This window comes from Bubalus kerabau, chromosome 17 (genome assembly GCF_029407905.1).
Source record: "Bubalus kerabau isolate K-KA32 ecotype Philippines breed swamp buffalo chromosome 17, PCC_UOA_SB_1v2, whole genome shotgun sequence".
NCBI lineage: Eukaryota > Metazoa > Chordata > Mammalia > Artiodactyla > Bovidae > Bubalus > Bubalus kerabau.
This window is the reverse complement of record NC_073640.1, coordinates 26,316,654-26,387,965: the sequence shown is the minus strand read 5'-3', so window position 1 is coordinate 26,387,965 and position 71,312 is coordinate 26,316,654. Positions and strand designations below refer to the sequence as shown.

Sequence of the window (71,312 nt, the reverse complement as noted above, 5' to 3'; positions counted from 1 at the left end):
TTTAAAAGAAAGAAAATAGTCAGGAGGAGAAAGGTCACCCTTGGTGGTGTGGGATGGAAAAAGAATCAGGGAGTCATCTCAGTGATGTCTGGGTTTGCAAGGACCTTCACAGCACAAGGGAATGAGCATGAGAGTTATGGTTCTGACGCATCCCTCATGTGCAGCTCTCTCTTTTCACCCCAGGGCTTGCGTGCATGTTGTCACTGCAGTCGTGTCTGACTCTGTGACCCCATGGACTGTCCCACCAGGCTCCTCTGTCCATGGGATTCTCCAGGCAAGCATTCTAACGTGGGTTGCTATGCTCTCCTCCAGGATCTTCCTGACCCAGGGATTGAGTCTTCATCTCTCATGTCTCCTGCATCAGCAGGCATTTCTTTACCACTAGCACCACCTGGGAAGCCCACCTACTTCTAGGTGCAGCCCCCTAATATCATCCTGTAAAAGTAACAGTGAACTTCCAATACCCCCTGGCGTTTTCCTGAGTCACCTGTCTCACAGGCCTCCAGTTGGGGTGCTTGCTTCTCACGTGAAGATGGGGTGGAGCTCTCTAGGCAGAAAGTAGAGTCTCTCTTCTGTAAACTGCATGCCCACCCACAGACACTGGGACGCACATCACTGCTGTGAGCAGGTTTACAGCCAGAGACTGCTTCTTGGAAGCTCAACAGCTCCAAACACATCATCATCTTCTCGACCTCCCTGGCTGTTGGAAAGAATTTGAGAACTATGATTTTTTTTTAAATTTAAACCTTCAGAATGCTTCACTATTAAGCTTGGAAAACTTTGAAGTGGAAACGTACTTGGCACTCAGCATGGTCTTTTACATAGGTGGCTCTGAAAACTTGTACTCCAGCCATTGAGACATCCATGTTTTCTATTAGCCTTCCTTGCCGGCTGTAATCAGTCTCTGTAGAGACTCTGCCATCTCCCGTGTGAGTTGCTGAGAGAGGCCTGGGATTTGGAGTGACTTAGACTGGGATTTGCATTCTACACCTAAAATTTTTTTACCTGTCTGACTTTGAGCTAGGTTCTCTAACTTTCTGTGCCAGAGTTATTTGTTGTATAAAAGGAGATCATAAAAATTATAACCCCTACCTTACTAAGTGTATCAGTCAGGACAGGCTGGTCATGCTGTGTAACAAACAACTTCAAATTTTCAGTGCTTTGAGACAAGAAAGATGCATTTGCTCACACATACTCATGTTTATCCCATTGGCACAGAGCTTAGTCCATGTCATCTTCATTCAGCTAGGCTGGTAGTGGTACCACTATCTGGAATATCCCTGGTCATTATAACAGGGTGAAGTGAAAGTGGAGAATTGTGAATTAATCTGAACTGCTTCTACTCAGAAGTCCACATCTATTCATCTGGGAAAGTCATAGAGCCACACTCAGCTCTAATAGGAGAAGAAAATGTAATCCCTCTGTGCCTGGAAGGGGAGAGAAACTGGAAATTTTGTCCAGCAGGACTGATATATACCATACAAAGTTGGAGGGGGAACATGTGAGAGAAACCTTTAGATTGTAGAGGACTTGGGAATGTAAAGAGTTTTTACATTGATTACTATTCTCAGAATATCCAACCACCTTCTAACTGAGAAGTGACATACTTTCCAACGCCATGTCTGCTTTTGTGGTTACATTCACACTGGTATCAACAACTATAATCACTGAGGGCTTAGGAGAAAAGGAACAGAGAGAAACTTAACATGAAAAGATGCAGAGACAACTCTGGCATCTGTGTCAGCAGGGGTCCCACCCCAAGCTCTGTAGGACCAGTTCTGCCATTTGATTTGATGTTATGGGGTTTCCATCCTTGTATACTGGTCTTCAAGAAGTCTATTAGCCACTCTACAGTCTTTCATTAATATGTTTTTGCTTGTATTACCATCATAGTTTTCTGTTGTTTGCAACATACCTATAAATATCAGAGGGATATTAAAATAAAAATAATCTGTGTTGAACCTCAGCATCCACAAGAAGCAATCCCCCTCTTTGAAAGGATTGGGTGCATAACATATATAAGCATTAACCCAATGGGACTCATTTAGAAATGAAAGATGGAGGGTGTGACAGGAGATGGAACCTCCAGGGTCCCACAGTGGGAGAGTAACAGAGTCCAGGGAGGGAGGCAGATTCTGCACTTTAGGCCCCCAGGGCCTTCCAGTGAAGTAGCCCCCCTGGAGCTGGGCTGGCCTTCTCTGGGCCTGTGTGTGGCAGGTAGGGAGGCGATGAGGCTTGAATGGGAGCTAATAATAAAACTGAGTGAAAAGTCTGAAAGGCTTCTCCAATGGCTCAGTGGTTAAAAAAATCTGCCTGCAATTCAGGAAGCACGGGAGAGGTGGGTTCAATCCCTGTGTTGGGGAAATGGAGGGGGAAATGGCAACCCTCTCCAGTAGTCTTGTCTGGAAAATCCCATGGACAGAGGAGCCTCCAGGCTACAGTCCATGGGGTCACAAAGAGTCGAACACAACTGAGCGACTGAGCACACATGCATGCATGAAAACTCTGCACCCCAGTAACCCCTCTCCCCCCACCAAGCATCCTGGCAAGGGACACTCCCAGGACTGGTCACCAGGATTCCTGGCATGGGCCCAAGAACAAGCAGGGGTTGGGGCAGCAGCCCTTGCCCCCGGAGCCACCAGACAATCGCTCTGCAGTCCACAGCCCTCCCGTAAACAAGCTGTTGTGCCTGAGAGAACACGATAATAGCAGCCCCTGCCATCCTGCCCTCTCTCTGTGTCGGGGAAGGTCTGCAATTACTGTCTTAACCGACGCAGATATGGCTGGTGGAGGGCAGACATTTCCTGAAGCTGTATACAATTTTTGCAAACTTCCCTCATCTCCCTCTTCTAGAGCTGGGGGTTCAAGCTGCCTCCCTCCAGTTCCATCCCTTAAACTTCTCTTGCAAGGGCAATGGCGAGGCATGATCCAGGGAACAGAACCGCAGGGCCTTCTTTGCCCACAACTTGTATCCATGGCTGTGGCTGAGGCTGGGGGGAGGGGTGGGGGAGGGACAGTGCAGAAAAGTCCCTGTTTAATGATCTCTACCTGGACCTTCACTGTGCCTGGAATATCTCCATCAGAGACTCAGTCCTTTGTTAAAGCATGGCTCTCATAAAGTACCTGCTAGACTATGTTTATCTCTAGAGGATACCAAAGGGACTTCAGAGAAAGTCAATGGTTCAGATGCCTAAAACAGAACATATTCAAAAGTAGATAAATGCTGGCAAGGGTGTGGAGAAAAGGAAATCCTCCTACATGATTGGTGGGAATGTAAGTTGGTACAACTACTATGGAAAACAGTACAGAGGTTCCTTAAAAGACTAAAAATAGACTTATGATATGATCCAGCAACCCCATTCCTGGGCAAGTATCTGGAGGAAACTATAATAATTTAAAAGACACATGCACGCCAAAGCTCTTAGTATCACTATTCACAATAGTCAAAACGTGGAACCAACCTAAATGTCCATCGAAGAGGAATGGATAAAGAAGAGGTGGTACGCATATACAATGGAATATCTCTCAGCCATAAAGAAGAAAGAAATAATGCCATTTTGCAGCAACATGGACAGACCTAGAAATTATCATACTAAGTGAAGTAAGTCAAAAGACAAATGTCATATACCACTTACATGTGGAAACTAAAAAAGTTAGACACATGAACTTATTTACAAAACAGAAATAAACTCAGAGGCACAGAAAACTTATGGTTACCAAGAGGGATGAGTGAGTGAGTGAGTGAAGTCGCTCAGTCGTGTCTGACTCTTTGCGACCCCATGGACTGTAGCCTACCAAGTTCCTCCATCCATGGGATTCTCCAGGCAAGAATACTGGAGTGGGTTGCTATTTCCTTCTCCAGGGGATCTTCCCAACCCAGGGATTGAACCCAGGTCTCCTGCATTGTAGGCAGATGCTTTACCATGTAAGCCACCAGGGAAGTCCACCAAGAGGGATGGGGGGAAAGTAAAAATGAGGAGTTTGGGATTATTATACACACTGATATATATAAAATATTTAACCAACAAAGACCTACTATATAGCAGAGGGAACTATATTCAATATCTTGTTATAACCTATAATGGAAAATAATATAAAAAAGAATATATTCATATATATGTGTGTCTGTTTATAACTAAATCACTTGGCTGTACATATAAACCTAAACCTAACACGACATTGTAAATCAACTACAATTCAATTGAAAAAAAAGTAGATCTGCCCAGCCCCAATCTGAGGGACAGTGTTGAGTGTTCTGGATAAGTCAGACCCGAGTCTCTAAACTGAGATTTGGCACCCACTGCTTAGTGTCAGCTCTGCAGGCCTAGAAATAATTATCAAGGACTTGCCACAGGACCAGGAGAGAAACTAGGAAATAGAGAAGGAACCAAAGAGATTTCTGGGCTTTAGAAATGTACTGCTAGTGCCTGAACTGGACCTAGTATTAGCCATCAAATCTTTTTGTGCCTTAGCTTTCTCATCTGTAATATGGCAATGATAACTCCATGAAGCAGGACAAGTTTGGTTATCTTGCAGTAACAAGCAACCCCAAAGCTGTCAACAACACAGGTGTGTTTCTCACTTATACTACAAGTCCGCTGTGCGTCATCGAGGAGTTTCTGCTCATTTTGTTCAGAGTGGCTACCAACCCAAATGTTGCTGGGTGATAATGGGAGGGAGAAAGAACGATAAAGATCTTGAACCAGCAATCGTGCTATGGCCTGTAAATAACACACGTCTCCCCTGTTCATACTCAAAGGCCAGATACAGTCTCCTGATCCTTCCAATTAAACGAAGAGCAGTCCATGTGTTCTGGAGAGAGAAAGCCAGAAATACTTGGTGAATAGCATTAATGCCAAGTCAATAATCACAGAGGGCTTCCCAGGTAGCTCGGTGGTTAAAGAATCCACCTGCCACGCAGAAAACACAGGTTCGATCCCTGAGTTGGGGAGATCCCCTGGAGAAGGAAATGATGACCCACTCCAGTATTCTTGCCTGGGTAATCCCATGGACAGAGGAGCCTGGTGGGCTACAGTCCAGGGAGTTGGAAAGAGTCAGACAGGACTTAGTGATTAAATGATGACGAATAGTCATATAACGTATTTCTAGAGTTGTTGAGAGAATGAAAGGAACTCAATTTATAAGTTCTATATAAATGTAGGCTGTTCACATGACAATAATAATGGTGGTGGTACTGTTTATTAATAGTCAGGATACTAAAGAAGTAGCCAAGTAAACTGTCAATGAAGGGAAAATCACAATTCTAAATGCCTATTAAAGTGATATTGGAAAATTTGATGTCATGTCAAGAAGAACCAAATCTTGGCTGCGCCACTAATTTGCTGTGTGATCCTAGGAAACATGCTGTTCGTCTCTAAGTTTCCAATTCCTTTTTGTACAATAGCAGTCTTGGATTCATTATTCAAGAATGAACTTGGGAGGCAGGTAGGGTATAAATAAAAGGAGACTGGGACTGGCTTTAGCTCACCCTCACCGGCTGGGGTGGCATGTACCCGTTGGTGCTGAGCTCAGGAAAATCCTTGACATTGGAGCTGTCTGTGTCAGGCTTATGAATCTCAATCCCTAAATTATGGGTGACAGTGGCTTCTTAAAGAGGAAATGAATTGTTGCAACACAATCCAGCCATGTTGTATCGATATGATTAGCTAGTTATCCATGGAGTGCAGTAATTTGCTTTGATTTTTAAGTATCCGTTAGCAGCCAAGTCCTAATGAGGCGGCTCTAAATTGATTAGATACTCCAAGATACAGCACGGTTCACAGATTGTTTCAGAAAACTGTCAAGATCCTGAGACTGGCATTTCATTGGATTTAATGATTGCTGGAGAAGGTGTGTATCCCAGCCAGATACAATCACATTTGTCAGCATGATCCTTTTAAGCACAATTCAATTAAAGTGTTATTCTTTAATTTTATTAGAACCGGAGCCCAGAGCTAATGCAAACGCCCGATATTGCATCAGGAGGGGAGTGTGCACAATTTAATTTCCCTAATTGGAGTTTAGTGATCTAACATGCTTTTCATATCTTAATTCTTGGGATAATCTCAGGGTTTTGCACCTGCTACGATTCCTTTCATGGAGATGAGGAATCAGAGGCAACCGTTATGCCTGGCGTGGAATCACTGGGTCACATCTGCCTCATTGAAGAGAATTTGCACATCTGGATCCTTTGTTTTTATCTGACCCTTTCCCACTGATCTTGGCCTTGACTTTGATAAAGAGTGTCTCTAAGCTGGATATGAACAGCGTTTCCTACCAGGCTGACGGTCTTAGTATGAGGGTGGTAGAAAGAATGTGGGCTCGTTTTGGATCCCAGCTCTATCACACACGCATAAACGCACTTGATCAATACTTGGGTGGGTGCCTGCTATGTGCCGGATACCGCATCATGGGCCGAGGGTACAAACATGAGCAAATCAGGCATGGCCTCTGACATCATGGAACTTAGAGCCTGCTGGGGAGGGGGTCACAAATACTAATCACATGAATATCAAAACAACCACCACTGGAAAATAAGATGTGGAGGGAAGGAGCCATGTAAGAAAGAGACCTCGTCCCACTGAAGGCTTAGTGTAGGGAGAACCTCCAAAAAAAGTGCCATGAAGCCCTCATGAAGGACACTCCCTCAGGTTGCAAGGGCCCTCCCCCCGGCCCCACACAAGTCCCAGCCTTCAAGTCTTGGGCAGAGCCTCAAAGTAGGAAGAAGCTTGGAACATTTGTGAAGCAAAGAGTTGGCTATTCAGTTTAAATGAGTTCGAAAGTGTCAAGGAATTAGTTTAGAGCAGTAGCTGGGGGCCAGATCCTGTAGGATCTTAACGGGTCTCAGTTGACATCTATTGTCCCGATGTCTCAATGTGAGCAATAAATTATAAGGTCACCACTTAGAAGTCAAAATGGAGAGGGGTGTTTTACTGCTAACATCATCTAGAATTGCTGATTTGTTGTTGTTTGTCATTTAGCCACTAAGCCATGTCCGACTCTTTTGTGACTCCATGAACTGCAGCCCACCAGGCTCCTCTGTCCATGGGATTTCCCAGGCAAGAATACTAGAGTGGGTTGCCATTTCCTTTTCCAGCAGGGTCTTCCCAACCCAGGGATCAAACCCACATCTCCTGCAATGTAAGTCGATTCTTTACTGCTGAGCCACCAGGGAGGCCCCAGAATTGCTGATGCATGGAGCTAAAAAAAAAAAGACTATAAGAAAAATAGCTACAATGTATTAAGCTCTGTGTGCTCAGCCATTATCGCTGGCTGTTTTCAGTGGCCGTGGGAGGGCACTGTGACTGTGTCCTTTCTACAGGTGGGAAACTGGGCCTCAGAGAGGCAGTGCCTGTGCAAGGTCATCAGCTAGTGAGGAACAGGGCAGCAGTTAAACCTTGCCCCACTGATCCGTAAGCACCGGAGTGAATTGCTTGTTTTCCTAAACCTCTCCTCTTTCCCAGTCCTGAGTGCACAGCCTGCTAGAACTGCAGGTACCAGAGCCTCCTTCAGGCCACGCTGAGTGTCCAGAGCCCTGTGGATCCCACACAGCCCCTCCTCCCTCAGCTCTTGACTGGCCTAAGCCAGTCTACCTCCAGCCAGGATTCAATGGCAGGACGCCCAGGGTCTGCCTCACTCCGGACACTGTCACTTCTAGGACCAGGCCTGGCTACATCAGGTTTTGTTGGACTCTGTGGGGAAATAACACCCCAGCAGCGGTCATGGTGGCTTCCCTGGTGGCTCAGCTGGTAAAGAATCTGCCTGCAGTGCAGGAGACCTGGGCTTGATCCCTGGGTTGGCAAGATCCCCTGGAGGAGGGAAAGGGGAAAAGCTACTCACTCCAGTATTCTGGCCTAGAGAATTCCATGGACTGTATAGTGCATGGGATTGCAAAGAGTCAGACACGACTGAGTGACTTTCACTTTCACCTACTATGGTGTCTGGTGCAGAGCAGAAGATTGATAAATATTTTTGGATGGATGGATGCACACATGGATGTATGGATGAATGCATGGATGGATAGACAGGTGGACACACGCATGCATACATGGATGGATAGCTGGATATGTGGACGGATGCATGCATGGATGGATAGAGGGTAGATGCATAGGTGGATGGGGAAGGCCCTCAAGTCAAACAAGACCACATGCAAGTTGATGTTTTAAGGCAGCAAAACCAAAAAGCAGGTATGAGAATAAAGGAACAAAGTACTTCCTGGGAGGCTGAAAAAGCAGACCCAACAAGTCTTTGAGGATGGTAAAGCTCATAGAGATAGGTAATCCATGCATTTTTGACTTAGGACTGGAGCTGCCCTTCAATCCCTGCCTTTCCAGAGGTTGGCAGGCCTTATTTCTCTGGTTCCTGCCCATGTGCCCTCCATGACACAATGCCCCTTGAGTGGGGGTCTGTTTCTTGCCACCCAGAAAACCCAAATAGAGCAGATGACCCTGGACTCTGTGGCATTTTTTCCAATCTAACATTATCCTCTTCTTGGTTATCTTATTGAAGTGTCATGATAATGTGGGAAGTAGGCAATCAGCTCCAACGGACAGATGAGAAAACTGAGGCCACAAAAAGAATTAAGGGGCTCATCAAGGACACACTGGGAGGTGCTGGCTTTTCCAGAGCCAGCTCCCAAGGCCCGGGTCTAGGAGTTTCAGCTCCTCATCACCTTCTCCAGTTTGTCACTGACTTGGGTTCCCCTGTGACATCTCAACTCCTCCCTCTGCCTCCAGAGGTAAGACTTGCTAGGCCAAGTCTGTCAGAACAATTTGGATTTAGATGAAAAACTAGGAACTTCTGCCCCGAGCCACCTAATGGGAAGAGAGTGACGAGAAGAGAAAAAAATCCTTCAGAGACAGAAGGGAGGCTAGCAATGTTTTTCTGGGAGTCATCGGTAAAAACTAATACTTGCCTAGGTGATACTCTGTGCCAGACCATGTGCTAAGTTCTTTACATGAATTAATTCATTTCATTCTCCCCAAAACTCTAGGAGATTGGGGGTGGAGGAGTATTACTGATAGATGAAGAATCTGGGGCACAGAGAGGTTAAGTAACCTGTCCAAGGTCATACAGCTAGTAAGCAGTAGAGATGGGATTTGTACTCACAAGGCCTGGCTGGCATTAGCATCTTTGCTCTTAATATGCACTAACTCATTTCTGCTTCCAAACACTCCTATAAAGGGGTATTAGCAGCACTTGCATTGTGGGGATAGTAAAATTGAGATTCAGGGAAGAAATGTGATTTGCTCAAGGTTTAAGCTTCATGAGCAGCGAGGTGACTGGCTTGGGGACTTCCCTGGTGGTTCAGCGGTTAAGAATCTGACTGCTGACACAGGGGACACAGGTTTGATCCCTGGTCCAGGGACCAAAATCCCATGTCCCTCAGGGCAACCAAGCCTGTGTGCTATAGCTACTGAGCCCACATGACCTAGAACCTGTGCTCTGCAACAAGAGAAGCCACTGCAATGAGGAGCCCACGCAGGGCAACAAAGAGTAGCCCCCACTCACCACAGCTAGAGAAAGCCTGTGTGCAGCAAGGAAGACCCAGCGCAGCCCAAAATAAATGAATAAATAAATAAATAAAATTGTAGAAACGATGACTGGTTTGTTCTCTTTGGGTCCAGGCCAGACAGCACCTCCCAGGATGGAGACCTGGGATGATAGATGCTGATGATAACAAACACTGAACGTGTACTTACGTGTCAGCCACTGTTCTAAGTGCTTTATAAGTAATAACGCAGGTAATCCTTATATAAACCCTATGAAGGAAGTATAACTTATCCCCATTGTACAGATCAGGAAACTGAGGCCCAGAGAGTTTAGGTAGTTGGTCCAGGATCACACAGCTAGTAAATACTGCAATCTGGCTCCAGAGTCATCCAGCTTTTCTGCCTTATCTCCTAGACAAAGGCCCTCTTCAGGCTTGAGGGCTACTAACCTGTATATGAAATTCGCATCTAGGTACGGGAGAAGGTACCTGGAGAAACACGGGCCTCCTTAATTCTGAATAGCAGCAGATGACGTAGCCCGGATCAGGGGTCGGGAGACACCCTCGAGTGGGACAAAACAGAGCCCCAGGAATGAGATGTTCATGTTTGAAGCTTCCCCAGGGGCTGGGTTCACTAATGGAAACCCACAAGATGTGCCAATAAGAGATGGGATGGGGAAGGTGGGCACCTTGCTCTGCTCTGCACAGGGGTGATCTTACTGTCAGAAATGATTAGGGGTCAAGTTTGTCTTCGAGCCAGCCTGGGGGCCAAGGCAGGTATAGGGCCCAGTGGGAAGATGAGAATGAGGGAGGGGCACTATTAAACCAGAAAGAGAAGCAGACTTAGAGAGGCCAGCAGAGGGAATGGGGAGGGAATGAGATGGAGAGAGAAGGGGAAGAGAGACATATTGAAGCAATTGGAAAAAAAATAAAAGGAGAGAGAATAATTTTGAACAAGCTCTTTTTAATCTCCCCTTCCCCCACATCCCTCATTCCCATCCCTATTTCCCTGCCCGGTCAAAGTTGTGATTAAGTTATCCTATACATAACAAATAGAGTGAGACTGGCCTCTTGGAAAATTATTTAGGGAAATAATTGAATTATTTTCTTCATGAACACTGGTCAAATAAAATGATTCTGCCCCCTTTTCATTCCAAGGTGGGGCTGGAGCAGTGGAGGAAGGGTTGGGGGGCAAGGTTACCAGCCTGCTGGTGGAATTAACTCCTCAGTCTTTCTCTTTTTTTCTCTGACGGGTGGTAAAGATTCATTTCATCTTCATGTCTGATGGTCCTGGCCGAGGAAGTACTCACAACAGTGAAAAATGGCATGTGGCTCCAGGAAGGATACCAGAGAAATAAAAGGCAGGCCTCCAGCCTCCATCTGCAAGTGGGAGCCCAGATGCTAGTGCCCAGGATGACAGGAAGCCCCGGTCTCCCCTGGGACATCAGGAAAGCCCACAGCCCTCAGCTCCATGGTTTTACGGCAGGAGCCTCTTCTCCCTTACTGGACCCCAGAGAAAAAGAGGTCGAGCCCTAGGGACGTCCTGCTCCAAAGGAGCTGGGTAGGGGGACCAAGGCTTATTTATGACGCTGCTTGAGTTTCATTTGAATCAGAGAGAACGGTGAGTTTGACCCTCCAAAAGAGCAGTTTTTGATAATACGCTTTTCTCAATGATACTAACTCCTCAATTCAGAGCTTCTAGTTAGCACTCCTAACTATGGAGGACCAGCCCCTGTGAAAGTCTATGCGGTTCACAACTGGTGATGGGATTTCTTTTTGTTTTCATGTTTTATAGCAACAGTGCTGACTGGCCTCATAATGCTTTGCTGTCTCCTCCTAGAGTGTAACCTCCTCCTTCCTTTCCTCCTTCCCTCTCCTCTTCCTTCTTCATCTTTCCTCCATCCCCCTCTCCTCCTTCCCTTCCTTCCCTCCTCTCTCATTTCCTCTCCCCTTTATTTCAATAAACATCTACTGAGCACCTACTCTGTGCCAAACCCTGTTCTAAGCTCTGAGAACCCAGCAGTGAACAAGACAAGATTCCTGTTCTCATAACTCACATTCTATAAAGAAATGCTAGACAATAAACAGAAAAAGAAACAAACCCACAAACAATGCTACAGAAGACTCTTGAGAGTCCCTTGGACTGCAAAGAGATCAAACTAGTCAATCATAAAGGAAATCAACCCTGAATATTCATTGGAAGGACTGATGCTGAAGCTGAAGCTCCAATACTTTGGTCACCTGATGCACAGAGCCAACTCACTGGAAAAGACCCTGATGCTGGGAAAGTTTAAAGGCAGAAGGAGAAGGGGACGACAGAGGATGAGATGGTTGGATGGCATCGCTGAAATCAATGGACATGAGTTTGAACAAACTCTGAGAGAAGGTGAAGGGACAGGGAGACCTGGCGTGCTGCAGTCCATGGGGTCGCAGAGAGTCAGACACGACTTAGCGACTGAACAATACAAACAATAATGCTATAAGTCATGTTAAGCACTTTGAGGAAAAAAAAAATGGACAAGGGTCCTGGGGTGGGGCAGGGTGGGATGGAATGGGCAGGGAACACAGTGTGTTTGGACAGCTGGAAAGGCGTCTCTGAGTGGGGTCTGGAGTAGAGGGAAGGTCGGAGGAGATGTGTGGTCAGATCTCGCGAAAACTGATGTTACTCTGGGCCAGTTAGGAGTTGTGTGGCTGCTGTGTGGGAAATGGACATAGAGACAGTAGCCCGGGCAGGTAGAAGCAATGGAGGTGAGGATCCTGGAGACAGAGCTCGCTGGGTTGCTTAGGCAGTGGAAAAAGAGTGGGATCACCCTGGGATGATGACAGGGGGAGCACCGGGTGAACAAGATGCAGCTCCCTACCCAGCCGGGCAGCCAAGGAAGCCTGCAGCCCCTGGCTGCGGTGGGTGCCTCCATGCCGGGAGGGCACGCTGAGACAAACAAACACCTTGACCTTCCTCCCAAGCTCTCTGGTGGCCAGCAGAGGAATAGAAGGCACTTCTGGTAGAACATTTACTCTTGCCACCCCTGCCGGGGCCCTCTCTGCAAAGTGTTATTACCCCCTTTTTGCACAGGGGAGGAAAAAAAAAAAAAAAAAGATACGCCTCAATTTCCATTGATCCATCCTGAATCAATGCTTTTAAAAAATCTCACGCACATTTGGCTTAAGAGCCAAAGCATGCATTTTATGTTTTGACATGGTGTCATCGATCGGAGGCACGCGTGTGTGCCCCACCTGCGGGAGCCCCCCGCCCACCCCCTGGCGGCCGGCCTGGTCGCGGTGCGTCCTTAATGGCCTTGCCCCCGCCTGCACCTTCCATGCCTCCCCTGGCCCTCAGCACGGGGCCCTTTCTCAGGTTTTTTGAAAGGATCGATAAGGTGCTGAGGCCTCCTGCTGCTGCCTGTCACTCACCCTCCGCCATACCATAAATTATGTATCTGCCTCGCTCTCTCTCTGGCTCTCATTTCTCTTGCAGTCTTCGATGGCTCCGCGATGGTTGACTCTTTTCAGCCCTTTGAGGCAGGGGTGCAGTTAAACTTTAGTGGGGACACGGGTCAGAGCGGCAGGTTTAGGAAGAGGGTCTGGAATCGGGGGAGAGGGAGGCGGCAGCTGCTGGCAGTGGGTGGAGTGTCGGGGTGTGGATGCTGGGGCTGGGGAGAGGGAGGGCGGAGCTACGTCCGGGGGTCCCGCGACCTTCTCAGTGGGGTGGCAGTGGATCAGAACCAGCCTCCCAGCCTAGGAAGAAGGGACATCTTTCTGGAGGAGAACGGAGAGATTGCAGGTGGCATAAAATGTCACCTCCTGCTGGGTCTCATCACCTGACTTTTAGACCAACAGGAAATTTTGCTAAGAGTGGGACAAGCCCAGGACAGTGAAGATAGGGTACAGCATCTGTTAACCAGAGAGTGTGGGCTTGCCTCCCCCAGAAGCCTCCAGGCCACCCACCTAGAATGCTGAGCGATGTGTTGGAGGAGCAGCTGGCTGGAAGGTCCGTCACTTACCTTGTGACTAGAGATGAGCCTTTTCCTTTCTCCTAGAGGTATAGCCAGGAGATCAAAGGAGTTAATACGTGCAACAGCTACCAGTTATTGAGTATTTACTACATACAGTCTCAGCTCTTCTTCCCAACAGCCTTGGCACAATCACAGTCCTCATTTACAGATGAGCTAACTTTGGTCACCTGATGCGAAGAACTGACTCATTTGAAAAGACCTTGATGCTGGGAAATATTGAAGGTGGGAGGAGAAGGGGACGACAGAGGATGAGATGGCTGGATGGCATCCCCGACTCGATGGACATGAGTTTGAGTAAACTCCAGGAGCCGGTGATGGACAGGGAGGCCTGGCGTGCTGCAGTCCATGGGGTCATGAAGACTGAGCAAGACTGAGCAACGTAACTGAACTGAACTGAACTGAGGCCGCAGAGCTTAGGTCAGTTAGTTACTCAAGATCACACGGCTAGAAGGAAGGGAGGTTTAAACCCAGGCGTCGCCACATCAGAGGCTATACTCCGACTCACTCCACCCTGCTCCTCTTGTGGCTCCTGAGGTCCCTTCCTGCTTTCCTCTGCTTTGGTTCTCTTAGAACCTGTGCCCATGGTCTTTGCTCCCCTGCCTCGGGTTAGGACAGGCATGGGAAAGGGGGTGGGGAGAAGGAGTTGAGCCTGTAGCCTAGCCACGTTCTCTCCAGGTCTCTCCTCCCTGAGGGTTTTCCTTGTGGCTCAGAGGATAAAGAATCTGTCTGCAACACAGGAGACCTGGGTTTGATCCCTGGGTCAGGAAGATCCTCCGGAGAAGGGAATGGCTACCCACTCTAGCATTCTTGCCTGGAGAATCTCGTGGATGGAGGAGCCTGGCAGGTTACAGTCCATGGGGTCACAAAGAGTTGGACATGACCAAGCAACTAACACACACACTGCTCCCTGAACCTCTTTCTTCCCCGCTCAGTCCACACAGCCACCATGTCTTCCTCTCTGCTGATATGGCATCAGTGGCGAGTGGATTGATAGGTTTTCTCCACCTATGTAGAGGTTTGCAATGAAACCTAGAAAAAGATTTGAGTCAGAAGACCAAGTAATAACCTCTGCCTTCCAGTGTGACCTAGAATAAATCCTTCCCTCCATTTTTACCTCAGTTTCCTCATCTATAAAATGGGTACAAGGTAACACATGTTTTATGTGCCTCCTAAAGGAGGTGGGAATGAGGGAGAGAAATGTAGTTTTTCAAGATCCTAGTAAATCATGAATGGGGACATATTTTGAAGCTCTGAAACATCATACGCATGAAACAGATTTGGTCCAAAGAGTGTTTTATTCTGTCTCTGTTAGGGAGTAAAACCCTAACAGATGCTCTGGGTGACACTGGAAGAGAAACTAAAAAGATAGTCTAGCTCTGCAGCTATTGTGACCTCTGCCTACTGGTTTTGGGGTCTCACTGAGGCTCCCTCTTTGGACAACAAACAATGTTTTCTGGTTGAAAACAGTCACAATATCTATGTCCCCATCCCACTGATGAGAGTGGATCTTGTTAAGATCTAGACCTAGCACTTGGACTGAGCCCCCAAACTTCCCAGTCCAAGAGCTGGAATATCTGTTTGTAACTTTCACAGAGCATGGGTCTCCAACTGTTAGCTGGGAACCAAACAGAGAGACCCATTCATGTGGTATTCATCTATCTGTAAAGTACTTAGTCCAGTGACTGGCACATAGTAGGTGCTTTATAAGTGCATGCCTTCATCATTTATTCATCCTTTCCCTCACTCACTAGGTCACTCAGTCAATCACTTTGCACAACCCCAGGGGGTGACGTTACATACGTAGGCACCTTGCTCATTCTCTCTCTGAAACCAGACACTGGGATAGGTACTTTGGGCTTCACAGGCTAATAAAAGAGAGTCCCTCCCACCACCAGCCCAAGGATCACACAATCTGTAGCAGAGGAGATGAAGATGCCTATGTACGCATGCATGCTTAGTCTCTCAATCATGTCCAACTGTGCAACACTTTGGACTGTAGCCCACCAGGCTCCTCTGTCCATGGGGATTCTCCAGGCAAGAATACTGGAGTGGGTTCCCACGACTTCCTCCAGGGGACCTTCCCAACCCCGCGATTGAACCCAGGTCTCCTGCATTGCAGGCAGATTTTTTACCAGCTGAGCCATGGGGAAGCCCAGAAGATGCCTATAAACATTAGTAATTGTTACAGAAGATAGAAAGCAAGAAATAGCACTTACAAGAAAAACAGAGAGTGGAAGAGAAGGGGGAGTAGGAGGAGAGGGGATGAGGGAGGGATCTTAGTTGCCTTCAGGGCTCAGTCAGACAAGTTTACCTAGGAATCCACACAAGTGGAGAAATCTTGAAATGCCTGCCCCACCTGCAGGGGGCAGCAGTGACCCATCTACAAACAATTGTTTTTGTCCAGGAATGTGGGACCAGGATTGACAGGTCTTTAGACTCTTTTTAAAGAAGGTGGAAAACCACCATTTGGGGTACCATTTTCTGATTTTTAAAAACGTAGTGCAGGTCAAACAAAAGGGCCACTAGTTTTCAACTCCAGGTTTGAGCTTTGCAAGAAGGAATCAATTCTTTCTCAGGGAAGGCTTCATGGTGGCATTTGAACCTGTCCTTGTAAAACTGACTTGCAATATGGGAAGAAAAGATTGTCAGGATCCTTAGAGAGAATCTAGTTTCTCTATCTCACTTCATAGATTAGGAAATTAAGGCCTGGGAGACTGGCTCCTTTTAGTTGCCAGTTGAAAGGAGATGCGGCAATGGGGAAGAGTTTGGAAGAGTAGGTTGGAGACAAATTGCAAAGCCCAGCTTTGCAAAATTGAATGCCCAGATGGGGAATTTGGGTTTGTATAAGCACGTATGCCTAAGAGCTAACACTTCTGAATGCTTACTATGTGCCAGACCCCATACACTATCTCATTTAGCCTTCACAGTACAATTACTATCATTCCCATTTTACAGATGAGAACACTGAGACTTGTTAGTTTAAGAAACTTGCCAAGTTCACATAGCTGGTAAATGGCAGCACAGGTCCTCAGACCTAGGCCTTTCAGACCCCAAAATTTGTGTTCTTCACCACCAAGTCCTACTACTAGAGAAAAATGGAGCAATGGATTTTTTTCAAAAAGATGTTCCATTACCTAGACATATTTTTTAATTCTCTAACTCCTTTACTCCCAGAGCCCTGTTTTGTTTTATTGACTTGAAGATTAGGTTTCCACATTTCTTGAGAAGTCTCTCCCCGCCCCTTTTTAAACACAGCTGTCTTTGAGGGTGGGGAGGAGGAGTATTTTAAACAGGAGTTGTTTAACTAATTGCCAATTATCTCTGAATAGGGTATGGTTTCCAACAGCTGTAAGGGATTTTGGTCTCCATCCATTGCCTACTGTTGCTGGTACTTGGAGTGTGTTGAGGTATTCTTGGCCTCTTGCTTCAAAGGGACAAAACCAGTGCCTCACCCCGCCTCCATTCATGCAGTCTCAGCCCTGCTTTTTACTGCCTGGCTAGCCTAGGAGAGTGCTGACTGTTTCTCTGTGAGAAGGTCTGTAAAGACTGTTTGTCAGTCTGAGTGCAAGTGGCCTGGTACCTGTGAGAGCAAAATACTTCCCCAAGACTTCGTTCCTAGGCTGTCATTTCACAGTGCTTTTTAACATCTCCCTAGTGTGTGGAGGATTCTTGTTGAAATAGGAGACCAGACTTTGTCTCCTCCATCCTAAATCTAGCAGAAAGCTCAAAAGAAATTAATATGAGACGTCAGAAGAGCCCAGTGCAGATGGGTGATGTTAATTGTCCCTTCTGGCTCTGTCTGCTGGATTCTTGGGAACCGGCCGAGGGGCAAACCTTTGTAAATGTTAATCTCCTTATGCTTAAGATATCATACTGCCTTTGATGTTCCCAAACATGTTCACTCCTATCTTGGTTGAGGGTGTGTGGCCCAGACAAGCCAAATGCTTGTTTTGTCTTTCGTCTTCCTCCAGGAGGGCTCAATTGATATATGCTCACCTTCAGCTGAAAATATGAACAGCCCCTCTTCAAAGTCAATGTGGTATTGGGGGCAGGGGGGGAGGCAGGATGCAGTGACACTCAGAGCCCCTCTACCTCTATACCCAGAAACCAAACTTAATTGGCACCATTTTCTTACTCAAAGCCCATTGAATTCAAGTGGATTGAATTCACGTGGATGACCCTGTTACAAATCCCTCCAACACTATAGAAAGGGGAATGAAAGAAATATTTTTAAGAATCTATGTGTATAGTTAAGGTAATGCTGATTGCTATAACTTTTAAAGACCAAAATTATATGATGGCTCAAATACAATGGAAGTTTATTTATCCCTAATGTCAAGTCCAAAATGGATACTCCTAATTGGAGGGGTCTTTCCTCCAAATTGTGATTCAGGAACCCAGATTCAATGCCTTGTGGTCCTTTCATCTTCAACAATGGTTTCCAAGTTTGCTGTGTTCATCTGCTGTGAGCTGTGGAAGGAGGAGGAAGAGGTGGGGAAGGCACATCCATTTCTTAACTGCTGGTGCCTGAAAATGATTCATATCACTTCCCGTCATTGGTAAGAATGAGTCACATGACCTCACCTAGAAGGAAGGCTGGGAAATGTAGTTCTGGCTGGTGGCTGCTTTCCTCTAACAGCCTATACTACAGAAGTGAGAGTATGACTCTTTGGTGGACCTTAGTCCTCTGCTACATACTTGAGCCATGAGAAGACGGCTGGGACACAAGAGGAAGAAAAGCAGTTGGAAGGTATGGTTTGAGTTTCAAAGTCTGGCTGTGTCCTTTGGGTAGGTCACGTTCCCTTTCTGAACCTCAGTTTCCCTAATCTGGAAAATGGAGATGGGGCAAAATGGGAAGAGACGATAAGGGTGACCAAGTTATATTCTATGAAACATTCTACCTGTGCCTACCCACTAAGCTTGGATGTTGGAGTATTTTAGGGAAAATGTGACGCAGTTGATGATTTATATGGATTTCAAATTTCACTGAAAAAAGAAAAGGAAAGAACTAGCAATATGGGGTTTGCATTCCTGGATGGTGGCAGCCAGCCAGTACTGAATGTAGAAAAGGCAGCATTAGGATGCTTAGTTGCCACCACTCTCATTTGGCTTGCTTACCCATCTGTGTGGCCTCTCTGGCCATGTCAGCAGGGAAGTTTGAGACTCTTGAGCTGTGCAAGTATCATACCTATTCATAAAGACGATCACACTCAAGTTTCAGGAATGTTTTACTTCTTTTCTGCTTTCCAAAGAACTTAGTCATCGCCAAAACTTCACCACAGCTGCAGAATCTCGTACATCATCTTCATTGACTGGTAAGCTCTAGAAATTGCATATTCACAATGAAGGTCAACGTATATAATTCTTTTAATTGTCAATTTTTTTAATGTTGGCAGAGTATTGTTATGACTACCAAAGCACAAACTTCAGGATCTTGTTCATCTTCCTAAGATAATGAATGGGCATTCCTGGAGAAGGCTTTGTTTCAGAATGCAGAGCCCTGTGAATCCAATAATTTGCTTAGGAAGTTAGCTCCTGCTGAGGCCAGTGCTAGGGAGGCCTACTGACTGACAGCTGTAATTGATGGGCACTGCTGATGATGCCAGGGACATGGCCTTGTGGGCCAGGCTGGTGATCTCCTGCCAAGGTCCACTTGAATATCACTGGGAAGGCAGGAGATGACCAATCACAGATGCCTTTTAATAGTCTGTTGACAGAAGATAAGTTAAGAAATAAAGTTATATAAGACTGCTGGGCAGAGCAGGGCAGCTGTGGGAAAGGAAGGGACAAGGAGGGGAAGAAGGAGAAAGAGGAGGAGGAGAATGTTTCTGAATATATTATTCAGGATAGGCTAAGTTATGCTGTTATAACAAATGACCCCAAATCTCAGTGGCTTAAAACAACAAAGGTTTATTTCTTGCTCACGGTGCGTATCCATCGAGGGTCAGCAGGGGTCTCCGCTCCATGTTGTCCTCAGCCTGGGACCCAGGATGATAGAGGCTCCACCATCTGGAACATGATTATGGGAAGGAAAAAGAGAACGTGCTGAATTGTGCACGATGTTTAAAGACCCACCCAGAAATAACATGTATTTCCTTGGCAAAGGAAGGCATATGCCCTGCCTCTCTCAGAACCAGTGGAGAAGGACAATTCTCCCACATGCCCAGGAGGAGAAAAACTGAAAAGTTTGTGAAACAGCTTTCACATATACCTCTCAGAGGATCCAAGATTCTAGATATGGAAAGGATCTGTACTTACTGGGACAATTTGGGTTGCAAATGTAGAAGGTGAAACTCAGACTACTTAAATGAAAGGAAATTGATTGACTCACAAAACTAAAATTCAGTGGCAGGTCTGTCTGTCTGCAGGCAAAACTTAATCCAAGGGCTCAAAGTCTCTAACATCTGGTCTTTTATCATCTCTTAGCTCTGTTCCTGTCCTTGTAGACTTTGTTTTCAGCTCTTTACAGACCCAAGTTAAAGTTCCATGAGAAAAAAGAGCCTGTACCTCGCTTCAAATTTAGTAAAAATCTGAGGCTTCAATCTCAATCTGGACCATTTTGGGTCATGTGTACATTCCTAAACCAGTCACTGAACCCAGGGGGATGGAATGTTGGGCGGCCTTAAATCATATGTCTAGCCCTAGAATCAAAATTGAATTAAGTTCATCAAAAGCATTTAGACCCAGAGGTGAAGACAGATGGTTCCCAAGGGAAATTCAGAATGCTGGACTAGAATAAGTATCCAAAAATATATACAAAAAAAATTATGCATATCCACTACAGGATGTAGAGATGCTCTGACCCAGTGGCTTTCCAAGTGTTGTTTCATGGTTGTTAAGCCTACACTGGAGTTCCAGCACTCTCCAAGCTCCCATTCAATTAGAGTAATTGTGCTCTGTTAAATATTAGCATTCCATGTAAGATTTCTTTGGAACTAAAAAAGCGGGATTCTCTGCTTAAAAAAAAAAAAAAGGGAACTAAACAACACTGGTCTTTGATTCCACCTCCTCATTTAAAAAAAGTTGAGATTGAGATTCGGAAAGATTAGTAGATTTCTCTTCATGTCTCATTGGCCAGAATGGGTCACCTGACTTTCTCATTGCAAGGGAGCTTGGGAAAGTGAGCATCTGGCAAGGGAAACAGAATGATGACAACTGGGCCAGATATAAATGGTCCATCCCTTAGGGCTGGGCACATTGCCACTCCATACAGAGGTGGGGTTCCTTTAGGAAAAGAGAAGGAAGGAAATGGTTCTCCAGGAGCTGTCAGCCGTGTTGGTGTGAATCTGATTTCATGGAAAGTTCCTTAAGGTTAGGACTGGGTCTTGTGTCTCTGTTTATTCCCCACTGGTTTGTGAAATTGGCCTGCAATGATCTCTTTTAATCCTCAAAACAATCCTATGACTTTTAAGCTGTCTATCTAGAATGGACCCTTATAACTATGATTGTGCCCCATTTTATAGAAAGAGAAACCAAGCTTCAGAGATGAATTAAGTACCCAAGTTCACACAAGTAGGTAGTTTTGCTTGCCCCTTGCTTTGCTCCTTTATCACTGAGGGAGGAGGGAACTTTAAGCACAAATCTTTCACCATCTAGGGGTTGACTGTAGAAAGGTCGGGGGCAGACAGTGAGAACTGGGGCATGGCAGAGGGAACAGCATGTGCAAAATCCCAGAGGCAAAATAGTACATAGAAATGACAAATGGTTTGTAGGTTTGCTGCTGCTGCTGCTAAGTCGCTTAAGTCATGTCCAACTCTGTGCGACCCCATAGACGGCCTCCTACCAGGCTCCTCTGTCCCTGGGATTCTCCAGGCAAGAACACTGGAGTGGGTTGCCATTTCCTTCTCCAATGCATGAAAGTGAAAAGTGAAAGTGAAGTCGCTCAGTCGTGTCTGACTCTTAGCGACCTCATGGACTGCAGCCTACCAGGCTCCTCTGTCCATGGGATTTTCCAGGCAAGAGTACTGGAGTGGGGTGCCATTGTAGGTTTAGAGCCTAATAATTAAAGGAATATCATACTTAGGAGTTTAAGCTTTTATGAGGGCAGTAGAGAGCTAATAGATATTTTAGGCAGAAGAATGATATCATCACATATCCAATCTATCTTCATGGGCAAAATCAATTTCAGGGAATAGGAGTAGATCTGGGAGGCTACTAAGGAGATAAGAGATGACAGTGGCCTGGATTCCAGCGTTGGCGACAGGAAGGAAGTGGAGACTCAAGAAAAAAATTAAGGACGTTGAATCTACCAAATCTGAATCCAGATTTGGTAACTGGAGATGACAATCTGGGGAAGACAGGAAAAGCTGAGACTGGGTCTCGGGTTTCTAGATGGTGGTGCCATTGGCTAAGGTGGGGCAGGTGTGAGCTGAGGGTGGCGGGCAGGAACCCAGGCATCCTGGCTCCCGAGGCTGCACTGCTCATCGTGATGTACTCTGGAGGCCCTGTGCTTGTCCCCCTGTAGGGCTCAAGACTGGGCCACGGGTATTAAGGGAACCCTGATCAAAGTGAGGAAACCTCCTTCATTGGGTGTGGGTACAAGTCCTCACCCAACCAGTTCCTCACCCTGCAAAGAATACCAGGCATAGGTGAGGGCCGCTCACCAGGAGCAGGTAGTGAGCCCCTTCCTCATCCTGCCTGGAGCCCCCACCTTTGCCTCTCCCCTGCACTCAAGGTAAGACACCTGGGCCCTCAGATTTCCTGGTAGAATCTGGCATGCATCTGGCTCCTTTCTCCATCTGTATCCTCGGAGAATTACCTGGATGCTCTCATCCCTATTACCCTGAAGCTCAGACGCTGTACCTGGCATAGTACCGAGGGAAAAAGAACAAAAATCAATGGTTTCAACATGATAAATTCATCCTAAAACTTGCATGGAAGCATAAATACTCCCAAATAGCCAAGTCGAATAGTTTTGAACAAGAAAAGCAAGAAGGAAGGACTTCCCTGATGCCTCTTCCCCAGCAGCACCTCCCCTGGAGAGGAAGAAGTGTGGAGGCTGGAGCCACTGAGAAAGTCCTGGAAGCTTCTAGAAGAACTGAACACAGTCTCTGAAGGGCAAGTACATTTGGACAGGTAACTGGGTGGTTACTCTGATGCCAAGGAACTAGGCTGGGGACAAGTGGCTTGGAAAGTGACTGTGTAGCCAGTGTGACCAGAGCACGAGACACCCAGGAAAGGGTCTGGTCACATGGGCACATGGGGTCAGACGGATGAAGAGCTTCAAGGACAGAGAGGGGAATTGTGACTTCTATCAGTTGAAATGTAGCTTAGATTTTGTCACTCTCCGACTCTACAACTTTCTGTAGCCCCCTTGACTACTGTCTCCTGGCTAATAAGGCAAGAGCATGTGGATGGAGAGATGGGAGAGTGCCTGGAGACAGAGAGACCTATTAGGAGGCTGATGTCACAGTCCCAGAGGGAGAGGACAAGGGCCTGAAGGTGACAGAAGGGAGGAAAAGCATACTCTTCAGGGAGGGGTTTCATGAGATGCATGCCAACCCCCTCCCCACCATCACCCTGGCCCTCACCACACTGAGGATCACTGCTTCTCTGCAGCATCAGATAGCATTTCAAGCTCAGCAGATAGCAGGTAACTTATTCTACTCACGGTAGAACTGAGTCACAAAGTAGGCAGAAAAAAAAACTACTGCCTAAAACCATAAAGAACATACAGCAACTCCCTCCTGGATCCATCTAGGCACAAAAAACAAGAGTCAGATATTCCTAAGGTTCGTATCTCACTTTGACACTGACTCAGGCAAGTAAACTTCAGGGCCCCAGTTTCTTCACCTATAAAATGGGCCTAATAAGAACACATACTCCCTAGGTTTGATGAGGCTTTACTGAGCTCATGTATGTAAAACCTTCAGTAGAATAACTAGTATTCACTAAGAGCGCAATGAGGTAGCTATTATTATCAATAGCAAAATAATTGTTTAGGTATTACGTTAACCACTGTTCTATGCAATTGATTAGCAGCTTTTAGCAAAGGAATAGGTGTTGGAATTCTCAAACATCATTTATCTTATCATCAAGGTGGAGACATGATTAAGAAATGTCAGAAGAGGAAACAAATTCCATTCCATTCAATTCAGGAAGTTGTGACTTGTCATTCCTAATTATAAAGTAATAGAGAGATAGATGGACAGATAGTAAATCATAAAAGCTAAACATTTGAAGCACTGACTACTTCAGTAGTGAGTTGTGGTCCTTATTTGAGGTACTGACTGCTATTTTTTAAAATAAAGAAAAGCCTATTCTATCTCCCTCCAAAAGTCCATGGTTTTGTGACAGAAGTCCATGGTGTCACCTCTAGGAGTTTTCATTATTCAGCAATTTTGGAAATGAGTGATTGATGTAATTAAAGTTATTGGTAAAGAGAGACTCAGTTACCATAGAACAGATGAGTCAGCAGAAAGTTTAAGTAATGAAATAATGTTCCGAGGAGTGATTCTTAAAATAAGCTATTTTTTTTTTTTTAACTCTAGCCATTTTAACCATTGCTGGTCATCAAAAAGATGTGAAGTAGTTAAGAACTGGAGAAAACATGCTACACAATTTTAGACGTTCTCAAATGAAGTCATTTGCAATCATAGGAAACCATATGTAGTAAGCAATTACGGTAAGTGCTCACATTTCTTGAGAGTTCACCATGGGCTTCAGTGGGCTTTGCATCCATTATCTCATTTAATCCTCATTCTTGAACATTTGGGCTTCCCTGGTAGCTCAGCTAGTAAAGAATCTGCCTGCAATGCAGGAGACCCCAGTTCAATTCCTGGGTCGGGAAGATCCACTGGAGAAGGGATAGGCTACCCATTCTAGTATTCTTGGGCTTCCCTGGTGGCTCAGCTGGTAAAGAATGCACCTGCAATGTGGGAGACCTGGGTTTGACCCCTGGATTGGGAAGATCCCCTGGAGAAGGGAACGGCTACCCACTCCAGTATTCTGGCCTGAAGAATTCCATGGACTGTGTATGGGGTCCATGGGGTCGCAGAGTTGAACACAACTGAGTGACTTTCACTTTCACTCTAACATTTAAACAAGCAATGAGGTAGGTACTGTATTATTCTTATTGTATAGATGCAGATGCTGAATTTCAGAAAGGCTAAGAAACTTTCCCCGGGTTGCACAGCTGACAGAGGGCACAGATGGGAATGGAATCCAAGAAGTCTGGCACCCAACAGAGTCTACCTTCTCAATCACCACAGATCCCAGGCCTCTCTGTTTAGATTTCCTGATTGTCTAATCTGGTTCTTCAGTACACCCCAGATAATAGAGTACAGTCAAGATTTGAATTTCCATCTGTCTGACCCCATAGCAGTTTCAAAATTCATATTTATATGGGAAAATCCAAGTACCCTGGCTTGGGGTGCATTTCTTCATTTTCACTTCCATTGACATGTATTGAATACCCAGGATGCTCCAGGCTTTGGTCTCTATGTTGGTTCTACAAAGATGGCTGGGGCAGGAGGACCTTCAGGAGGGTATGTGATGGTTAATGTGATAGATGATGAGGCTCAGACTAGTGCTGTGGGTAGGAGAGACAGTTAATAAGACTTTCAGAAGGATCTATAGGACTTGAGGAGTGCGTGCATGTGAAGCATGGGGGAAAGCAAACTGCTGGCACATTTCTGAAGTCTTTCCACTGGCTCACTGGATGAAGGCAGGCAAGAGAAACCAAGATCTGGAGTGAGGCTAGGAATGGGAAGGAGTTGACTTTAGTTTGGGACACTATTTTTCATCTGTCATTTTATATGGCTTTATTCTTATATATAAAAATACATATATAATTATTTTTATTAAAGTATAGTTGATGTACAATATTATATATTATAGGTATACAATATCATATTCACAAATTTTAAAGTTTATTCTCCATTTACAGTTATTATAAAAATATAGGGTATATTCCTTGTGTTGTGCAATATATCCGTGTAGCTTATTTTATACTTACTAGCTTGTATCTGCTACTCCCCTACTCCTCCTCTTCTCTCTCCCAACTGGTAACCACCAGCTTGTTCTCTGTGTCTATGAGTCTGCTTCTTTTTTGTTATATTCACTAGTTTGTTGCATTTTTTAGATTTCACATGCAGGAGACCAGGGTGCAATCTCTGGGTCAGGAAGATCCCTGGAGAAAGGAAGGCAACCCACTCTGGTATTCTAGCCTGGAGAATCCCATGGACAAAGGATCCTGGTGGGCTACAGTCCACAGGGTGGCAAAGAGTCAGACATGACTAAACAACTCACACACACACACACACACACACACACACACATATGAGTAATATCAGACAGTATTTGTCTTTTTCTGTGTCACTGATTTCATTTTCTGGCATAGTACCCTCAAAGTCCATCCATGTTGTTGCACATGGCAAATTTTCATTCTTCTTTTTAATGGCTGAATAGTACTCTACTGTATATATAGAAATTAAGGAAACATAAACATTGAGGAAATAATCCCATTTACCATTGCTTTGAAAAGAATAAAATAACCTAGTTCGGGATGTTTTGAGTTTGACTTATTTGAAGTCCTTCTGGCTGGAGATATAATTCAGGTAGTGAGGTGAGTGCCCTGGAGCAGGGGCGGGGGCGGCAGTGGAGGTAGGCCAGGGGCGCTGCAGCACTAATGAGAGGTGCGGCAGAGCTTCTGGGCAGGCTGCGGAGGGCCTACCCAATAAACAGGCTAGGCTGAAGGTCCTCACCCAGAGAGAAAAGCAAAGAGAGGGGAAAGGGACAAGGTGTATGTTTGGGGTGGGGGCCTAACTTGGAGCGACATTACAGCTGCAAACCCAACAGCCCTCTACTTGATAGCGCTAAACAAAGTTCCCATGTGTCTCTTTGGCCGTCTTTAGGAAGAAGGGGAGAGAGATGGGGACCTCCCATTTGTAAGCATGTGGCAAAGAGGGCGCTGAAGAGGCAGGGACCTCTCAAAGAGCAATGTATTCATGTCCTCAAGCTCACCCACCCCTTCCCCAAACTTTGCTCAGAGCTGGAGGCTCTAACCCTCTCTTCTTGCCCTGCAGAAGGAACAGAGAAGGACTAGAGTCTTTCATGGTGTCAAAGAGCATATTGGTTTGTAGATCTTAGCCTCTTATCCCTAAAGTGTGCATGCTCAGTCACTAAGTTGCCCGACACTTTGCGACCCCAAGGACTGCAGCCCTCTGGGCTCCCCTGTCCATGGAATTTTCCAGGCAAGAATGCTGGAGTGGGTTGCCATTTCTTCCTCCAGGGAATCTTCCCGACTCTTCTCGAACCCTGTCTCCTGTGTCTCCAGCATTGGCAGGCAGATTCCTTACCACTTTGCCACCTGGGAAGTTCTTAACCCCCCCCCAAAATGAACTACAATAAAAGAGACTCAGGCCCTGCAGAACCAGTGGAATGGAAGGAACAAAAGCTTGGCCGGTTTCTACCGATCCTCCCATCTCGGTCCTGCTCCTGCAGAAGCACGCCTGGAGATAAGGGTTACAGTGCATGCTCAGTCACTTCACTTGTGTCCGACTCTTTGTGATCTCTTATGGGCCGTGGCCCTCCAGGCTCCTCTGTCCATGGGATTCTCCAGGCAAGAATACTGGAGTTGGTTGCTGTGCCCTCCTCCAGGGATATTCCTGACCCAGGGATGGAATCTGAGTCTCTTACGTTGCAGGTGAATTCTTTACCCCCTGAGCCATCTGGGAAGCCATAAGGGTTATAGCTCAGGGGATTTATTAGGAAAGAGCATGGGGGAATAGGGTGGGGACAGGAAGCAGGCATCTCTGACTGCTCTGTCACCAACCAGCTGCATGATCTTGAGCAAATGGTTTTACCTCTCAGGGCCTGAGTTTCCATTTCTATAAAATGAGCAGTTACTATTTTTCAAAGCGTAGTAAGCACATTTCTGGCGGGGGGAGGTCGGAGGAGGAGACACACAATCATGGGCAAAGCAGAAGGACTGGGGTCGGGGGAAACCTCTAGAACAACCAGAGACCCTGAGAGATGCAAGCTGCCTTCGAAGCCCAGGCAGCCAAGAACTTCACTAAGTTAATTAGTTTTGCAATCATTGTTTTCCATTGATGACAAGTGATACTAGCTTTTCAGTGACTGTGATAATATAAACATTCCTTTCAATATAAGGAAATGGTGACAAAATTCAAAGGAAATTATTCTGTAAATAGTAGTTTCAAGAGTCAGAGGTGATGAGTATTGGGAGGGTGGGGCTCAAATGAGTAAGTTTCAGGGAACACTGAGCAAGGTAAGGGTTCTTTCCTTGCAATTTTGAGTTCTATGGAGTCTTCTCAGACATTTCTAGAAGTTGTCAGGCATTTACCACCAGATTCAAAGAAAAAAATTAAAAGAAGGTAGGAAAGAAAAAACAAATCTGGAGAGAAAAAAATAATCTCCACCAACCAAAATAAATCAGGCCAACAATTTCTACCACATTCTTCATGAGAGTAAAGAGGTGGTGTTTATTCCAAATGAGCCCTTTTCTCCAGGTCACCACTCATCCACTCTTTTATGTGATCCAAGAGAGTCAGTCCTCAACTAGCCATGAAGATCTTTGCACGTATGAGTGTTTAGAAGAAGAGCCACCTATTACCACAGGGTTTAGATTTAGATGCTGGATACAAATAGAAGGCAAACAAAACCAACCAATCAACCAACCAACAACAACAAAAAAAACTTGTGGCTTAGATCTAAAAAAAAAAGTCTCAGAAATGACAACTGTGTGGTAAGTCTGATGTCAAACTGTGTTAGCTGGGAAGGTGTCTGGTATGTTCTGGAACTGTGAGGGTATTTGGAATCTAGGGCTAACAGATGTCTCACTCTGCTCGAAAGATGTCGAGATGATGTTTCTAAGGGCCTGTGGGTTCCCTTGGGGACAAAGCCACTGATAGTTTTTACAGGAAAAAAAAAAATCCCCAAGCTGACGACCATATATAAAACATAAGGACTCAGGAAAAGGATCGAGGGGTTGGAGGAAGCAAAAAACAGTCAAACTGAGACATCAGAAAAAAGAAGAAGAAGAAGAAGATGGAGAAGGAAATGGCAACCCACTCCAGTATTCTTGCCTGGAAAATCCCATGGACAGAGGAGCCTGGTGGGCTACAGTCCATGGGGTCACAAAAAAGTTGGACATGACTTAGCAACTAAACGACAAGAACAAAATTTTTTTTAAGTTTTTAAAAAGAAGAGGAAATACAAAATAAATGCATGAAAGACTCATGATTGAAGTCCTTGTCCCCAACTTAAATCTGTTTGCTAGAAGTTGCTCTGTAAAATGATGGGTGAAGGCACATTCATTTTTTGCTTGCATTATGTGAGCTCATTGTGGGCGGGCAGGCAGTCACTTCCAACAGGAGAAATGAGCAAATCTTTTCAGATGGCAATTATTTAGGAAAGTAAACACTCCTTGGCAGGAGCAGCAGTCCTAGTCTTTCCTTGCTGGTGAGTGTCTGGGGGAGATGACATACTCCTAGCTTTTCCCTCATCTGTACTTCACATACGGAGTCCTGAGGAGGCAGCCCATCCTCCAGCAGCGTTGGAGGAGGGCTAAGATGTTTCCCGGCCCAGCCTAAAAATAACTCCCTTGACAGCCTGTCATAGTGTCTGAGATTCCACCATTATAAATTCATTCCTCTCTGTTAAGGCATTTTGTTTCCAGGAGTTCTCGGTTAAAATACAGATATCGGAGAGATCTTAGCTTGGCTGAGACAGAGGGATAGAAGACAGCCTAGGTGTTGGGAGACTCGGGTTTCCATTTGGTTCTGCCTATCGACTCAGTGGGGCTTCCCAGGTGGAGCTAGTGGTAAAGAACCTGCTGCCAATGCAAGAGATGTAAGAGACAAGGGTTTGATCCCTGGGGTTGGGAAGATCCCCTGGAGGAGGGTAAGGCAACCCACTCCAGTATTCTTGCCTGGAGAATCCCATGGACAGAAGGGCCTGGAGGGTTCACCATAGGATCACAAAGAGCTGGACATGACTGAAGTGACTTAGCACACATGCACACATAAACTCACTATGTGAGCTTGGGCAAGTCATTTTCACTTCCTAAACCTCGGTTTCTCCACTGATTTTTTAAAAAAAGAAAAGGGAAAGGGAAAAAAATACAGGAATAAAAAGGGAACTGAACTAGAGAGTTCTGAGATCTCTGGTTTCAGGAGATACAATCTGTTCACTTCAGGGTTTGGCCCGGACACCTTTGCCACTGGATTGCCAGCATGTTAAGAGCAACTCCTTTGGTCCAAAGGACTTGGGTATCAGGTCAAGGGAGTATCTTACTTCCCCCTTCTCTGAAAAATACAAATCCCTGCTCCTCCCTTAATGTTGGCCATCTCAGCAAATGGCAACTCCATGCCTCTGGGTTTTCAGGTTCAAATTCTTGAAGGCATCCAGAATTCCATTTCTCTTGTTCCCAAGAGTGTTTATAGATCCAACCCATCAGCAAAACTTGTTGACCCTACCTTCAAAATATCACCCAGACCTGACTGCTTCTCCCCATTTCCCTGCTACAGGATATCAGCCACATTGGCAGGATTTTCCCCAAGTCAGAACCCAAAGCCTCAAGTCTTCCTCTCTTCCTACCATGCTGGTCCAAGACTGAATTCCATCATCTCCGCGCAAAAGTCTCCATCAGCTTTTTAACTGGTCCCTGTGTCTACTCTTCCCCTTCCAGAGTCTCAGCTCCTCATACCTGGGGATGCCTTTAAAACATAACTTAGATCCTGTTTCTCCCCTGAAAACCTTCCCTCCCTCACTTCCTCCCTCTCTGTCATCATAAAATCCAAAATTCTCACATGGACCTATGAGGCCCCATATAATGTGAACCTGGCTTTGCCTTGGTCTAATTCCCTCCCTCAAAAGTCTTCTTGCTGTTGCTCAAACTTGCTCCTACCTCAGGATCTTTGCACCTGCTATGCCTTCTGTCTGGAACTCTCTCCCTCTGATTATCTGCCTGTCCTTTTCAGGTGGTTCAGTGGTAAAGAATCCACCTGCCAACGCAAGAGATTTAGGAGACTTGAATTTGATCCCTGGATCGGGAAGATCCCCTGGAGGAGGAAATGGCAACCCATTCCAGTATTCTTGCTTGGGAAATCCCATAGATAGAGGAGCCTGGGAGGCTACAGTCCATGGGGTCACAAAGAGTCAGACACACTGAATGAAAATGCATGCACAGGCACCTATTCGCCCAGCTTATCCACTCAAATGCCCCCTCCCAGGCGATGCTTCCCAGACTGCCTGGCCTTAATTTTTTTTCCTAATGCTCATCACCTGGAGATTAGCCATTATCACACTTATTGTTTACTTTCTGTCCTTCCCTCTAAAATGTAAGCTCCAGGAGGGCAGGGACTTTGCTTTGTTGCTCACTGCATCATCATCCCCTAGAACAATGTATCTGGCACATTACAGATGCTCAATTAATGCATATTGGAGAGAGAGAAGGTAATGGTTTAAGTGGAGCTGCACTAATATGGAGGCCAGCCTAAGCTTTCCACTGGATTGGCCAATGCCAGGGTCTTCCCATGCACTGCTTCAGCAGGGCAGCAAGTCCTGGGGAGACAAAGGTAGAGCCTGTTGTTGGGAGATGTGGGTGGGGCGCTGTGGGGGGTACAGGTAGGTAGGGTAGGCAAAGACTCCAAGCTGAGTTTATAAGTTTATGGGCTGCAGGTTTTTGATTCAGACTAGGGGAAGTAGCCAAAAGGCCCTCAGGACACACTCAAAAGACAGGAAGGAGCCTGTAGAGAAAGGGTGGGTTATGTGTGAATGAGAACAGCTGTGAACTGTCCTGTGGGCTAACCAGAAATTCAATTCTGCCCCGCAGGGGATCCCATGCCAGGTCTAGTCAGCTCCAAAAGGTCAGAGCTGCCTTCTCAGGCTCCCCACTGCCCACCCCCCCCCACCCCCCGCTTAATCAAGTTCTAGAGAGTAATATTCAGACGCCAGGGAAGTGGGGAAGGGAAGAGTGCTACAGGACATCAGCCACGCTGGCAGGATTTTCCCCAAGTCAGAATCCAAAGCCTCAGGTCTTCCTCCCTTCCTCCCCCACCCTCAGGCCTCGGCTAGCATCTTCAGTGAAGTGAGGTCTTAAGAGAGTATGACCATAATAACTATATCAAAGGATGACCACATGCCACCCATTAGAATCCTCACAAAACAGGTGGTACAGGCCATTGTACAGCAGGGGCCATTGAGGTTCAGAGAGGTTATGTGATCTGCCCAGGGACACACAGCTTATTTAATTGCAGACGTAGGATTGAGTCACCAAGGCCAAAGGACCCAACCAGTAAGCTATAATGCCTCTGGACAACAGCCTACATCTCCATGCTGCCTGGGATGCCCTGGTCACACTCAAGTCCTGGCTTCTAGAACACTGGAGCAGCTCTGTCCACCTCTGAGCCTGCTGCCACAGGAGTCCCTCCCCACCTCCCGCCCACACTAGAGCCGACAGCCTGCTGGGATGGTGGAATGGCTGGAGCCCATACCCCAAATACAAGGCTGGTCAGCAAAAGGTGGCTAAGGAAAGCTCCCAGGGCCAGGGCTGGATGCAAATGGAAATCCTTGAAGACGCTGAATCCTCTGAGGTAGAGCCCCAGCTGTGTGGAGCGCCCCAGCTGTGTTGAGCGCCTCCGACAGGCCGCTGGTGCGCACCGGAGCTCTCCAGCCCTTGTTTGATGAGCAGCGGCCAATAAATTCATTAATCATCATTTTATGCCTCATCAAACCCCCTCCAAGCCCCTCCATGGGAGTTACACAAATTAGCCCCTGAAAAGACAGTAATTTCAGTTTAGCGAGGTAAGTGCTTTCTGATGGGCTCCGAGCACAGAGCTCTCCTGACAAGCCAATCCATCAGCGCACTGGGAATGGGGCGCGGCCGGGCCGCCCAGACCAGCCGGCCCTCACCAGGCCCAGCCCTGCCCAGCCTAGCTTGCGACGGCTACCTGGCGAGTGTCTCGGCCTAGGGCGCCCCCTTTTCTCAGCTCTTTTGCACCCATCCGCCGCAGTCTGTCTCAGCCGCCCTTTTGCCCTCACCCACCCCTACCTGCTCCACTACCCTTCTAAACAGAAAAGAAACTGTTGGAAACACCGAAGATCAAAATCGGGTAACGAACTTCTCCGAGGGTTAAGGAGACAGACGTACTGATGCTGAAGTTCTGAACTCCCGCCCAGGGGAGGGGAGAACCAGGTAGCCCTTGCCCCTCACACAGTCTGGATGTTGGGGTTCTGCGACCCTTTGAAACCATGGAAGGGTTATGTGTATCGCGGGCATACTTTATTGGGGAGAGGGTGTGTCCTTGCCAGTCCTGAAAGAAATCCCCGGGTCAAAAAGAGAGCCGTCTGGGAACAGAGAAGAGGTTCTCCGCGCCTGGAGGGCGGTTCCACGGGACCCTGGTGTTTGGAGGTGGGGGACACGCCTGGCCTTTTTCGTGGCCCTAGCCACATGGGGTGAAAGACGACGCCTGGGGAGGGGAGCAGGAAAGGATTTTTCCATCGAATGGGCCTGGCCAGTAGGACTCCAGTATAGGGAGTTGGGTATAAAAGGAGAGGGGAACAAACCGCAGAACCTTGTGGCGAATGGTTGGGTACTTTCAAGCGCGAAGCCAAAGCCGCGCCTTCTCACTTTCTGGTCCTGCTGCACCGAAGGTACCAAGCGGATCCTACCCGGCGGGCAGGAGAGATGGACGAGGAGCAGCGGTCCAAGCCGAACCGACTGACCAGCGCGCACCGCGGCGGAGAGCTCGAGGGCCCGGCGACGCGCCCCTCCTTCATTAGCTTCCCCTCCACGCGGCGCTGCCTCGGAAAATAAGTTAGCAAACGGGGAGCCGTTTATCTCTTTTATCTTGGGGCCTGATCCAATTAAATAAGTGCACATTTACATTTGCATCCATCAGGCGGGAGCACTGAGAGCCCGGGGTTTGCTCGGAGCAAATAAAAGCAGATTTCACTGGGAAAAGTGGCGTCTTGGAGCGCCGGGCTCCTCCGGGCGCCGGAAACGAGCGCGGCCCGGAGGGCGGCCTTGGGGACCAAGGGTTGGGGCTTGAGGCCGACTGGAGGCCAGAGATCCCCAATGGCCCGGAGGGGCCCCGGCTAGGGCGGGGTGTGCAGCCGGAGCTGCCTCCCGGCCCCCGAGGCGATCGTGTTAGGCCACAACCTGGGCCCCACCTGGTGCCTGGGACCCAAGTCGCATTTAGAGCTAAAACGAAAAGGAGAACCTCTCCGGCCTGGTCCAAAAGGGAGACCCGCGGAGTGGATCTACGGACAGTCCGGCAGCTTTGGCCAGTTTAGGGGGAAGAGCAGGGGGCAAGATCCGGGTCCGGCCGATTTCCCTCCTATTCGGCTGCCGAGAGGCAAAGGAATGCGAAGAGCCAAACAGAGGGCGCGCCTCCCGCTGTCCCCCAAAGTCTCCTGGCCCGAGGGGAGACCAGGGGACACCTTCAGGAGGGGTAGAAGGCATGTCCACGTGAGCACCTCCAGCTTTGCCACGCCGACCTCATTAAAGATGCGCTCTAAACCGGGTTTGAAGAATTCGAGGGTAGTTTTATTTTTCCCTTTCCTAAAGATGTCTAACCCACAGGCCAAAAGATAGAAATGATCTTTGGGGGCCGCGGCTGCGTGGTAGACCCCGCTACATGCCAAACCGCAAATAAAAAACTGCGGGGGCCCAGAGGCCGGCCGTGGGAAGGCCCGCAGAAACGGAATGCGTGCCCCTAAAGCCGAGCGGGAGCACCCGAAATGCCCGGGCTGCGCGCGGCGGCGGCCCCCACCAGCAGGCTGCTCCGGCCGCCCGCAGATTGCTCAACTCCCTGCCGCTGGTTTGTAAAGACTGTGCCCCAGCCGTGGCAGGCATCTGCAGGGTTAATCCTCTTTTGGTCGCAGGCCCTGTTTCCCGAATCCCCAGTGTTAACTGGGTTCTGGGTCCTAGGCTGGAGCGAGTGGGATGGCGGGGGAGTTTACATTTGACCTCTTGGGGTCCAGAGCTAAGGACCCCGCGGCGGGGGGGTGGGGAGGAGGCATGGCCGGGAGTCGCCTAACTCCTCCTCTCTATGAGCCGCAGGGCGCCCGGGGACCAGTAGGCGGCGCCCTTCCTGAACTGCATCCGCCTGCGTCTCCCTCTTGGGAGTGCAAGCACATTCCTTTCAGTTTGGGAGCTTTGCAAGGGCGTTATTTTGTGTCTCTGCCCGGGGTTGGCAGCTTGTGAGGCGGGACAGGTGGGCTGGTAGGCACCACCCGTTCTGAAACCGCACGCACGACCACCTTACCCCAGCCCCTCAACCTTCCAGGTTCCAAGAGCTGCGTACATCTCGGGGGAAATGAGAGGGCCCCGAGGGGTTTGCAACCAGGAGGCCACGATAAAGGCTCTTCACCCAGGCCTAAGAACAACAGTTCGGGCACTGGCCCCCAGATCCGAGGAGAAAGGGCCCTTTCTGCAGCCTCAACCTCTCTGAGCCCTCGGGGACTGACTGGGCTGTTGGCTTCTCACCCCACATCCCAGAAGCTGATTCCGCCGCGCACAGAGGGGAAAAGGGAAGAAACCCAGCGGGTCTCCGCTTTGGAGCTCCCTGGGTGGGGGTGGCGGGGCTGACTGCAGGGACCCCACTCAGTGATCCCGCGGCCTCTGTTGCTGGACTCAGCAACTCTTTTGCGAGATTCAGCGACTCCTAGTCACCCTTAGTGCCAGGCTAGCCTCTGTTTGGGTACTGGAACCAGCGCAGCCAAGCGCAGGTGACAAATGCCGCGCAACCCCAGCACCGAGATGTTTTAGGCGCTGCTTCGCATCGCGTAATTTACGCGCCCCAGTTCAAGTGTGCGAACAAACCTTTGGCACAGGCCGGAAGGTTTCCCCCCTGCCCTCCCCGCCCCACTGCCCCTTGCAAAGAGCATCGCCTTCGACACGGCCCAAGATGCTGCCAAGCAGAGGCTCAGAGGCTCTAGGAGGGACTTGGAACCTTACAGACAAGCCACTACTTCTGGGATTAAACGCGGGAGACATGTCTTAACCGCACATACCTCGATCCGCCCGGCAGGCCGCCCCCAAACTGAAAAGTCTCTACACACCAGAAAAAACACTGGTCAGCGAACCCCAACTCTGCAAAGGAGAAAACCCTAAACTTAATTTGGGGCTTGTACTTAGGGCGAAGTACGCAAAGAAAACTCTAGAGGCCAAGGGTAGGAGAGATGCGGGCAGGGGACAGCGAATTTGGGCATCAGCCTTCCAACCTCTGGCGGTTTCGTTGCCCAGCTGGAGGCGCTTCCCGCAGCCCCTCGTTGGGGAGAAATGCCGCGGGCTTCCCGGTGCACGGCTCCCGTTCCCAGGCAGCCCCCGCGGGCATTCGGCCCCGAGCCTCGGCAATCAGACCCGGGAGGCCCGCGCCTCGCCATTTGCATATTCCCGGGAACACAAGGAGGCCTGTAATTTTCTTTTTAAAATCGTTGGGCAGGGTTTAGGGCCAGTGCTTCCAAATCCCGCAGAGTCGATGTCGTCCTTAAACTCTCTCTCAAGAGAAGGGGACTGGCCTATTCTTCTGACTTTTTTAGAAGAGAAGGTGATTCCTGGGGTTGCATATTCAACAGGGGGGAAAAACTGATTGTGAACCGGGCTGTGTGTGCGGGGGGCGGTTGTGGGTGGAGGGGATTGGAGCGCGGGGGGTAGGGCAAGTCATCTCTGGAATTCAATTGTTTAAAAAAATCATTTATAATTAAAGGGACAAAGTAAAATACGATCGTCTCATGCATATTTAATCATTCACACTTCCAAGTTTGAAACCATTTTCCCTGCGTGAATTTTCTCACTCATTTAAACTCTGAAGTCGACTGCTGTTCGCCAAAACATCTGGACAATGCTGGTTTCAAACTTGTTTAAATTCGAATAAGCTAAAGGAGCCCCGTTGCAGGTTTAAAGGAAAAAGAAAAAGTAGCAAAAGTAAAAACTCCGGTGAAAGTTTGGGCGGTATTTAAAAAACCAAGTAGGGTTAAAGTAGTCTTGAGTAGAAATGCAAATATGTGCATTTTGATTTAGCCTAATTAAACCGGTGTTATGTGCAAACACATTCTCTCTACACTCAGGCTTGGGTTTAATAGAGCAAATTAATTTCCCTCGCTGGCGTATGTTTTTGCTCCAAAGCTTCCCCTTCCCCGACCAGTGAAAATTTCCCACGAAATTCCACACGTCCGCGGTTCTCCATCTCCAGAGCAAAATGGAGACTGGAGTACCGACAGTGCTAGCGGGCCTCGGGCGCAGGGCGGTTTCTCTTCCTCGTTTGGGACTGAGACCCGACCTGACTTCGTTTTGAGATGAAACGTGCAGGATTAAATGGAGAAAATAAAACCTCAGAAATACTTTTGCAGCTACTCGAGACTCTTGAATCCGCGATGGGAGACGTGCTAAGGTGACGACAAGCCTGATCAAGTCCACAACGGCCTCATTACCTAGGCAAACGTCCTTTAACTGCTGAATGCCTCTTGTCCAAAAAGGGGGTCCGTGGGGTGGGGCGGGGGACTCGACTGGTCCATCCGGGGCTCCCCTTGCTTCCCCCAAGCGCTTGTGGTGCTCCCTCCCCCACTTCCGCTCCCTCTCTCTCCAATCTCCGACTCTGCAAAGTGCAGGCTTGTAATTCAGGACAAGTGTGACACCTACCTGTGAAAGGGGGGAACCGTCCCCTCGCTGGTCCCGCGGCCCCAGCCCCGCGGCTGCGCGGGGAATCTACCCGGCCGCCTATCACCCGCACGGTCGCGGATGGAACAATTACTAATTTAATCAAATCCAGCGAAGAGATCAATGCCCAATTTTGAAGGGGTAGAGACAACAGTGATTTAGGAAAGCCTTCTCCTTGGCATCCCCCAACTGCTTCCCGCCCGCATTAGCCCAGAGCACCTTTGAAATAGTAATAAGGGGTAAATCCGGCATAAAATCGAACTCATTAGCAAAGTTCACCAGCTGATTGCTTTGCATAAAACACGACACTGATTGGAAGTAATTAGGTTAAGCGTTGGAGCTCGGGTGGTGCGTGTCTCTAACTGGCTTTGCCATCTCTTCTCCCTTCTGGGCACACTCCTGGGTCTCTCTCGTCCCTCCTCCAGGGTCCAATCACCCCCCACAGCAGCCCGCATCAGTGATCCAGATTTGCATTCCGGGCAGGGCCAGGTTCCCTGGAGCTCGAAGCCTAATTACGGTTTCCCGCTGGCAAACTGGGTTCGGTGGAACCTTTCATTCCCCACTTCGAAAAAAACTTGCAGGTTGCATCTTTTGTCCAGGGCGATGGACAGTTTATTGAGGCTTCTAACAAGTAATGAGTGGCTCTGATTATGTTAAAATCTCTTTTAATTAAATATTTTGCATTTTACAAAGGCGGCTGCAGTTTCTTTTACTTTTCAAATCTAAGAGTATATAACCTGTTTCCTTTCTGTAATAATACTTTAGCTCATACCCAGAAAAAAAATCAATAGGTGTAAAAAAATTAAATTAAACTTGTATTTTTAAACTATGAAACAGTTTTGGGGGAAACACAAATGTATATATTTATATTACAAAAAAACATTAAATGCCTGTACAGGTGTCTTAATTTCATAATTTACTTCAAAGATATTGAATTATCAATTTAAATACAAAAATGCTACATTAAATATACAGAATAAGATTTAATACAAATCCTTTTTAAAATTTTTCTTTTCAGTTGGTTAAGACATTTCTGTGGGTGTGTGGAGATGTTTACATTTTTATATCATCCATCTCCATGTACTATAAACTTTTTAGTAGGAGGGGTAGTTTTGCTTTTCTCTCATGTTGATGGAAAAATAACTGCCAAGGCCATGTTTTCTTTTTTTTAATAAATTAGGAAGGTCCGGGACCGACGCAGCCCGCGTTAAATGTCGGACATACCTTTCTTCAATTCATAGGGAGAGTCTTTGCACAGGTCTAGCTGGGACTGGCTCCGCAACATTTTCGGGTCTTTAGCCAAAGCGTCCGCTCGATTCAACACGGTCTGGTTTAATCCATTGAAATGCGAGCCCGGACCCGTGGTGGGGCCTGGCCCGGGCCCCGGGTGGCCGTGAAGGTGTCCGAAGGAGCCATAGTTCGTGTAGCCAGGATAGAAGGGCGCCGTGTAGTAGAGAGGCCGGGACAGCACCGTCCCGCCTGGGAAGGGACACTGCGCCGAGGGCGAGCGCGATGGCGCCGGGGCTGGCGACGCGCGGCTGCCTCCTAGGGCTTGCCCGGCTATGGGCCCGGGGCACGGTGGGCACGGAGAGCCCTCGCTCCCGCCGCCCCCGTCCTTGACCTTGTCCGAGGATGTGGCGATCTCCGCCAGAGACCACAGTTTGGGCTTGGCGAGCACCGCCTGCGGCGGCGGCGGTGGCGGCGAGTGTATGACCGAGGGCCCTCCGGGACCGGGGGGCAGCTCTCCCGCGGCTGGGTGCGGGCCCGGAGCCGGCGCGCCGGAGGGGTAATGAGGGGCTGGGTCCTCAGCCAGCCGCGCTGCCGCGGGCCCGGCCGGGGAGAGCCCGCCGGCGCGGGGGGGCCCGGGCAGCGCGTCGAGTCGGCCTTCGGATGGCGGCTCCTTAAAATCCGAGTCGCTGAGGCTGCCCTCGGTCTCCTTGCCGGCAGGGGTGGGCGGCCCCTGCAGCCGTTCGCAGCCCGAAACCGCCTTTTGCTCTGCTCCTCCTGCGGGTGAAACCCAGGCGGTCAGAGACGCGGAGGCCACAGGTCCCCACCCGCAAAGGCAAAAAGCCCTGTCCCCAACCTCCAGGCCTTGGGCGCCCCCTCTCCAGGCCCCTCTTTGGCTCCATACACCCTTTCCCGCGTCCACCAACCTGCTTCGGGGCCCTCGGGGTCGCCCTTGTCTTCGGGCTTCTGGGGCTCATCCTCGTCGTTCTTCTCCAGATCAATGTTCTCTTCCTCCTCCTCGTCCTCGCTACGGTTCCGCGGCGTCCACGTCATCTTGTTCTCCTTCTTGAGGCGCCGGCGCGCGTTGGCGAACCAGGTGGACACCTGGGTGAGGGTCATCTTGGTGATGATGGCCAGCATGATCTTCTCGCCCTTGGTGGGGTAGGGGTTCTTGCGGTGCTCGTTGAGCCAGGCCTTGAGCGTAGCTGTGGCGTCTCGCGTGGCGTTCTTCCGGTACGCGGGGTCCCCGTACGGGTACGAGCCCAGGGGCGCCGCGTACGGGTGGTACCCCAAGGAACCTGCCATGCCCGGTGTATGGTCGTAGGGAGAGCCCTGCAGGGAACGGGCAGAGAGAACGTGAGAGTGGCCCGTGGTCCCCAGTTGCCACCTGGGCGACCGAAGCACACTTGCCCTGCGCCCAGGGGTCTTCGGGCAGCGAGGCCCGCACTCAGGCTTCCCCTGGGGTAGGGCTGAAGGGCTCAGACCCTGGGGCAACCCCTCTTCCTCCTTAGAAGGAAGCGGAGGCCGCCAATCCCTGAGTCCTTGGAGGCTCTTGGAGCAGTCCTGGCTTCCCAGGCACCTGGTAGGCCCCCCTCTGGCTGGGCACGTCCTCCCCTGCGTGAGCAGATTCGGCCACCGAGGCCAGGCCCCTCTACCCAGAGAGAGGCCCGGGCAGCGGCGGCGACTCTGCTCTCTGCGCCCGAGTGGCTGCGCAGTAGAAACAAGGGTAGTGAGCAAAGGAAGTCAAGGAATTTTTTTCCCCCACAGAGAAAGGCAAACGAAGAGCCAAGCCTTGTCCCTGAACTCCCACCCCTCCAAAAGTGTTACCCCAAACCGAAGCCACGGCGCTTTTCCAGAAAGTGCACCCGGCCGAAAAATCCCGGATGCACCGCAGCTCGCCCGACTTTTCAGAAATTTAATACCTCCAAATCGGATTGCGAAGATAGGATTACGGATTTGCAACATTTTGGAGGACTAATTAAAGGCGAGGCCAAACACATTTACACAGACCAAGCACGCTTCTGTTCAGATTTCGGATCTATTTCTTTTGAACTACTTTTCGCAAAATGGCCAAACCCCCTAAAATGAAATAGAGTAAAATGTGCGGGACGGCCTAGAGCTCACGTTTGAACCAAATGTTGCTCTTTGAAGCGACCTCTCCTCCAAAAAACCCCTTCCGCCAAGTTAGCGATCTGAGCAAGACGCGGCTCTCCTTTCCGCGCAACTCCTGAGCCCGAGACCCGGGCGAAGCCGAGAGAGACAATCGCCCAAGTTCGCAGGGGCCGCGAGGCTCGGCCGGACGGTCCGCGGTGAAGCCGAGGCCCGTGTCCCCCGCAGCCCCCGCCCGCCACGCGCGGCCCCAGCTGCCCTTGCCCGCCCAGGCTCCCTCTCACTTACCACGTACGAAGAGAAGGCGGCGGCGGCTGCCGCCGCGGGATCGGCGCCGTACTGGAGGTGAGAGTTGTAGCCCGGCGAGGGCGCCGTGAAGGCGGTGGAGCCGGCGTAGGGCGAGAACGCGGAGCCCGACGACGAGCGGCCGAGCTCATCCGTGCGGGGCCCCGAGATGACGCTGGTGCTGTACGCCGGGCAAGAGTAGAGCGCCAGCGAGGCGGACGGCTGGTACAAGTAGCCCTGCGGGTAGGACATGGCCACACACGGGCATGGGGCGCTCCGCGCCGCGGCCGCCAACGAGCCGGGCGGCGCCCTGAGAGGGCGAGCGGGCGGGCACCTGGTCTCCGGCTGCCTCGGGCCGCCGCTCCTCGGGCCCCGGCTCCCGGGCTCCGGCCCGCGGCGCCTCCTCGCTGGCTTCCCGCGCGCCTCCGGCTGCGACCGATGAGCCCGCTCCTCTGCGCGCCTCGCTCGCCCCGGCAGGGTTTTCCCCCCCTCCCTTGTTGCTTTCTCTTTTTCCCCCGCGCTCTTTGCACTGGGGGGCTCCGCTTTTGGCTTCGCAAAGGTCCTGCCAAGATGCTAAGTTGGAAATTGAGGATTCTGACGCCTTGTGCGCGCCTGAAGCTCCTCCTTCCCGGGGTGTAGTCGGTGGGAGGACTGGCAGGAGCCTCTGGGCGGCCGCAGCCAACCCGGCCGCCAGGCGCTCCTCGTCCTCTCCCTCTTCCTCCCCGGCTCCCTCTCCCGCTCGCTGGCGCTCCCCTCGCCCCTCCCTAGCGCCCGCCTCTCCTCCGCGGCCCTCCTCTCCCCCTTCCTCTTATTCCCCCCCTCCCTCCCCTCATCGGTCTCTCCTTCTCTCTCACTCAGACTCTCGAGCGCCGGCCCCAGGATGACAATCACATCCCAGGCGCGACGATCTCTTCCAACTTTCCTCCCCTGCTAAGTAGGGGAGGCGGAGCGGCGGTTCCGACACAAGCGGGCCCTGGTGGCCGGTCTGCCGTTCCGACGCACAAAGGGAACGAGGCAGCGGACCGCGCTCCAGCGAACGCTCTGCTTTTTCTACGCCACAGTAAATCGCGGAGTTAGCGGATTTCTTGTTCTCGAGGAGGCTGGGCTCCAAAGCGGATCGCCGTCCACCCTCCCCTGGCTTTTCCCCCTAGTTAAAGGACCCACAAGAGCGCTGGAGTCCAGGAATGAAGGCCCCTGAATGAAGGGAGAACCGGATGGATGCCAGCGTTCAGGGCGCTGGGAGTCCGGGGTGATTGTCCTTCTCCACCAGCAGCAGCAGGTGGGCGAGAGACAGGCCTTGGACATCTGCACGTCTCCGGCTCAGCCTCCCTTCCACCAACTCCCCGCCAAACGGCGAGGGAGGAGACACTGGGGACCCAGTACTACGGGGGGAGCCTTTCTCTAGAGAGGTTGTGGACAAGAGCTGCCAGACGGAGAAGCAGCTACACTGGAGTAGCTCCCTGGACCCCATTACACCCTCTCCCACAATGGCTCCCTGTCCCTTTCTTGGGGCTTTGCATCACCGGCAGCTCGCCCCTCCAGGCCGGTGGTGAAGGTGGTGGAGAGTGCGGGTCCTCTTCCAGTTCGCATGCACTCTCGTTCGCACCCGCCCACGCTCCACCGCTAACAGTCCGCGGAGGAGTAACCAACCCAATCACTGTTTGTGCAGCGAGGCTCTGGCAAGGCAAACACAACTGAGTCACAGGCCGAGCCCTTGCCCACGAAGGCCACACAGAATACAAAACAGACCTTTTGCCTGTCTCTACACCCAGCGCCACCGCAAGCCACAGAAGCACTCGAACTCTGGGACAGACAGGGGCGCTGGTGAACCAGGACAGGGTCTGGCACAGTGTTGGGCACTCCAGTCGATCAGGGACTTTGTGGCTTTTATAATGCAGTCACACGGAAGCCGAAGTATACCTAGACACAAAGTTTCCCTCAATGACTCTGACAGTCGAGATACTTTTATTTCCTAAGTTCCAGCCGGGTCTGGCACACAAGCCTGCTCTCCAGACCCACACTCTCTGCAGCGCGACTTCACGCACGCGCGCAGACTCCTCCCCCCCATCAGTTCTCCCAGGCTCCGCCCCTCAGGCGGATATTCTCCTACAACTTCTGAAATCGCCCGGCCCCATCCCTCCCTGCCTTCACCTCTAATTGGACGCTGGCCTCTATAGGCTCCGCCCCTCGGCGACGTGAGCCTCCTTCCCTCCGAGTCTAGGCGCCGAGGGGGCGGGGCGGGGCGGGGCGTCGGCGCCCTATTGTCATGGAGACGGGAAGCCGGCGGCGGCGGTGGCGGGCATAGCCCAGCTGAGGTGGCAGCGAACTGGCCGCGACTGAGGCGAGGCCGAGCAGCCCCGAGCGCGCGGAGCCGACCGCTGGCGGCCTCTCAGGCAGCCAAGGGGGCAGTGTCCTCCGGGGCTCGGGCTGGGCCGGGGTGATCTCGGGGAGTGCCCAGGAGCGTCCCCGCCCTGCTCGCGTCGCTCGCGCTCTTGCGGCCCTTCAGCTCCCCAGCGCCCGCCCCCGGCTCCGCCCGTCGCCGCCGCCGCCGCCGCAGCCCCTCGCGCTAACGGTCGGTAGCGGCCCGCGCGCGCCGCCCGCCGGGGGCTCGCGCCAGCCACGAGGGAGCGTCCGCGGCTCACGCTCCCGCGCTGCGGAGGAGAGGTGAGCCCCGCGTCCACTCTGCCACCGCGTACCCTCCGCGTCTCGGCCGGGCTTCCTGCATCTCGAGCCGCGTCCACGTCCGCCCGTGGACGGGATGGACGCGGTGGTGCCCTGCGCCCCTCCGGGCTCTTGGTAGGCATGGGCTGCGTGAACGTTGGGCGGGATTCTCGTGGTGTGACGGTCCCCCCAGCGGGCGGGCGTGGGCGTGGTCCCCTCCATCCACGAGCGGCGACTTCACCCTCTCGGCTCTGGTCCAGGATGCTGATCTCGGAAATGGAGCCCTGGAGGTTTGTGCCACCGAGAATCTGAATCTGTCAACACAGACATCCTCATTACATCATCCTGCCACTCTGGGCAACCCCCTCTCCCCCCCCCCCAAAACACACACACACCATACTTACAACTCCTTCCCGCCCCCGCACCCCCCGGTTTTCTAATACTGTCTTCTTTTTGGTGTCAAGGACTTGGAGAGAATCCTGAAAGATATTGAAGCATTTAGAATTTATGGTTCTGTTGCTGTGGTTGTCACCTCCGCTCTGCGTCAAATTTGAGACTCATTTCTTAAGGATGTCTCTATTTTCTGCTTTATTTGCACATTGATGGCTCTGCTGCTCCGCTGGCCACCGCCGCCCGGCGTCTGAAATAGACTCGTGTTAATATGCGAGAGGGAAGACCTGATTATTAGCAGGCAGGCGGGATTCAGATAGCATCTGGCGGGTTTTCTCCGTTTTCATGTGAAAGCCTTCCGTTTTTGCTGGTAAACCCGAGGTTTTAACTTTTAGCCTTGGATGCGTTCCTTTCTCTCCTCTCCCTCCTTTCCCCCCTTTATTGATCAGCTTTCCAGTTTGGGAGCCTGCTTACTTTTAGCAGTACTTTAACGCATCTCCTGTCACTGAAGCTTTCTCCCCCGGCAGGCAGGAACTAACTCCCTCTGGTTCCAGGTTACCAAGACGATTCTTTTTCTTTTCCGCTTACTAGTGCATTTGTATCTTTCTGAACATTTGCACTCAGGTTAGGGCTAGGCATGCCTTGATCTTAATGAAAGACTTTAAAACATTCTAATTTTAAAACTTCCTAAGGGTTTATTGGTTTGTCATGTCTGCACGGATCCTGTTACGCATTACTCTTAAAATTTAGAGCTTTAAAATAACAGACACAATTGTATTGCTAAGACATGGTGTGGAGCTTGCTCCTAGAGTTTTGGCTGTACAGTTGTCATTGTTTAAATCAAGTGCAAAAGAGGTTATTCCTGTTTATTTAGTGTAATAACTGTTTACAGTAAAAACTTTAAAGACTTATAAAAGTAGATCTGCTGTATTTTAAAGATCTCATCATTCTTGTGGGAGAGACACAACACAGGCTAGGAAAGGCAACAGATTGCTTTTGTCATATCGCTTTGCTGTTTTGGAGTGTACTTAAAGGATTATGATTGATAAGGCTGTCTTGCCAGAGAATGTTGACACAGGTGTGCATCGTTATCTTAATTAAGATCCTGAGAAAATGTTGTCTATAAAATGGTGACATAAGAAGGGCGGCATATTTTTGTACAGTTTTGCTTCTGGAGAATTTAATTGCACTAGAAATCTGTCTTTGAGTTCCAGATTTTGTGAGCACTTTGGCAGCAGAAGTTTGAGAGAAATGATAGTTAATGTTAAGTGTTCTGGCATGTATTGATACTACTTGTGGCTTTTTTGGCAATGCCTCTATCGGCTTTCTTTGTGCTCCATCTTTGTGGAATAATGGTTTCTGATTTAGAAAGGAAAGCATGAATAGCCTAGTATGTTATTAAGCAAACGTTTATTAGTATTCAGAAAAAAATATGTAGAGGAAGACATGCTTAATGTGCAGAAACAGGAATGTAATGAAAAAGTAAATATATAGGAAATTTATGTCCCTTCACTTTTTTTTTTTGAAAAGTCTCTTAGGATGTTTTCATGATCTAAAACATATTCTTTTTTCTTCTCAAGTACTTAGCTACATTGTTTATGGAAAGCCTTGTTTTACTTCCAGACACAGAAGAAAACTGTTTTATTTCTTCCAAAATGTGTTTCTGTAAATTTGAATTGATGAGCAAGAGAAGATAGTGCATTTAGACTCTTATTAGTTTAAGGATCTGAATCATAACCTGGATGACCACTAAAATAATATTACTGTCCTTTACTTCAAATCTCTGAATGCCAAAACAATAGCAAGACGGATGCTGTTGATTATATTACCCCTTGGCTTATCCAGCACCTAATACCCTTCAACATAAGTATTGCATTAAGATTTCCCCCCTCTCTTTGTAGCTCATGATTTCCTGGAAGCTGGCTGTCCATCAGTGTGTGTGTAAGATGTGTGAGTGTTTTTCTTTAATATTAAAACTCATTGTAGAAAAAGGAAATGAAAGTGGAGGAGGCCATAGGCGTTTTGATCGGAGAGGCCAGGTAGAGAGTCACAGCTTGTTTGTGACTCCAGGGATAATTAGCTGCCTGTCATTATATGGGAAACTAAAATCAAAGAATGATTTATTTAGACTTGTTTGCTGAAAGGAAAACAAGAGCATTACTTTTGAGATAATTGCTTTAGTTATCTTCCAGATCCCCCATCAAAAAATTTTTTTCTGGCAGCCAGCATCAGCATCCCAGTATTATTATCCATCTATTATTTTCAAGTATGATATGTTAAAAGAAATGAAATCGGAATATGAGCTAATTACCTGTCATCTGGTTTAATAAATAATACCAAGTAATTATTAATGTATTAATATATAATTATGTATTTTTACAGTATAGAAATCTTGGGGAAATTTTCAGTGTTTTTCAGTTGATAATGTGCAAATAAATGAGATCATGTGATCCTGAGTGAATTAAACATGATTTTTAAAATAGATTATGAAAACAGTATCGTATTTTGGAATAACTCTGAGATAGCAGAGCCTGTTTTGTGTGGTAGTACCTCAATATCTTTACATATTTCCCTTCAGTGTCTACATGGTGTTGAGTCCTGTAGTTTTAACATCTTTTTGGTATAAATGTTAGCTGTTTTTATAGAGAATAATTGTCCTTAATAGAATAGCAGCTGATACAACTCTGAAAAGATGTAAAACCTTGGGATTATTATTATTTTTGTTCAATAATGACTCTGGTTTGCTTTCATAGCACTACTCTGGAGTGTGGTACTCATGACTTAACTTCTTCACAAATCTGTAGTATTTTTATAGCTGGAGTATACCTAAGTACCAATTTAGAGTGGTAAATTAACTTAGATGCTTCAAAATTGAAAACCAGTATATACAAATGTAGTTAAAGTTTAAATCTTTATTAGTGAGGATGCACTTAATATTTGTTCAGGAGAAGGGAATATAATTTTCTCCTACAGTTATCTTTTATGTAATCCATTTTTCCAACCTTTTCTCAGGTTAATGATATTCCACACCTTGATACAGTCTTTACTTGTTTATTTGCGGTAATATAAGGTGATACCTTGGGGAAAATTAGATTAGATATTCATATCTAATATCTCAGAAGTATTTAACCAGACTTCTATATTTCCTTAAACAGGATAATTTTTATTTCCTGTGCAGGTTATGAGTATGATGCTTCCATATACGTTTGGATGTTTTCAGCTAAGTTCACTTCTGAACTGTGGGGTTCCTCCAAGTGTTGCCTGAAATCTGTCCTTGAGCATCCCCACGCTCATCTGTAAGTGAGTGTCTGCACAGTTGTGCTTGTATATTTGGGAGTAAACCCAAAATAGCACCAGTGTTTGTTTTACCAAAGTATTTATATTGGTAATAGGGACGGTCTCAGTTCAGAATGGAAAGAACGTCACTTGAGGCCTTTATTACCATTTTACCAATGTATTAATAAGTAGGAACATTTTGCTTCATGGAAATATACTGAATGATTTCTTTTTTAATGGTATCTTTGGATAGTGAAATTTATGACCTCAGTGCTTTTCATAAAAATCAAGACTAAGGTTATGATGTGTTATAAAGAGAGAATTATTATTTGAAGGAAATATTTATATCAAATTACAGCTTTTTATTATTTTCATTACCCCAATTCTTTTTAGAATAAATATAAGGGGAGTATCAGCTCTAGTCATAGGTACTAAACTCTCTTAATGACAAAGGGCATACAGGTGTGCACAAAACTTGTCCCTTCTCATCAGAATAGGGGCTGGTGAACACAAGCAGGTGAGAAAAGCCATAAGAAAAAAAAATTGTGCAGAATATTTGTGTTGTCTAGTGGGAAGAGCAAAGTACAGGATTCAGTGATAGAGAATATTTTCTTAAAAAAAAAGATGGTTGGAGGACCAAAAAAAAAAAAAAGCTAATTCTACAGAAGGCAACTCGAGTACAGTCTGCTATAGAAGCAGTGCTTCTTTGTGAATACTTTCAAAGGCATTAAAGTGACTCTCAATATTAAATGAAGTAATATCTAATTGTTTTTAAATAGCACCTTTGTGTTCTTCTATATCTGACTGAGCCTTATAGGTCTTCATGTATGACCAAGAACTGAAGTATTACAGTGACTTAGGAAACACACAGATACAAAGAAGATGTTATACAGTGAACAATCTGATTCCTCTTTGTTTGTCTTTAAGCTTAGTTTTTGGTTTTGTTTTTTTAACCACTTATAAACTTGTTGAATTTAAAAGACGGAGGATTAGATTTTTTTTTTCCTTCCTTAGAATGAATATAGGAAAATCTAAACATACAGTCAAATTGGTTGGATTTTATATCTGTTATTCGACAAAATTTATTAAGATTCATATTTATATATTAATGGTATTCAAATATATTAAAACGAATTCTCATTTTATATAAAATAGGTGTGTGGAAGGGAGTTCCCTACTCTTGAAAAGATGAAGAAAGCATGTCCTTTCCAACAATAATAGATTATAGTTGATTAACTGAGAAGGTTATACTAAATGTTCTCTGGTGGAAATGGTTAGGGTATGCTTTTTGAGAAATATATCATTCAGGAATAAAATCAATTCAAGTATAGGTAATTAAATTGTAATTCAATGAAGGAAGGAAGTGGTAGGAAAGATGAAGCTAACTCTTGCTGTTTTTCTCTTTAAGAATCTACAGTCCATAATGGAGCCACTGTACTGGCTTTTGGAAGGAGGAGATTCTGAAGATAGGGAGGTAATATTATCTCTTTTAAGAGAATACTTTTCTCTGTAATCCTGCGCCTTTATTACATATAAGAACTTTATCTAGGAGGCAGCAATTTCTTTAAATTTGGGGTATGGAAACAATCTGATTTTTCTCTGCTGAGTTTTTGAGCTGCTGTGTTGGGAGGGCTGAGAAATCTCAGCTAGGCCTACTCAGCACCCTTAAAATAGCTTCTTTCTGAGAATTAGATCTGTGATGGTGGCCTACCCCATCCCAGTAGGTGTCATTTTAGTGTGTGGTTGATGGGCACACATTGAGCAGTTGCTTAGCTGTCCTCATTTACCTCCCTGGCTTTGCTGCCTTCTCTAGGGGAACACGCTGTCTGCAGGGCAGTTTACTGTCAGCCACCACCCAGCTCAGAGTGGGAGACTTGCTGGTTGACAACTGGTTGCAGAGCTCTGCCAAGGAGCTCTCCAGGCCCAGCCGGGGCTGCTGTAGCGCACGGGAGGCCGGGAGCTGCGCCACACGGGTTCCTTCCCTAGTTGTCAGCTTTAGGTCCCTTTCCATTTTTTGTGTAATCCTGGGCTGTGGGTAATACTTTCCCTTTCCTCTCACTAGGTTGGCTTGCTGCTCTCTTTGCAGCTGTTGCAGGGATTCACATGGAATGGAGGACTCTGTTTTATTCTGGATGAGATCTTTGAGCATTTCTCTGCATGCTTTTTCAGTTTCAAAAACCTAATGTTGGTGTCCAAGAGTGAATCTAAGATTCTTGAACAACAAAAATAAAAAATGAGAAAATCTGTATCAAAAAGAAAAGCTTCCATCTTTTCAGGCTATGCTACTGCCTTGACTATGCAAGTTAAATTAAAAACAGAGTCAAATCCTTTTATAAAATATCAGTCTATCATTCAATCATTCTATTTCGAAGAATGTTAATAAAGGCTTAAATTGTGTTATGGTGTTTATGTAATTTTTTTTCCTTTTTAAGAAAAATGATATACTTTTCTAGTCATCAAAAATATCTACTCCCCAAACTATAGCTATAGAAGTATGTTAATGGAATAATGAAGGGCTTTATGATGTCTAATTATATAATTGGGAAATGGGTAAGCAACAGTAGTAGTAGCTAAAACCAGTTTCTTCTATTAAAGAGCTAGTATAGAGTTAAAAACAAAAAGCTTCAAGAAGACTCTGTAATCTTTAAATCAAATGACATTTTTGGTTAATACAATAGGAAGAAGAAGCATACCAATCTCAGATTATATTATTCTGGCCTAGGTAGAGGTTGGAAGCAGCTGAAGAGCTGTTAACATGTGGCCTGGAAAAAAATTATCTAAAAGTGGTTACTTGAAAGGCAGTTTACATTTGCAGAACAATTCAATATTATGACCTTGACCAACTTTTACACTTCATATTACTTGGGATATTACTCCAGCTTTTAAAATATCAATCTATGGTATAGATTGTGTATGGAATACAAGGGTATTTTTGAATTGACTAAGTCTTGCTCGTCATTCTAAATTGTGCTTCAGTATTACAAAGTTGAAATGTAATATTTATTAATAGAAGGAAAATATAAAATTTAATATCTGGGCAACTGAGACCTTTAAACCTACTTTAAAAGTATAATCTTGACATCTATGACACTATTTTTTTGTCTTTGAGATACAGATAGAATTATGGATTATTCTAAAATCCAGATGTTTTATTTATTAATTCCAAATTTTGTTCTCTATAATGGACTTTTAAAGTAAAAGGAATACATGCTTTAGCCATGGACTAATTTATTAAACATTAGTACACAGAAAATCAGCCTTGATTAATTTAAAACTGTGAAAGGGGGCAGGTAAAACTGTTTTCAGCTGAAATTTCCTAATGCAGCAACCATTTAAATTAAATGTTTGTTAACGTAATAGTGATGGCATTTTCTCCTCCTCCTCCTTGTGGTTTTGTCCAACTGGATGTTACAGTGGCGGTTGCGCTGACTGTTAAGTGTTTAAATGATGACACCATTATGTGAAGTGATTTTGAAATGAGAGAGTCCAGCCAAGAATTACATCTGCTCCCATCTCCTTCAAATCATACTCTCTGGCAGTACAGATTATGATTGATTTGTTTGTGACAGATTGCAGGAAACAGTCATTGATTTTTCAATATTTTACCTTAAAATTATTTACAGTTGTAACCATGGGGAGGTATTTCCATGGGCTGTCAGCCCCTGAAAGACTAGGATAATATTCCCTGCTCTCTGACAAGACAAATTACCTGTAATGAGTGCAGTAGCTGAAGGGTATACTTTTATTTTAAAATATGTCAATAACCCCAGTGACTAAACGAATATTGATTTAGCATAATGAAGCCTGAGTAATGTGAAAATGAGCTTTTTCAAGGAGCATGGTAAAGACTTTCTTTTTAGCTGGTTGTAAGAAGCTTTTCATTCTTTTCAACTAGCTAGTGGAGATAAGGAGTTTTATATGCAAACCATCAGAATGGTAGTGTTATTTGTGATAACCAGGGTCCAAATATTCTGCCCTTGCTTTTATCGATTCTTTTTCAAATCTTATTTGGAGTCTTACTTTTAGTCATAGAATAGATACTGATTTACTTGCTGTTACCTTTAACCAACTTAATATATTTACCATTTCAGCATCTTTTGCATTAGAACCTGTGGTATTGAATATTAACATGTAAGTCTATATCCAGTCATTTGTAGATGACATAATAATTATGTTAAGACATTTCAAATGGGTCTATTGTAGTATTTAATGTGCTGTATTTTATGGTAGAATAATTCCCAGTCCCTGGACATAAGATTGCTTTCACTGGGAATGAAGATTAATTTACTTAAGTCCTGATATTTTAGGCAGCAGTGCATGTTTCCATTTTTGTTAGACTTTCCGCTCCTTTCCAAATGTATTTCTCAACTTTTTAATGGATTAAGACCCTAAAATATAAGGTCCGTCAAACAAGAATGATAGTAAAGTAGTACATAGCTTTGTTTTATAGTTCATCGAGAAGCCTGAAGATCTTATGCCTGAACTGGTATTCCATGGAAACCTAACATATTTTATGATAACTAATAGTAATGAAATTTTATTGAAAGCAATAGGTAAAGTCCCTTTAGAAATTAAAAATGAGTTTTGATTTAAAGAAAATTCAGATGACTCTTTGTGAGTGCTAGTTCTTTTGCAGCACTGCTTTGGAAATGTTGCAATAAAATGAAAAATACAAACAGATCTTTTAATGGAAAATAGGATAGACTCTAGAACAAAAGTTATCCTTTTGGTTTTTTTTCCCCCAGGAATTTGCCTGAGGGTGTGAGACAGATGATTTCTGTTACTCATCCTAGTTGTGTCCTGCAATAAACTGGATACTTTATAAAATACTGGTCCCTTGGTTTCAAATGCTGTAAGATTTTAGTTCTCCATTATCCTTTCCTCCAAGTTCTTTCCCTTTTTCTATAAAGGACCTTTGAAAATAGAAATATAAAGCCTGCACCATTATCATATGTGAAACTGATAGCCCAAATTCTTCAACCATTAATTTGGTTTATAGTTTTCTAAGTTGATCTCATATCTTAGATCTTAGATATGAGAACTTACCTATGGATAAGGCTTATCTACAGAATATACCCTCCAGAAAAAAATAAATATAGATCTTTCTCCTCAGTAATAAAAAAAAAAAGCATATTTTCTTGAGACAAATCTGTGTTAAGGAAAACATCTGTATTGTTGTTTAGTTTATTTTGGAATAAAATAATAAATGTATATATATGGTAAGCACCTCCTGACCCCATCATGTAGTTTAAACCTGGCTATTCATTTTATAATACATGTGCAGAACTATTTATGTGAGTAAAATTTAATAAGTACATAGATAAAGCTTTTTCTGGGCAAATTATTCTCTTTTGGATACTCTGCCCTTTTCCATTTCTTTTCTCCCCTTGAAAAAAAAATATCCTGCCCTTGTTCTCCTTTAGGGAAAAACTATTTAGATAAAGTGTTTTTAAATCATGCAAGTCATTGCCTGGGTTTGGTTAAAACATTTATTTTTTTTGAAAAGGAGAAAATACCCCCGTTTGAAAAACCTTTCTTGCATTTGTATCTATTAAGATAAACAGTTTACTTTGATATGGTACATACCAATCTACTTAGTTAATTTTTTTCCAGAATTCATTTTACTCTGTTTGGTCTGACCTTCTATGATAACTTAATATAGGAACAAATTAGCATATAATTCTATTTTCCATGTGACCTCAACCAGTTGCAGAATTGTACCGCCACTTTTTGGTGGGGGTGCAATTTGATATTTTATGTAGACTCTAGCATTAAGCGTTTGCAAGTGTTCCTGGCTCATGTGTTATCAAAAATGTTTAAAAGTAAGCAGTTAGAGGAAATCCTCACCCCTGTTACTAAGGTATTGCAATGCCTCCAAAAGGTAGCATTTTTAATTAGTGTACGTGATTGATTAGTGATTTGTCTTTCTCCCAAGCATAAAGCAGCTGGGCAAAATTAAGTGAGGTTGGTGAAGTATAAGAAGATATTAGGGGCTGGTGGTGACAGTGATCATGACAACTAAATAGATGTTTTTGTTTTTTCTTTTAGATTCAGCAATCAGTCTTTGAAATTTCCTGTGGTCTGTTCAATCTAGATGCAAAGGACATGGAAAAATCAAGTGCTCAAGTGGTTTAAATATGTTTTGGATATTCTTATTTATAGATTACAGGATTTTTCCAATTAAAATCCACAGTTGTCATGCAGAAGGAGGTTATGCCCTTCTTGATCACCAGTTTTATTTGAAATGCTTAGCATTATAGTGTGTTACTGAATGCTGTTTTAATCAAAGTATAGAAAAATAAAAACAATTTTATATGTTGACTTTTTTTCTAAAATGACTTTATTGGACTGAATGAATGTTTATACCTGAAAAAGAGGGTTCCCCCCTGAGAAAAAAAATCACTTTCTCCATTATAGCAATTCTTCTGGCAATCTGATATCATTAGAATAGGTTTAAAATCACTTTCTGATGTGACCCTATTATATTTATGGAAGAAGAAAGACTTAAAAGGTATCCATATATATAATTTTAATTCTCTATAGTAGTCCCTCTGGAATGGAACATTTTCTTTTAAAAAAATCTATTAGCTCAGCTCAGGTATGAGGGAAAAATCATCTCAACTGGCAGAGCATTTGTTACGTGTTTGAGTATTTGGTTTATATAAAGGTTGACATCCAGTCTTCCACAGAGTTCTTACATTTGGGCAGACTGAATAATGAGGGGTTGCCTTGGCATTGGGAAATTCCTTGTTGCGGCCTTTGTGGTGGCTGAAGGGAAACAGAAGGATTCCTCCGTGGCAGGCAGGCGTCTGGCTTCTGTGTTGTGAACTCTGTTAAGGGGTATGTGTGACCAGAGGTAGCCCTTAGTGAGGGGACTGGAGAGATGCACAGATGCTGCTGACACCCGAAGAAGTAGTGGTGAGTGACTGTTCTGTGCATGACCCAGTTTGTACTTCATCCACTTCTATAGTTTTCACAAAATGCTCTGATAAATTCTTAAGCTCAGATCTCCGTACAGCAAAGTAAAATTTTTAGGCTAGAATATTTTTTATTTTTAATTAAACTTTATATTTTGAGATAATTACAGATTTCACATGCAGTTTTACTAAATAATGGAGAGGTCCTCTGTACCTTTAGTTAGTAAGTTTCCCCTCAGTAGGGAAAGTATCACAACCTGGACATTGGCCTCATTACAGCCCAGATACAGAACTTCCATCCCCGGAAGGATTCCTCACTCTGTCCTTTTATAGTCGTACGTGCTTGTCTCCTGCTCCTCTTCCTGTAGCATCACTAGGCTGTTCTCCTTTCCTGTAATGTTTTTTCTTTTCAAGGATGTTCTATAAATGGAATCATATAGTATATAACCTCTTGGGATTGACTTTTCTCACTCAGCACAATTTTCTGGAGCTTCAACTCGCATGTATCAGTATTCTGTTCTTTTTATGGTTGGGTAATATCCCGTGGTGTGGTTGCCCCACAGTTTGTTTAACCATTGTACCAGTTGAGACTTCAGTGTTGTTTCTGGTTTTTCACTATTATGAATAAAACTGCTGTAAACATGCATGTACAGATTTTTATGTGAACATAAGTTTTCATTTTCCTGGGATAAATGCCCAGGAGTGTGATTGTGGGTCATATGATAATTACATAGAGTCTTTTTAAGACTAGAATTGATTTTGTGTGTATGGAAGGGGAGACAAAGAGAACATCTACATTTTTGTGGTATTTTTGCTTTAACTGGATTTGTCTACGATTTCAAAACATACAGACTATTTTAAATAACTTGTAGCTAGATATAAAAAAAACATTTTTCCACAAACTAGGTTTTGTTCTTATTTCTAGAGAAATACTTTTGAGAAAAAACTGACTTTTTTTGGGGGGGGTAAGCAATTTCTGTGTAAAGGAATAAAGGTAGACATACACTATAGAAAGTGCTGCAAAGCTGACAGGGTACTTGGGGAAAATTGGCAAGTGTTAATAGAGACTTGACATTCAAGGCTATATTGTAATAGTTTTTCAATTTGTAGACTTTAACTTTTGTCACTACCATGTAGCCTGCAGATTTTATTTGTAGAATAAATTCATTATCTTTATCATTTGTGTTCAGCTGTGTTGCATTTCATGTCCATCTAATTCAACTATATGCATGTAGGAAGAAAAAGAAGGAAATGAAAAACAAACAGTATCTTTTCTAGTGCAGGTATGCTCAGTTGTGTCCAACTCTTTTGCAACCCCGTGGACTATAGCCTGCCAGGCTCCTGGGTCTATGGGATTTTCCAGGCAAGAATACTGGAGTGAGCTGCCATTTCCTTTTCCAGGGGATCTTCCTGACCCAGGAATCAAACCTGTGTCTTCTGAGTCTGGCAGGTGGATATTTTACCACTAAGCCACCTGGGAAAGCCATCTTTTCTAGTACCTGGCCCCTAAAATGCAGCTACTTTATGCAATGCTTAGTGGAAGAATGGCTTTGTCTCCAACTCCGGTAGAAATTATGCTGGTATACTTACTGAGATGTAATAAGGCATATACAAAACCATCTATGCTATATTTTGGGAGAAACCCACTGAAAGAATTTTCAAGGATAATTTTATTTTGATTTTCTACCATATATATTGACTTTATCGCTCTTAATGAAGATGTAGCTCCATTTCTTTTTAGAAAACTTTGGATGCCATTAAGGGGTTACAATAATCCTTCTAACAAAAGTCAATATTATAAATCTTTAATTTTTTCAAGTGAGGCCTTAGAGACTTCACCTTAGGCCAAGCAGACCCCAATCTTGCAGTGCTTCTAAATATAACTTCATCTTTAACCCATTATAGCCATGACCACAGTGATATAAATGACATAAGACAATAAAATAGCCCTTGCCCTTGAAAATGACCTGGACAAAAGATATTGTGGACACATGGAATCTATAAATACCGGTGGTCACTCATCATGAAGCAGCGAGGGAAGCACCTCTGTCTAGCACTTCTAGGCACTGGGACCCTAATGATAAGAAAGAGCAACACAGACTCTGATCCCTTAGAATGGTTCTCTTGATTCTTAGATTAGGGGATGGGGACGGGAGAAGTAGAAAGAAACTGAGATAGAGACCAACATGATTATGTGTTACCAGAAATCTAGAACCTTCAGAATTTAGGAGAGAGACTAGGAAAGCTGAAGCTGCTGAAACAGGCCTCACAGAAAATGGTGGGCTTCAACTGGGATGGAGCATATACATGAAATGGAGAAAAAAAGATACCAGGAAGAGAAAGAAATGAGCTGCAGTGCATTTCGTTGAAAGTGGGGTGCAGTCTGGTCTGGCTAGAATTTCCCGCAACATTAAAATGGTTTGTGACTGCCCCAAAGTATGCTTAATAGCTTCCTATGTTTTAGTAACTCACCAGAAATGTGGCAGGCCTTCTTTAAGAGTAATATTTGAATTATGTGTATTTGAGAGAAAAAACAAATGGATACTCTTACTCCTAAAACCAGGGCTTGGAAGTATGTTTTTGTTTTGAAGCTCAGTTTGTGAAAATCAAAATATTATTTTCTTCCCTTTACGTTTGATAAGGGATAAAATATTTTGTACCTTTCTAATGTCTTAAATGCATAACCTGTAAGACTGTAATACTTTGAAATGTTTTATTTATTTTAAGCTTAAAATAAAAGAACTTTAAATTCTTTTAGAAGAGCTCCAAAATTAAAACTGCATGATCACATGTAGATAAAAGTTACATAAAGAACATGTTTGTAAGATGGTACATAGAGCTGATGGCTTTACTAAGGAACTCTTTTGGGCACCCTAAGAAAATACAAGTATTTCTGTGCATTTTTTTCAAGCATTCAAGGTAGGAGGAGAGCTGAGAGTCTTTTCTAAATATACATCCAATTTTAGGAGGCTAAATCAGAACTTTCTAATATGACTGGGCCCTTTATGTCAGGAACCTGGAAAAAGGAAGCCACCTAAGGGACTATTAGAGTTCTATAAGTTTATATAAATCATAGATTTGATCAAAGTGATTATAAAAGACATCCAAATTAAGACACTCAGGGCTTTGCATGTAATAATATAGATTCCAGTACCCTCAACTATATACCATTTCCAGTGAGGAGACCAAGATGAATTGGGTCTTAGGAAGGTGCTACATGAGGTGGGCGACTTAAAAGTTCCGAATATACATAATGACCCAGTATTGTGGAATCATCTTGTAATACTGTTTATGTAGCAGTTTAAGGAAAAAAAAAAAAAGAGAGAGAAAAAGAAAATGGTGCTATTTTAGATAGTTTAAAAATTTTTTTACAAATACTGCAAAGCATAGGTTGGTTACCACTAGACTTCCTGACTCTGCTGTGATTGCTATATTCTTTGTATATTCTTTTAAAATACCGAGCACTTTATAATTTTGTCTATAATTGTTTATGTATATTTTATCCACAAAGTGTTTCTAGAACAACTTACATTGCTAAATTACCTTAGCCTACCTGCCATCTTTAAGCTTTATGTATGAATATACTGAAGTGTCAATTGCAAGACACATTAGCAGACTATTTAATTTTTTTTCCAGAAGACTTTTTATTCAAAACACCTTTCAAACTCAATGCATAAAAATAGCAGGCAGCTCCCACTTGCAGGCTTTTGAAGCTAGAGAAGACGTGTTTTTCACGTGAAGAAGCTGAGTCCTGGGAAGATGAAATGCCTCAGTGGTAATAAGGATCTTTTGACTCCAAAGCAGATGCTGCCAACTTGAAGATGCTTGTCCCCAATTCTGGAAATTCAGTCTTCAGGTGCTTGTATCACAACCCCATTCTTCATAATGTTTTGTTTTACAGACGTCAGAAATAAATGTCTAACTCATCATCTGTACGTGCCATCCAAACGTTTTGGCACCCAGTATGGGTACAAGTAACAAGGTAAAGCATGTTAATCTCAGAACTGGATTTTAACCAAAAGAATGTTCCATGTATTCATTACTATTTATGCATACCTGCTGGGTTTTAACATTGTGATAAATTCAGGGAATCAAATCTGAATACATGTTCCCTGAATTCAACAAAGTGGGCATTGGACTCAGGCCTGGAGTTGAAACGGTGAACAGCATGCAGTGTTTGTGGAGCTTGGAAGCTTAGCATCTGCCGTGGCTACAGAGGCATAAACAGACCATTTCAGCTCAGCATGGTGAGAGGGGAAGGCCAGGTGCTGTGGGACCACAGGGGCACAGTCCCCAGGCAAGCCTGACAGAGGGAGGGTAAAGTCAAGGAAGGCTTCCTGTAGGAAAGGGGCACTGAGGTTGAGTCCTGAAGGAAGGGAAAGCCTGGTGCCTTTGGGAGTCAGTGAGGAGCTTGAAGGAAGCAGAAGATATGTGTGCAGAGATGGGAAAGAGAGTAAGCAGGGGCCAGACTGGAAGGGCAGTTTATATGCCAGACAGAGCAGCTTGGACTTCATCTTCCTTTCACCAGATCAGCTCTGCATTGTGAAGGTAAAACTTTCAGTAGTGACGCAAGAGTCTCTGGATGATAAGAGACTCTTTCAGTGGTTTTGCAAGTAGTTGTCCAGGGATGAGATCAGTTGCAGGAGCTGAGAAAATGGCCAGGGGAAGGAGGGATGTCGGTGGATTGATGTGAGATGTTAAGATGCTAGAAATAAAAGGACATGCAACTGAAGGGCTACAAATGCAGGCAAAGGAAAAGCATGTCAGTGAGGATGTCCTGAAGGTTGCAGCAGTTAGGTCATGGTGGTGGTGTTTCGAGACAGGGAACCTAGGAGAAAAAGGTCTAATGGAGAAAACACAGTGTGGGCAGATCAGTTGGTTTTGAGGTACTAGTAGAATATCCAGGGGGGTTGGAACTCACAATCTTGAAGCAGCCAGAGAACGCAATCTATTCTTTCATATCAGTCTATTTTCTTTTCTCTGAAAATCAGATTTTCTGATTTCTGAAAGGCAATTTCTTTAAAAAAAAAAAAGTGTTCTCTTTCATTATTAAATGTTTTTTCCTCGTGTGATACAGCTGTAATGATCCTATGGAAAGCAAGTCTGAGATGAACTGTTCAATATTACTGGGCAACATTTGTTTAAAAAAAAAGATGTGGTTTGGAAGGATATAAAGGAAGGAAAGGGAAAGACTGTTCCTGGCGATAGCTGTCCCCTGAACAGCTCAATGGATTCAGTTCAGTTCAGTTCAGTTCAGTCGCTCAGTCGTGTCTGACTCTTTGCGACCGCATGAATCGCAGCACGCCAGGCCTCCCTGTCCATCACCAACTCCCGGAGTTCACTCAAACTCACGTCCATCGAGTCAGTGATGCCACCTAGCCATCTCATCCTCTGTCGTCCCCTTCTCCTCCTGCCCCCAATCCCTCCCAGCATCAGAGTCTTTTCCAATGAGTCAACTCTTCGCATGAGGTGGCCAAAGTACTGGAGTTTCAGCTTTAGCATCATTCCCTCCAAAGAAACCTCTGGGCTGATCTCCTTCAGAATGGACTGGTTGGATCTCCTTGCAGTCCAAGGGACTCTGAAGAGTCTTCTCCAACACCAGTTCAAAAGCATCAATTCTTCGGCCCTCAGCTTTCTTCACAGTCCAACTCTCACATCCATACATGACCACTGGAAAAACCATAGCCTTGACTAGACGGACCTTTGTTGGCAAAGTAATGTCTCTGCTTTTGAATATGCTATCTAGGTTGGTCATAACTTTCCTTCCAAGGAGTAAGCGTCTTTTAATTTTATGGCTGCAATCACCTCTGCAGTGAACTCTAAATTTCAATTGTGCAGAGGGATTTAAAGATAGGGAGGGAGGGGCAAAACACTTCCAGGAAAAAAAGACTGGAGAATAGTTTTTTTTTAGAAGCTTGGTGAGTTTGGATTGCAATATATGCTTAAGTGATTAGTAAGTAAACATTATCTGGATCATATTACTTTCAACATTCACCCACAAGTCCTCACAGAGCATGTACTGGGTATTGGGTACAGGGTACTGGACAGTGCTGGCCATTGAGTAGGGACCTCACTGGACATGGTCTTTCCCTCACAGAGTTTATAGTCTAGCTGGAGGACTATAAATTCTGAAGGTAGCTCTCTATGATATTTCTGTCTGTATCTGTTTACTATCATTGACATAGATTGGGAGGACAACTTATGACTCTTGGATCCCATAGAAATGAACATGTATACCTCCAGAGGGCACTGCTATGTTCACAGCAGGAAGAAAAAGAAAGGATTCAGGCTGCCTTGACTTCCTTCTACCTGTTGAGCTGGGGCTGGTGGGATTGTTATTCGAAGCAGGGGACTGGAACATAGGTGGAGAGTAGCTCCTAGATATTCCTGAGTGGCTGAGAAAGAGTTGTGACTTGTTTGCTCGCAAGGATCAACCTCCCCTCCAGAGTAGTGCACTTGTTACAGTTGATGAACCTGTACTGACACCATCACCCATTGTCCACAGTTTACCTTAAGGTTCCCTGTTGGTGTTCTACATTCTGTGGATCTGGACAAATGTGTAGCGATGTGGATCCACCACTAAAGTATCACACGGAATAGTTTCACTGCCCTGAGAATCCTCTGTGCTTTGCCTGTTTGTCATTTCCTCTCCACCAACCCCTGACAGCCACTGATCTTTTTACGGTCTCCATAGTTGTGCCTTTTCCATAATGTCAAACTGTTAGAATCATCAAGTATTTAGACTTTTCAGATTGGCTTTTCAGTTAATTATATGCACTTAAGGTTTCTCTTTGTCTTATCATGGCTTTGCAACTTATTTCTATTTAGTGCTGAATAATATTTCATTTTCTGTATGTACCAGAGTTTATCCATTTATCTGATGAAGCACATCTTGGTTGCTTCCAAGTTTTGGCAATTATGAATAAAGGAGCTGTAAACATCTGTGTGTAGGTTTTTATATGGATACAAATGTTTGACTCCTTTGGGTAAATACCATGGAGTGCTCTTGTTGGACCATATGTAAGAGTATTTAGGTATATAAGAAGCTGCCAAACTATCTTATAAAAGTGGCTGCATTGTTTTGCATTCCCACCAGCAGTGAATGAGATTAGGTCTTGATTTAATGAGCCTGTGCCTCTTGCCTGAACTTCACAATCCTTCTTAGTCTTCCTCTTCTTTAGCTAGGACAGGGTGGCTGGAGTGGGCTGGAGTTACATATTTCCCTTCTTCCCTGTGGAAGGCTCGAGCCTGCTGGAAATGGGTATTTCTTTTCCCTCAGGTCAGGTCAGGTCAGGTCAGTTCAGTTCAGTCGCTCAGTCATGTCCAACTCTTTGCGACCCCATGAATCGCAGCACGCCAGGCCTCCCTGTCCATCACCAACTCCCGGAGTTCACTCAAATTCACATCCATCGAGTCGGTGATGCCATCCAGCCATCTCATCCTCTGTCGTCCCCTTCTCCTCCTGCCCCCAGTCCCTCCCAGCCTCAGAGTCTTTTCTAATGAGTCAACTCTTCGCACGAGGTGCCCAAAGTACTGGAGTTTCAGCTTCAGCATCATTCCTTCCAAAGAAATCCCAGGACTGATCTCCTTCAGAATGGACTGATTGGATCTCCTTGTGGTCAGTTAGGCTCTGGTAAAACCCTAGCAGGTTAGGCTCTATTAAAATAGTTTTCCCTGAGGACAGATCTTGTTAAGACGAAAGTTCTGGAACATTTTAAAATAATTCCTTTTCCCATCCCCCTTATAGAAACTCAACGTTTTTTTTTTCTTTCTTTCTGGATATTCACTGTGAGAATCTGCTTGAGCTCCTGGAGATAAAACTCATAAAACTGTGGGGGAACTCCCTTTGACTGGGTCCCCCTGGGTCTCCCCATTGCTTCTCAGCGTTGTCTACACTAGTTTCTGGCATCTGGTCAATTACAGTTCAGGTTCTCCTACCCCACTATTGCTCTTATGGAGGTTTCTGCTTGTGGGTTTCTGCTCTATTATGGTTTTCTGTATTCACCTGTCTCTCTCTCCAGTTTTGGGGGCAAACGTTTGCCTTGCAACCTCACTTCTCCTATGGCTCTCGCAGGATTGTTGTTTTTCAGTTTGTTCAGTATTTTACTTATTTTATATTGAAGTTGTTGACATCTAAGCTCTTTACATGTTGGACCAGAAACCGGAAGTCCACAAATACTTGCCAGCCTGTGACGAGATAAATACCAAAAAGAAAAGAAAGCGTTTAGAAACCTGAATAGTTATTTGAAATTGCTGTGATATCCAAGTACACAATTTTATATTTTACAAAAATATTGGTCTGCAGAAGATTAGAAAATAGGAACGAAACAAAACGACAATAAGCAATTGGCCCTTTACGCCAGATAAGTGGAGAAGCATGGGAGTAGGAGGCAGTCAAGAAAATAGTGATTGGGATGAGAATTATACTACTTTTGTGGTTGTCTAGAAGGTACTCTGAGATCCCTGGGGAAGAAGATCAAACTGTTTGGAGTACAAAGAAAAGGGTGATTAGGGCTTTTCAGAGTGGACGTGATGGGGAGGGAACAACAGCCTATGGGAGGGCAAAGATAGCTTCCACCCCCCACCTACCTTACCCGAGATGTCGGAGTGATCTTCCTAACATAGAGATCGGACCATGTCACCCCCTTGCTTAAATCCTTTAGAGACACTCTCTGCCTAATGCTCCTCAACTTCTCAGCCCCATTCATAAGGCTGCTCACCACCTGACCAGAGGACCCGTCTGGCATCATTTCTACCACTCCAGCCCATGCACCCGTCTCTCCAGAGGCTGGTTTTCCTAGAGTAGATCACAGTGTGCACTACCATTTCCATCATACACCTCCATCATCGCAGGCAACAACTGTGCATCTGTGGTCTCTTCTGTTTGGAAGGCCTTCCTTCCACTCATATATCCTTTAACATCATCCTCTGGGGGATTTTCCTGCATTTGATGTCAAATGTACAGATGAAAGAGACCCAGGAGCTCAGTCAATTTTAAATGCGGAGCTGGAAGGGAAACTTACAGATTCAGCCACACTTCTGATAACCTCACGTCCTTGTGTCTTCATTGGGTATCTCACAACTGGAAAGGGGTGTGTTTCAGGCCACTAGGTAGGAGCAATTACCACATGACCCTGAAACCAGCATCTGGATGCCTCAGGCCTGGGGGAGACCAGAGAAGAGGCACTCAAGGTCAGGGGTGGGGAACTAACTTTCCAGGATGGAGGCAGCTCCCCTGGGGTTCCCATCCTCCTCACAGAGAGAGCCTCTAAAGCAGGACTTGGCAAACTTTTTCTCGAAGGAGCCAGATAATGGATATTTTTGGCTTTGTGGGCTAGACAATGTCTGTTGCAACTGTTTTGTCACTGCAACGCAAAAGCAGCCATAGACAAGTGGGTGTGGCTGAGTTCCAATGACACTTTTACAAAAGTGTTCCAATAACATTTATGAAAACAGGCTGCAGGCTGGATTTAGCCCATGGGCTACAGTTTGCCAAACCCTGCTCAAAGGAAGGAAAATGTCCCCTTTCTTCTGCCCTGTCTCTAAATAGCCTTTCGAGGCCTCACTAAGTTTACCTTTATAGTTTCTGAATTCCTGAATTTTTTCCCTTCAGAATAGCATAAACAATGAGTAATCTGCCCCTACTTGCCAATCAACTGCAGCGGCCTGAAATGTCCTTTATTGGTGGAGTGAAAGATGCAATGGCATACACTGAGCATGTGTAATAGTTTGTAAAATTAATCCTTAACCCAGGTGTCTTAATGAGATAGACACATGAGATGCTTACTGTGAATAATATGAAAGCTAAAACCTTACCATAAAGTGATTTGGTAATATCTTTGGTGCTCTGCCTGTGTTTTGCTGGGCTGTGTGGAATTTGGACCTGGAAAGTAGGGTTGAGCTTTTCATAAACTGGGTAAGGCTAAAGGGGGGATACCCATGTCCATGACCTAATATACTGTCTAGAATTCTCAGTCTATGGGAAAAACTGCACAGCTTACTGATATCCTGTCTTTGAAACAATAAAGTAGACAGTATAGCAATGCATCAGTTAAGCCAGTAGACATTAAAGGCAAGTACACCTGCCTCAAATGGCTCAAATGGTCATAAATGCTATAAAATACTCAAACCAAATAGCCATGTAAATTAAAACCTAAAACAGTGGGGTTATTAAAACCCTGGCATCATTAGCCTCAGGGAGGCGAGTAGAGGAGGCTTGCTAATGCTATGATGGTCTTTGTCGCCACACTCTGTTCTCAAGAGGCTCCATAGAGTTCACCCTGCTACCCTATTTCCCCAAAGCCACAAATCAGGGCATCTTTTGTCTCCTGACTGAACAGATGACCTAGTAGCAAGGCTTGTGCCAGGGAAGTCATGAAGGGGAACTCTGGCCTTGTCTTCATCATCTCCTGGTCCTATTTGGAGAAGGGCGTGCTGCAGTCCATGGGGTTGCAAAGAGTCAGACACAACTTAGCCAATGAACAACAACAATAGATTAGCCACAGTCTCCTACTATGAAAAATAACCAGCATAGGACATTCTTCCCCTAGTAGGTTTTGCCTCCACATGCAGTCAGAATCAATGTGTGCTTTATAGCTGGCTGTACTGTGGTTTCCTTTACAATCTCAAACTCTTTCCCTTTGCATGTGTCTTAAAAGTCTAAACACCTCCAAGAAAAGTTGATGATACTCCTGATATCTCGCTTCTTTTATTTATGTGACAGCCAGACCACTTGTAAATTATATTTCAGATAGACAACGATCTGTTGAACACCTAATAGGTCATTATGATGTGAAATAAATGAATGGTGTAGAATATTACTAGACCCTTACCCAGATGCATAGCCTAGATTCATTCTCCTACAGCCTGTTCTCATGAACACAATGAGTGATTATTTAGATTTTATCAAAAGGGTACAAATGAGCAATTTCTTCTCTCTTTTCTCCCCATTTATCTTAGGACATTTTTGTTTTTCATTTTGAAAAGCCATGGTGAATATATTTATGGTCAGCGTTGAAGAAGGCTCGTTTTAGTTTATTCTAATGTTATGTACTTTAGTGCTTGAATTATTTACTGTGGGTTTGGTTATTGACCTATTTTATTTGTCATTTTATGACATACATATTTTCAGTGGAGACACTTAGGCTAAGCTATATTTATTTATACCACAGTACATTAACCATAAAACTATCTAACTACAGTAAAAACCACGAAAATCTGGAACCCTCGGGGAGTGGGTTATTCAAGATAGCCAAGTTTGAAGAATGAACATTAACTATTTGTGATGGAAACCTTTTAAAAATGGATCATACCTTTCCCTCTTATCTTGAAAACGCGATATCAAGTCAGTGAACTTGGATAATTACTTATGGTTTTCAGTTAGAATGGCACGGCATCACTCAGCTTTCATTAAAGGACATGGTTGTTCTGTTTTGGTTTTAGTTTTTGTTGCTGTTTGTTTTTAATGCTCACGGGCATTTCTTAAACCAGTCTTTTTTCTTCAATGGCTGTCAGCTGTGTTTCTCACTGCCACCACCCGCCCACACCCACACCCACCGCTAGCCTTCCCTCTGCCTTTCAATTTACTGCTTTTATACTTCTGTGGACTTGAAAACTAGGTGATGAAACTCATGAGAATATGGGGGGTTGCCTGAGAAAGGACTCCCTGGAACCCATTAACAGGTCAGATACTGCAGTTGTGTATTGACTTGCCACCAACCCTTATCTCCCTGAAAACTCTTATTTATTAATGTTTTGGTTATTTTTGTTCTAGTCAGTGGGGCAGAGCTGCTGTAATTCCTCCCCTCAACACGCTTCTCTACTTAGCAAAGCTCTGCAACCAGAAGCTGATTCCAGCCAGGCTAAGGGAGCTCTGGGCCTTGTGTCTGGGAACTAAAGCAGCTAGTTGAATATTCCTTAGAAAAGCAAATCAGATTTAAAACAGGCCTCATCTTATATTCATAGTTTATTCAATGATGCCTACATCATGATACTATCCTGCAAATTCTCCTTCTCTTCTTTATCCTATTGCTTCTTTTTCCTTTTTTTAAAAAAAATAAAATGCTGAACATATGCTCTTTTAGCTTGTAACTTATTGGGACTAAAGCTAACACATCCAAAAAATGCTTTTCTAAAAAAACATATTGTCAAAACTGCAGAGCTGGGGCTTCCCTGGCGGTCGGTCCAGTGGTTAAGAATCTGCCTTGCAATGCAAGGGACACCGGTTGGGTCCCTGGTCTGGGAAGATCCCACCTGCCATGGAGCAACTAAGCCTGTGTACCGCAATTACTGAGCCCACGTGCTGCAACCACTGAAGGCCGCACAGCTAGAGTGTGTGCTCCCCAATGAGAGAAGCAATCACAACGAGAAGCCCGCACAATCGCAACAAAGAGTAGCACCCACACTCTGCAACTAGAGAAATCCCATGTGCAGCAACGAAGACCCACCACAGCCCAAAGAAATAAATACATCTTAAAAAAACTGCATAGCCCTTAATGATTCTAATTTTTAATGCACATTATTATGGAGCTACTACATATATTTTTACATTAGTTTCTTTGCACAGAAACAAATGAAAATTGCTTTATTAACGATGCTGACAGGTGAATATTAGACAAGAAAGTTGGTTGCCTGGCATTTCCATGGTGCTTAGCAGCATCTCCAAGGTTTCACTATGCCCAGGGGTTACACTGTCTCCCATGTCAGAGCCAGTAGACCAGAGGTGCAGAGGCGTCCAGCGACGTGTCCAAGGTCTGTTAGCGTTCTTGAGACTGATCCCGGGAGCTCTGCTTCCCAGACCTGTGGGTTTGTCCCGTGAGATCCTAAGTTATCGTACTGATGAGTAAGAGCTGAAACCTCTTAGTTTACAGTGTGCAGACACGTTAATTCTCACCATGCAGCGGGGGCTGCCCACCGCTCTGAGAATGTGAAATGTCAGAGCTTCCAGCATGAGAGGAGAACCTGAGGGGCGTGTGATCCCGAGGGAGAAGTCTGTCTTCTTCAACTAGTTGTCCCCCTGCTGCTGCTGGAGCAGTGGGGACTGCCCCTTTGGGATCCAAGGATTGACTGGTTAGTCATGTACAATAATCTGGGGACCCCGGAACTAAATAGAGTGGCCTTAGTTATTAGCCCACTTAGGCTTCAAGGAGTGACTGGTTAGTTGTATACAGGAATTTGGGGACCCTACAACTAAATATAGTGGCATTCGTTGTTACTGAAGATAACTGTCCAGTGTTTTTAAAGAACAAAATACTGTTGTTCAGTAGTGTTTTGGCCTCAAAACACCACTAAAGTAGTGGTCAGTTAATGAAATTATTATCTTTCAATACTAGGTGCCTAAGGTGTTTTGGAATATATTCTGATCCATTTCTTAATACAAACAATCATATCTGTGCCACTTGTATCCAAATCAAAAGTTTCCCTTATTTTTTACTTTCAAATTTCAAAATATAACTGTTTCAGAGCTGGAAAAAAAATGAGTCTTTGACAAGAATAATTTGCATTTAATTTGTCATTTGCAAACTCTATTTTTTTGTTTTAAGAATTGTTAATGATAGGTTATGTTAAACCAATGTTTTTGAATGTCTATTAAGATGTTACATTCCAAATAGAACAATATTTAAATAAACCTTTCACAAATTTGTATTTTTCTTTTCATGTGTGTGTGTGTGTGTGTGTGTGTGTGTGTGTGTGTGTATTTGCTGATGGAGTATAGAATGCTTCCTGAGAAGTCAACCCAACCCCCAAATTCTAAAATGTTCTCATTATCCAGCTTAGTTTTTTAAAAATCAGAAATTTAGGCTGATCTATTTATATTCACAGACTGGTGCTATCAAGTTAATCCTATAATTAAAATTCATTTCCCAAAGATGTTACTAACATCCTAGAAATATTAAAGATTTAAATCCTAAAAATTGGTATGGAAATGATTCAATTTTCTCTAATTTTTTTCCTCCTCTCCCAGAGTGATTCATTTCACTTTCTGTGTCTTCCTCCATGAACCACAATGCTTTTGTGGAGATCCCTAATTCAGTGAAACCTGTTTAGGGGATCATCTCTGTTAGAAAGACAGCTGCCGAAAAGGCATTCACTTTCTGAGCATGGATTTTAGATTACGGCCAATCAAGACTCAGAGCTGGAGGAACACCTGTCAGAGACGTTTTTCTACAAGAAGATGGTCTCTTTAATCAGGTTTCATTGTGCTTCAGAAAAAGATTCATTTTAAAATGTGGGTAAAACGGCATCTGCTTTTATGATTCATCCTCACCACCCTTTTAAAGCTGAAAAACCAATTTAGAGTTTATTTACGACACCGTTCTATGGCAGAAGGAGAAACTTCAACAAAGTGTTTAACGAGAAAGGACTTTCCCAGATGTTAGACTTGTAACTCTTGTGAAGAAATCTAAAAATTTAGTTTTGAACTTTTCTCCTGTGAGTGTAATTAATGATAGGAATTCTTCAGGGCCAACTTTTATAAATGTTTAAGGTGAATTGGGAAAATACCCTTCCTGAAAGCTGGGAAACTGTCCTGTGTTGAAATTTGTTGCATTTATCTGTGAACAATGCAAAATATTATTGATACTGACTGGTGTTTAGAGGACTGACACCCAGCTTTCAACTCTGCTCTAATTAGAGGCACAGTTAAGTGTATAAAACACAGGTACCTTCTAACATCTGCAGAACTATATTGAGCGTAACTATTAAAAGACAAACTTCATTTCGCGAACTGTAATTTAGTGGTATAACTGTGCAGACCGGAATATCGGTTGATTTTCAAAACATTTTATTCTACACCAATTAGCTTGGGTCCTAGAGGGCAAAATGACAAGAGGTTACTCGTTCAGTATGTATTTAATTAATTGAAAAATGCTCAAATTGCTTTTACAGTTGTTATTAAAAAGTAGAATCAGTGTTGCCAGTGCTCAACCATAATTGGAACCCCAGGGAATTAAATATTTAGCATTAGTAATGTAACAGCACTTAGGACACAAATTTCTATTTTCGTAATGAAAGCTATACACTGTGAGTGCAAGCGGCTGAAACGACAGCTGTGGCAAGTGAGACGGCCTGGGATATTTCAATAAGACACCTCATTGGACAGCAAGTCCTACCACATTACTCGCTTGTAAGAGATCTGCAAGTTTAATTCCCAATAGAAACCCGTTACCCAACTATTTAGATTCCTAATTGCATGCAGGATGAACAGTTGGGCAAATGTCTTGACTGTAAGTGGCTGAAATGTATAGTGCTTTCTAAATAATCCTATATAAGTTCATGCCTTTGTCAGTTTAAAAATAGCAGGACTGTCAGGGAATAAAGATCTTGTTTGTTTTAAGTTGAATTACATTTTAAGCATAAATGCTTTCAGTGTTACAATGAGAAAAGTTGGATATTAGACTCTAATGAGCTACAGTGGTAGACGGCTAGAGACCCTAAGGGATTCCCTCCGTAAATTAACTGGATAAAAGTACTTGGTTAGGATATAGTTGATGGCTGAGCTGTTCTTGAAACCCAGTTATAGAGCTGTCTCTCACTCCTGTTTTCATTCTAAACAGGCCCTGTAGAGACTTCAACGGCCGCCTGTTACAACCGTTCAACTTGTCAAAATGTATTATATTACTCCACTAATAAATAGTATTAAAGGGTATTTGACTTCATTTCTCCTTTTCAGAGGGGATCAGGTTGATAAACACAACTGGCTTAGGTCGGTCTCATTTTAATTTGTTTATGTCATCTAAGGAATATTGAAGGTCCCTGGTTTGAATTTGGCAAACATTATTTTCCTGGGGATGTAAAACTTACAAAATATTATGGACAATGGAAACAATTAATGGAGACTATTTATTATAGAATCCCTGTCCGTGAAAGATGTATGACTTTGACATGTTTAGCCCATGTTCAAAGTATTTGAAAAACCGTAGCTAAACTGACATTCTTTGAAGCATAACTCGCCTAATTCCTTTGCCAATCACATTCTGTCTTTTCTTGAAAAAAAACAAAAAGTTGCAAGACACTTTGGTTTCACCATCTTCTTTTGCTTACCATTGTCTGAGACAGTTGTTTTCAAGAATTTATTCTAACTGATCATGATTTCTATTTTATTTTTTGTAATGTTTAGATGTAAAGGTAATTTTTTTTTAAGAGAGAGAAAAGAAAAATGTAGAAATGTATTTGATAAACTCTCCCTTGCACCCTCTCCCCTAGTCTTCCCTCTCTCACTGGTGATCACCTTTGCTAACAGTTTGATAATATATCAAGCATCCATAATATTTTCCATGTATATTATACATGTGCACAAAGAGATGTTATTTATACATTACACATAGTGTATTTATTTAAAGAACATACTTTTCTTCCCCACTTAATCATCACGGATACTTTCCTATAATGGTGCCCAAATCTTCCTTATTCTTTTTCATAGCTAATTGTCATTCCATATTTTCGAGGCATAAGATTCGTTTAGCTATTGCCTGTTGATGTCATTTGAAGATACCTCTAGTTTTTCACTATGGCAGATAGCGTTGCAGTGAACTTCCGAGTGTGCCTGAGTGTATGTGTGTATATGTGTGTCTGCAGCAGATGTGTGTGCATCTTTGAGCACATGTCATAAAAAGATATTGAACTGGCATTTATTGCATGCTTACTCTGCGCCAGGCACTATTCAAAGCACTTTACATAGATTATGCCGTTGCATCATTACAGTAAAGAGCTAAGATGTACTGTAATCTCCATCTTACATATAGGAAAGCTGAGGCACAAGAGAAGTTAAGGTGCTTGCCAAAGGCCCCAGGCAAGTAACAGCAGATCCTGGGGTCAAACCCAGGAGGTCTGGCACACCAGTCAGTTCTTAACCAAACCAGTGTGCCTGCAGAAATGCTTTGTTTTTCCTTCTAATTTACCTCTGCTTAGTAGTGAGTTTGAATGTGGTTTCATATGTTTATTGCCATTACATTTCTTCTTCTGAGAATTGGGCTGTTTCTGTCTTTGCTCATTTTTCTGTAGTGGTGTCTTCTTAGCAAATGACAACAGATCTTAATTGTTAATGGCTGTTGGCTCTTAGTTATACTTCGTCAAATATTTTTTCTAAGTTGATTGCTTATGTTTTTACCTTGGTTTATTTTAATATTACAAGTTTTGCTTTATGGATTGAGGTATAAGGAAGTTTTTCACCACCTACAAGATTACAAGTATGTTTTCCTACGTTCTCTTCTACTACTTTTAATTTTTTAACAGTTTTGATCTTCCACTCAAGTGGGATTTATTTGGGTGTGCAGTGTGAGATAAAGATCAAACCTTTTACTTCTAGTAACACCCACAGG

General features: G+C 45.2%; 1 protein-coding gene and 2 long non-coding RNA genes across 11 annotated transcripts; 2 read left to right on the top strand and 1 right to left on the bottom strand.

The window, feature by feature from the left end:
• Nucleotides 1-29,342: 29,342 nt before the first annotated feature.
• Nucleotides 29,343-30,240, top strand: LOC129631565 (uncharacterized). Its single transcript, XR_008704082.1, has 2 exons — nucleotides 29,343-29,501; nucleotides 29,994-30,240. It is a non-coding gene; the product is annotated as an uncharacterized LOC129631565 (long non-coding RNA).
• A 7,511-nt stretch (nucleotides 30,241-37,751) lies between these two features.
• On the bottom strand, nucleotides 37,752-41,269 carry IRX5 (iroquois homeobox 5). Its single transcript, XM_055552570.1, has 3 exons — nucleotides 40,754-41,269; nucleotides 39,283-39,688; nucleotides 37,752-39,133 (listed from the first exon to the last, which is right to left on the bottom strand). The coding sequence occupies exons 1-3, from the start codon at nucleotides 41,000-41,002 to the stop codon at nucleotides 38,337-38,339; spliced, it is 1,452 nt and encodes a 483-aa protein (XP_055408545.1). The 5' UTR covers nucleotides 41,003-41,269; the 3' UTR covers nucleotides 37,752-38,336.
• Nucleotides 40,675-53,398, top strand: LOC129631508 (uncharacterized). Of its 9 annotated transcripts, none has more exons than XR_008704053.1 (5): nucleotides 43,053-43,414; nucleotides 45,703-45,751; nucleotides 46,980-47,097; nucleotides 48,486-48,551; nucleotides 53,126-53,398. It is a non-coding gene; the product is annotated as an uncharacterized LOC129631508 (long non-coding RNA). The 9 variants fall into 9 exon arrangements; XR_008704051.1 differs by having other exon boundaries at nucleotides 43,053-43,546; XR_008704056.1 differs by lacking the exon at nucleotides 45,703-45,751 and adding an exon at nucleotides 43,672-43,701 and having other exon boundaries at nucleotides 43,055-43,414.
• The last annotated feature ends 17,914 nt before the right edge of the window (nucleotides 53,399-71,312 follow it).

Excerpts from the sequence above, each read along its gene's own strand:
- IRX5 (XM_055552570.1), bottom strand. The coding sequence starts at position 41,002 with ATGTCCTACCCGCAGGGCTACTTGTACCAGCCGTCCGCCTCGCTGGCG. Across the intron at positions 39,689-40,753 it reads CCGCCTTCTCTTCGTACGTG|GGCTCTCCCTACGACCATAC; the intron begins GTAAGTGAGAGG and ends CGTTCCCTGCAG. Across the intron at positions 39,134-39,282 it reads CCCCGAGGGCCCCGAAGCAG|GAGGAGCAGAGCAAAAGGCG; the intron begins GTTGGTGGACGC and ends TTTCACCCGCAG.